We start from the raw sequence: 71,456 nt of genomic DNA, 5'->3' as shown, positions 1-71,456 counted from the left end.
CAGAACGACGAGACGATTCCGGTTACGCAACCCGTTCGTCCGCCACACCCCCCTATCCTATCGAACTCGCAACTTTCTCCCTCCGGCTCCTTTGCCCGAAAACGTGAAACTCCGGGGATACTTTCCCGGATGTTTCCCCCTTCACCGGTATCACCTCATACCGCGTTAGGGCACCTCTAGCACCGATACTTGACATGTCATGCATCGCTATGCACCTGCTTGCTTAAATATTTATTGTTTCTTCCCCCTCTTCTCTCGCTAGACACCGAGACCGACATTGCTGCTGCCCAGTTCGACTACGGAGTTGACGACCCCTCTCTCTTGCCAGAGCAACCAGGCAAGCCCCCCCCTTTGATCATCCTGATATCGCCCATTCCATTCTCTCATGCTTGCATTAGATTTTGCTACTGTTAGTGATTGCTCCTATTCTGATGCATAGCCTGCTTTTGTATTTGTTGTTGTACCTTACCTGCTTATCCTAAACTGCTTAGTATAGGTTGGTTAGTGATCCATCAGTGACCCCCCACCTTGTCCTTGTTGCCCCTGCTTCATCATTGAAGACCCGATCAATGGGATTGAAGACCAGGCCCCGGCACCGCACATCACTTTCCCCTTAGTTGCTCGACACTATTGGGATACTATCGAGTGCCGAGGGTGAGACCTCTACAACACTTCTGATGTTAACCCTGTAGTGTAGCTATTCGGTCGTGGTCATCGAGGGTGATTTCCTCTTTAACCACTTCCGATACGACTCTGTCGTGCAACCCCTCAAGTGTGAACCTCGGGGGTGATTCCTCTTACGTTCACCTTGATGATTACATCGAGTGGAATTCATCGGGGGTGATTCCTTGGGTTTTCCCCTTGATGTTTGGACACACGGATACTTGGACTTTATAACTGTTACTTGGAAGGGCGGGTCGACCCTGAGGGGTACCCGCGAGTGATGTGGAGATGGGTTGACCTGGAAGGTGCCCGAGAGATAATTACGAGGCGAGGCCGGGCATTCCTAGCCCTTGCCGCAAGTCCTCGAGACGGGGCAACGGGGTCACATCTTTCGTGAGTCTCTGCTTGTTACCGCACGTTCCTAATCCACTACGATTTGGATATTTGATCCGAGGGGCCTCTGGCCTGATAGCACTAACCATCACGTGGGCATAGTATGGGCGTTCTGCATCGTGTACATCAGCCGAAGCTTAATAGACGTCAGCGACGGAGCAGCGCGCGCCGGGTTGGACTGGTAAGCTCCTGCCTTTTTAGGGAGGTAGCTAGGTCTGCTCACCGGCTGCGTACGCAACGTGCAGGAGTTTCCGGGGAGATGGCCCATGACCCCTGGGGGGCATAGGTTTAGTCCGGCGTGCTTGACCTCTCTATTAAGCCTAGGTCGGGTTGCGGCGTATTGTTTGGCCGAGGCCGGGCATGACCCAAGAAAGTGTGTCCGGCCGGAGTTATGCGAGCGTGGTGGGTAAGTTGGTGCACCCCTGCAGGGAAGAAAACATCTATCGATAGCCTGTCCTACGGTAACGGACACTTGGAGTTGTATCCCGATCGATACAACTAGAACTGGATACTTGTGATGAGAATTGGATTGTGATGAGAAATGGATAGTATGGCTCTGGGATTTCTTTCTCGCAGGGAGTCGAGAAAGGATCTCCGGCCGAGGTTGATAACACTACTACTACTTTACTTTATGCTACTCTACTCCCTCCTGTTTGCTGCAAGATGGTGGTTCTAGAAGATGCTAGTCTTCGATAGGACTAGACCTTCTCTCTATTCTGGCATTTCTGCAGCCCAGTCCACATATACAGCCTTCCTTTGATAATGTTGCATATGTAGTGTAGATCCTTGCTTGCGAGTACTTTGGATGAGTACTCACGGTTGCTTTGCTCCCCCTTTTCCCCCTTCTTTCTTCTTTCTGGTTGTTGCAACCAGATGGTGGAGTCCAGGAGCCAGATGCCACCTTTGACTACTGCTGCTACCCCGAGGGTGCCTACTACCACGTGACGGACGCCGACGACCAAGAGTAGTTAGGAGGCTCCCAGGCAGGAGGCCTTGCCTTTTCGATCGTAGATGCTTTTGTGCTAGCCTTCTTAAGGCAAACTTGTCTAACTCATGTCTGTACTCAGATATTGTTGCTTCCGCTGACTTTTGTGTATTCGAGCTTATGTATTCGAGCCCTCGAGGCCCCTGGCTTGTAATATAAAGCTTGTATTATTATAATTTGTGTCTAGAGTTGTGTTGTGATATCTTCCCGTGAGTCCTTGATCTTGATCGTACACATTTGCGTGTATGATTAGTGTACGATTGAATCGAGGGCGTCACAGTACGATACTTGCCCGAGATTCGATCGTCGGTATCCCGATACCTTGTTCAATCTCGTTACCGGCAAGTCTCTTTACTCGTTCCGTAACACATCATCCCGTGATCAACCCCTTGGTCACATTGTGCACATTATGATGATGTCCTACCGAGTGGGCCCAGAGATACCTCTCCGTTTACACGGAGTGACAAATTCCAGTCGCGATTCGTGCCAACCCGACAGACACTTTCGGAGATACCCGTAGTGCACCTTTATAGCCACCCAGTTACGTTGTGACGTTTGGTACACCCAAAGCACTCCTACGGTATCCGGGAGTTGCACAATCTCATGGTCTAAGGAAATGATACTTGACATTAGAAAAGCTTTAGAATACGAACTACATGATCTTGTGCTAGGCTTAGGATTGGGTCTTGTCCATCACATCATTCTCCTAATGATGTGATCCCGTTATCAACGACATCCAATGTCCATGGTCAGGAAACCGTAACCATCTATTGATCAACGAGCTAGTCAACTAGAGGCTTACTAGGGACATGGTGTTGTCTATGTATCCACACATGTATCTGAGTTTCCTATTAATACAATTATAGCATGGATAATAAACGATTATCATGAACAAGGAAACATAATAATAATCAATTTATTATTGCCTCTAGGGCATATTTCCAACAGTCTCCCACTTGCACTAGAGTCAATAATCTAGTTCACATCGATATGTGATTAGCACTCACAGGTCACATCGCCATGTGACTAACACCCAAAGAGTTTACTAGATCAATAATCTAGTTCACATTTTCCATGTGATTAACACTCGATGAGTTCTGGGTTTGATCATGTTATGCTTGTGAGAGAGGTTATAGTCAACGGGTCTGAACCTTTCAGATCCGTGTGTGCTTTACAAATCTCTATGTCATCTCCTAGATACAGCTACCACGTTCTATTTGGAGCTATTCCAAATAATTGTTCTACTGTACGAATCCAGTTTACTACTTAGAATAATCTAGATTAGTGTCAAAGTTTGCATCGGCGTAACCCTTTACGACGAACTCTTTTACCACCTCCACAATCGAGAAAATTCCTTAGTCCACTAGTTACTAAGGATAACTTTGACCGCTGTCCTGTGATCCATTCTTGGATCACTCTTGTACCCCTTGACTGACTCATGGCAAGGCACACTTCAGGTGCGGTACACAGCATAGCATACTGTAGAGCCTATGTCTTAAGCATAGGGGACGACCTTCGTCCTCTCTCTCTATTCTGCCATGGTCGAGCTTTAAGTCTTAACTTCATACCTTACAACTCAGGGAAGAACTCCTTCTTTGACTAATCCATCTTGAACACCTTCAAGATCATGTCAAGGTATGTGCTCATTTGAAAGTACCATTAAGCGTTTTGATCTATCCTTATAGATCTTGATGCTCAATGTTCAAGTAGCTTAATCCAGGTTTTCTATTGAAAACACTTTCCAAATAACCCTATATGCTTTCCAGAAATTCTACGTCATTTCTGATCAACAATATGTCAACAACATATACTCATCAGAAATTCTATAGTGCTCCCACTCACTTCTTTGGAAATACAAGTTTCTCATAAACTTTGTATAAACCCAAAATCTTTGATCATCTCACCAAAGCGTACATTCCAACTCCGAGATGCTTACTCCAGTCCATGGAAGGATCGCTGGAGCTAGCATACCTTTTAGCATCCTTAGGATCGACAAAACCTTTCTGATTGTATCACATACAACCTTTCCTTACGAAAACTGGTAAGGAAACTTGTTTTGACATCCATCTGCCAGATTTCATAAATGCAGCTTGTGCTAACATGATTCTGACGGACTTCAAGCATCGCTACAGAGTGAGAAAGTCTCATCGTAGTCAACTCCTTGAACTTGTCGGAAAACATCTTAACGACAAGTCGAGCTTTCTTAATGATGATACTTACCATCATTGTCCGTCTTCCTTTTAAAATCCATCTGTACTCAACAGCCTTACGACCATCGAGCTGTTCCGCCAAAGTCTACACTTTGTTTTCATACATGGATCCTCTCTCGGATTTTATGGCCTCGAGCCATTTATCGGAATCCGGGCCCACCATCGCTTCTCCATGGCTCGTAGGTTCATTGTTGTCTAGCAACATGACTTCCAAGACAGGATTACTGTACCACTCTGAAGTAGTACGCGTCCTTGTCGTCCTACGAGGTACGGTAGTGACTTGATCTGAAGTTTCATGATCACTATCATAAGCTTCCACTTCAATTGGTGTAGGTGCCACAGGAACAACTCTTTGTGCCCTGCTATACACTAGTTGAAGTGACGGTTCAATAACCTCATCAAGTCTCCACCATCCTCCCACTCAATTCTTTCGAGAGAAACCTTTCCTCGAGAAAGGACCCGATTCAAGAAACAATCCATATTGCTTTCGGATCTGAATTAGGAGGTATACCCAACTATTTTGGGTGTCCTATGAAGATGTATTTTATCCGCTTTGGGTTCAAGCTTATCAATCTGAAACTTTTTCACATAAGCATCGCAGCCCCAAACTTTTAAGAAACGACAACTTAGGTTTCTCTAAACCATAATTCATACGGTGTCATCTCAACGGAATTACGTGGTGCCCTATTTAAAGTGAATGTGGTTGTCCCCAATGCCTAACCCATAAACTATCATGGTAATTCGATAAGAGACATCATGGTATGCATCATATCCAATAGGGTGCAGTTATGATGTTCGGACACACCATCACACTATGGTGTTCCAGGCTGTATCAGTTGTGAAACAATTTCCACAATGTCTTAATTCTGTGCCAAACTCGTAATTCAGATATTCATCTCTATGATCATATCATAGATATTTTATCCTCTTGTCACGATGATCTTTCAACTTCACCCTGAAATTACTTGAACCTTTCAATAATTCAGACTCGTGATTCATCAAGTAAATATACTCAACATCTACTCAAATCATCTGTGAAGTAAGAACATAACAATATCCACTACACGCCTCAACACTCATTGGACTGCACACATCAAAATGTATTACTTCCAACAAGTTGCTTTCTGGTTCCATTTTACTGAAACCGAGGCTTTTAGTCATCTTGCCCATGTGGTATGATTTGCATGTCTCAAGTGATTCAAAATCAAGTGAGTCCAATTGGTCCATTTGCATGGAGTTTCTTCATGCATATACACCAATAGACATGGTTCGCATGTCTCAAACTTTTCAAAAATGAGTGAGTCCAAAGATCCATCAACATGGAGCTTCTTCATGCATTTTGTACCGATATGACTTACGTGGCAGTGCCACAAGTAGGTGGTACTATCATTACTATCTTTTGGCATGAACATGTGTATCACTACGATCGAGATTCAATAAACCATTCATTTTAGGTGTAAGACCATTGTAGGTATTATTCAAATAAACAGAGTAACCATTATTCTTCTTAAATGAATAACCGTATTGCGATAGTCATAATCCAATCATGTCTATGCTCAACGCAAACACCAATCTCGATGGTAGAGGGAGCGTGCGATGCTTGATCATATCAACATTGGAAACACTTCCAACACATATCGTCAGCTCACCTTTAGCTAGTCTCCGTTTATTCCGTAGCTTTTATTTCGAGTTACTAATACTTAGCAACCGAACCGGTATCTAATACCCTGGTGCTAGTAGGAGTACTAGTAAAGTACACATCAACATAATGTATATCCAATATACTTCTATCGACCTTGCCAGCCTTCTTATCTACCAAGTATCTAGGGTAATTCTGCTCCAGTGGCTGTTCCCTTTATTACAGAAGCACTTAGTCTCGGGTTTGGGTTCAACCTTGGGTTTCTTCACTAGAGCAGCAGCTGAATTGCCGTTTCATGAAGTATCCCTTCGTGCCCTTGCCCTTCTTGAAACTAGTGGTTTCACCAACCATCAACAATTGATGCTCCTTCTTGATTTCTACTTTTGTGGTGTCAAACATCGCGAATATCTCAAGGATCATCATACATGTCCCTGATATATTATAGTTCATCACGAAGCTCTAGCAGCTTGGTGGTAATGACTTCAGAGAAACATCACTGTCTTATCTGGAAGATCAACTCCCACTCGATTCAAATGATTGATGTACTCAGATAATCTGAGCACAAGCTCAACAATTGAGCTTTTCTCCTTTAGTTTGCAGGCTAAGAAAATCGTCGGAGGTCTTATACCTCTTGACATGGGCACGAGCCTGAAATTCCAATTTCAGCCCTCGAAACATCTCATATGTTTCGCGACGTTTCAAAATCGTCTTCGGTGCCTCAACTCTAAACCGTTTAACTGAACTATCATGTAGTTATCAAAACGTGTATGTCAGATGTTCGCAACATCCACAGACAACGTTCGAGGTTCAGCGCACTGAGTGGTGCATTAAGGACATAAGCCTTCTAAGAAGCAATGAGGACAATCCTCAGTTTACGGACCTAGTCCGCATAATTGCTACTATCAACTTTCAACTAATTTTTCTCTAGGAACATATCTAAACAGTAGAACTAAAGCGCGAGCTACGACATAATTTGCAAAATCCTTTTTGACTATGTTCAGGATAATTAAGTTCATCTTGTGAACTCCCACTCAGATAGACATCCCTCTAGTCATCTAAGTGATTACATGATCCGAGTCAACTAGGCCGTGTCCGATCATCACGTGAGACGGACTAGTCAACATCGGTGAACATCTTCATGCTAATCGTATCTACCATACGACTCATGCTCGACCTTTCGGTCTTCTGTGTTCCGAGGCCATGTCTATACACATGCTAGGCTCGTCAAGTCAACCTAAGTGTTTGCATGTGTAAATCTGTCTTACACCCGTTGTATGTGAACGTTTGGATCAAACACCCGATCATCACGTGGTGCATTGAAACAACGAACTGTCGCAACGGTGCACAGTTAGGGGGAACACTTTCTTGAAATTTTAATGAGGGATCATCTTATTTACTACCGTCGTTCTAAGTAAACAAGATGCATAAACATGATAAACATCACATGCAATCAAATAATAGTGACATGATATGGCCAATATCATATAGCTCCTTTGATCTCCATCTTGGGGCTCCATGATCATCATCGTCACCGGCATGACACCATGATCTCCATCATCATGATCTCCATCATCGTGTCTTCTTGAAGTTGTCACGTCATCTATTACTTCTACTACTACAGCTAACGGTTAGCAATAAAGTAAAGTAATTACATGACGTTTATGTAGACACGCAGGTCATAAATAAATTAAGACAACTCCTATGGCTCCTGCCGGTTGTCATACTCATCGACATGCAAGTCGTGATTCCTATTACAAGAACATGATCAATCTCATACATCACATATATCATTCATCACATCCTTTTGGCCATATCACATCACATAGCATACCCTGCAAAAACAAGTTAGACGTCCTCTAATTGTTGTTTGCATGTTTTACGTGGCTGCTATGGGTTTCTAGCAAGAACGTTTCTTACCTACGCAAAGACCACAACGTGATATGCCAATTGCTATTTACCCTTCATAAGGACCCTTTTCATCGAATCCGATCTGACTAAAGTAGGAGAGACAGACACCCGCTAGCCACCTTATGCATCTAGTGCATGTCAGTCGATGGAACCAGTCTCACGTAAGAGTACGTGTAAGGTCGGTCCGGGCCGCTTCATCCCACGATGCCGCCGAATCAAGATAAGACTAGTAACGGCAAGCATATTGAACAAAATCAACGCCCACAACTACTTTGTGTTCTACTCGTGCATAGAAACTACGCAATAGACCTAGCTCATGATGCCACTGTTGGGGAACGTAGCAGAAATTCAAAATTTTCCTACGTGTCACCAAGATCTATCTATGGAGAAACCAGCAACGAGGGGAAGGAGAGTGCATCTACATACCCTTGTAGATCGCTAAGCGGAAGCGTTCAAGAGAACGGGGTTGATGGAGTCGTACTCGTCGTGATTTAGATCACCGATGATCCTAGTGCCGAACGGACGGCACCTCCGCGTTCAACACACGTACAGCCCGGTGACGTCTCCCACGCCTTGATCCAGCAAGGAGAGAGGGAGAGGTTGAGGAAGACTCCATCCAGCAGCAGCACAACGGCGTGGTGGTGATGGAGGAGCGTGGCAATCCTGCAGGGCTTTGCCAAGCACCTACGGGAGAGGAGGAGGTGTCACGGGAGGGAGGAAGGCGCCAGGGCTTCTTGTATGGATGCCCTCACTCCCCTCCACTATATATAGGGGCAAGGGAGAGGGGGGAGGAGCAGCCTTGCCCCTTCCTCCAAGGAAGGGGTGCGGCTAAGAGGGGGGGAGGAGTCCATCCTCCCCAAGGCACCTCGGAGGTGCCTTCCCCCTTGAGGACTCTTCCCTCCCCAAGTTTCCTTGGCGCATGGGCCTCTTGGGGCTGGTGCCCTTGGCCCATATAGGCCAAGGCGCACCCCCTACAGCCCATGTGGCCCCCCGGGGCAGGTGGACCCCCCCGGTGGACCCCCGGACCCCTTTCGGCACTCCCGGTACAATACCGATAAAGTGCGAAACTTTTCCGGCGACCAAAACAGGACTTCCCATATATAAATCTTTACCTCCGGACCATTCCGGAACTCCTCGTGACGTCCGGGATCTCATCCGGGACTCCGAACAACATTCGGTAACCACATACAAACTTCCTTTATAACCCTAGCATCATCGAACCTTAAGTGTGTAGACCCTACGGGTTCGGGAGACATGCAGACATGACCGAGATGACTCTCCGGTCAATAACCAACAGCGGGATCTGGATACCCATGTTGGCTCCCACATGTTCCACGATGATCTCATCGGATGAACCACGATGTCAAGGACTTAATCAATCCCGTATACAATTCCCTTTGTCTATCGGTACAATACTTGCCCGAGATTCGATCGTCGGTATCCCGATACCTTGTTCAATCTCGTTACCGGCAAGTCTCTTTACTCGTTCCGTAACACATCATCCCGTGATCAACCCCTTGGTTACATTGTGCACATTATGATGATGTCCTACAGAGTGGGCCCAGAGATACCTCTCCGTTTACACGGAGTGACAAATCCCAGTCTCGATTCGTGCCAACCCAACAGACACTTTCGGAGATACCCGTAGTGCACCTTTATAGCCACCCAGTTACGTTGTGACGTTTGGTACACCCAAAGCACTCCTACGGTATCCGGGAGTTGCACAATCTCATGGTCTAAGGAAATGATACTTGACATTAGAAAAGCTTTAGCATACGAACTACATGATCTTGTGCTAGGCTTAGGATTGGGTCTTATCCATCACATCATTCTCCTAATGATGTGATCCCGTTATCAACGACATCCAATGTCCATGGTCAGGAAACCGTAACCATCTATTGATCAACGAGCTAGTCAACTAGAGGCTTACTAGGGACATGGTGTTGTCTATGTATCCACACATGTATCTGAGTTTCCTATTAATATAATTATAGCATGGATAATAAACGATTATCATGAACAAGGAAATATAATAATAATCAATTTATTATTGCCTCTAGGGCATATTTCCAACAGTTTCCTAGCAACAAAGTCTCTCTTATCATAACGTTGATTCTTTGATTGTGGATTATCAAGATCAACAACAGGTTCAATTTCTACATCATTATCACTACTAGGTTGAGCATCATCATGAACATCATCATTGACATTTTCATTAGGTTCATGTTCATTACCAGATTGTGTTTCAGCATCAGAAATAGATATATCATTTGATTCTTGTCAGGTGGTTCAGCAATAGGTTCACTAGAAGTTTGCAAAGTCTTCTTCCTTTAGAAGAACTAGGTACATCAATATTATTTCTCTGAGAATCTTGCTCAATTCTCTTAGGGTGGCCTTCAGGATACAGAGGTTCCTGAGTCATTCTACCAGTTCTAGTAGCCACTTTAATAGCATAATCATTTTTATTACTATTCATTTCATTGAGCAAATCATTTTGAGCCTTAAGTACTTGTTCTACTTGAGTGGTAACCATAGAAGCATGTTTAGTAACAAGTTTAAATTCACCTCTAACCTCAGCCATGTAATTACCCAAGTGTTTAAGCATATCGGAATTGTATTTCAATTGTCTACCAAAATAAGCATTGAAGTTTTATTGTTTGACAATAAAATTATCAAACTCATCTAAGCATTGTCTAGCAGACTTATAGTGAGGGATATCACCTTCATCAAATCTATAGAGAGAATTTACCTTTACTACCTGTGTCGGGTTATCAAGATCAGGAGGTTCTTCAATGGGTAATGGATCAAGATCATATATTTCTTCAACATGAGGTAGATTAAGACCATGTATTTCTTCAATAGGAGGTAAATTCTTAACATCTTCAGCTTTAATACCTTTTTCTTTCATAGATTTCTTTGCCTCTTGCATATCTTCAGGACTGAGAAATAGAACACCTCTCTTCTTCGGAGTTGGTTTAGGAATTGGCTCTGGAGCTGGCTCAGGATGTGTCCAATTATTTTCATTTGTCAACATATTATTCAGTAGAATTTCAGCTTCATCCGGTGTTCTTTCCCTGAAAACAGAACCAACACAACTATCCAGGTAATCTCTGGAAGCATCGGTTAGTCCATTATAAAAGATATCAAGTATTTCATTTTTCTTAAGAGGATGATCAGGCAAAGCATTAAGTAACTTGAGAAGCCTCCCCCCAAGCTTGTGGGAGACTCTCTTCTTCAATTTGCACAAAGTTGTATATTTCCCTCAAAGCAGCTTGTTTCTTATGAGCAGGGAAATATTTAGAAGAGAAGTAATAAATCATATCCTGGAGACTATGCACACAACTAGGATCAAGAGAATTAAACCATATCTTAGCATCAGCCTTTAATGAGAACGGAAATATTTTAAGGATATAAAAGTAGCGAGATCTCTCATCATTAGTGAACATGGTGGCTATATCATTTAATTTAGCAAGATGTGCCACAACAGTTTCAGATTCAATGCCATGAAAAGGATCAGATTCAACCAAAGTAATTATATCAGGATCAACAGAGAATTCATAATCCTTATCGGCAACACAGATAGGTGAAGTAGCAAAAGCAGGGTCAGGTTTCATTCTATCTCTAAGAGATTCCTTGTTCCATTTAATTAATAGCCTCTTGAGTTCATAACTATCTTTGCAAGCTAAAATAGCTGCAGAAGCTTCCATATCAAAAACATAACCCTCAGGAATAACAGGCATATCTTCATCATCACATTCATCAATATAATCAGTTTCAATAATTTCTTTCTCTCTAGCCCTAGCAATTTGTTCATCAAGAAATTCACTAAGGGACAAAGTAGTATAAAGCATAGAAGTAGTTTCATCATAAGTATCATGCATAGCAGAAGTGGCATCATCAATAACATGCGACATATCAGAACGAATAGCAGAAGCAGGTTTAGGTGTCGCAAGCTTACTCATAACAGAAGGTGAATCAAGTGCAGAGCTAGATGGCAGTTCCTTACCTTCCCTCGTAGTTGAGGGATAAATTGTTGTCTTAGCGTCTTTCAAGTTCTTCATAGTGTCCAGCAGATATAAATCCCAAGTGACTCAAAGAATAGAGCTATGCTCCCCGGCAACGGCGCCAGAAAATAGTCTTGATAACCCACAAGTATAGGGGATCGCAACAGTTTTCGAGGGTAGAGTATTCAACCCAAATTTATTGATTCGACACAAGGGGAGCCAAAGAATATTCTCAAGTATTAGCAGTTGAGTTGTCAATTCAACCACACCTGGATAACTTAGTATCCGCAGCAAAGTGTTCAGTAGCAAAATAATATGATAGTGGTGGTAACGGTAAAAAAAGTAACGGAAGCAAAAGTAATATTTTTGGTGTTTTGTAGTGATTGTAACAGTAGCAACGGAAAAGTAAATAAGCGTAAACCAATATAGGAAAAGCTCGTAGGCATTGGATCGGTGATGGATAATTATGCCGGATGCGGTTCATCATGTAACAGTCATAACATAGGGTGACACAGAACTAGCTCCAATTCATCAATGTAATGTAGGCATGTATTCCGAATATAGTCATACGTGCTTATGGAAAAGAACTTGCATGACATCTTTTGTCCTACCCTCCCGTGGCAGCAGGGTACTAATGGAAACTAAGGGATATTAAGGCCTCCTTTTAATAGAGAACCAGAACAAAGCATTAGCACAAAGTGAATACATGAACTCCTCAAATTATGGTCATCACCGGGAGTGGTCCCGATTATTGTCACTTTGGGGTTGCCGGATCATAACACATAGTAGGTGACTATAGACTTGCAAGATAGGATCAAAAACACACATATATTCATGAAAACATAATAGGTTCAGATCTGAAATCATGGCACTCGGGCCCTAGTGACAAGCATTAAGCATAGCAAAGTCATAGCAACATCAATCTCAGAAAATAGTGGATACTAGGGATCAAACCCTAACAAAACTAACTCGACTACATGATAGATCTCATCCAACCCATCACCGTCCAGCAAGCCTACGATGGAATTACTCACGCACCGCGGTGAGCATCATGAAATTGGTGATGGAGGATGGTTGATGATGACGACGGCGACGAATCCCCCTCTCCGGAGCCCCGAACGGACTCCAGATCAGCCCTCCCGAGAGGTTTTAGGGCTTGGCGGCGGCTCCGTATCGTAAAACGCGATTATTTTTCTCCTTGATTTTTTCTCCCCAAAAGCAAATATATAGAGTTAGAGTTGGCGTCGGAGGATCTCCAGGGGGCCCATGAGGTAGGGGGCACGCCCTAGGGGGGCAGGCGCGCCCCCCACCCTCGTGGACAGGTGGTGGGCCCCCTGGCCTTCATCTTTGGCAAGGATTTTTTATTATTTTCGAAAAGTTGTTCCGTGGAGTTTTAGGTCATTTCGAGAACTTTTGTTTCTGCACATAAATAACACCATGGCAATTCTGCTGAAAACAGCGTCAGCCCGGCTTAGTTCCATTCAAATCATGCAAATTAGAGTCCAAAACAAGGGCAAAAGTGTTTGGAAAAGTAGATACGTCGGAGACGTATCACCAAGCACCAGACCTTGCAATAGTTCTTCGAAACTACGCACGAAGATATCTGGAAGGTGCTCTTCAAGGGCAACGAGACGCCGCTGGAGACCACCGAGGACCCCGGGCACGATCTGGCCCATCCCGCCAGTGCGGTAAGTCTTTCACGTTTCAAGGTGTATCCTCTACTTGCTTATTCAAGGAAGATACCTAAACTTCACTATTTATTTTCTCAGGTATGGACAGAGAAAACGGAGTGGATTAAGTGTCCGACTCCATTGCCCGAGGAACCAGCCATCCCGCTTCTGACGAAGATGCTGGTCCCGGCGCCTTACCAGGCGCCGGAGAAGAAGGCCAAGGGGGCCAGAAGTGGCCTCCGTCGCAAGGGAGTTTCGGGCATATCGTCCGAAGACAACAAGACTCACTCCTCTGCCGCCGAAGACGACGAGGAGGAGGAAGAAAGCAACTCTCCCCTAGAGGGGGGAAGGAAGAAGAGGGCGGCCTCCACAAGTCTGGAGGCAGGAGCATCCAAGAGGGGGAAGGGTTCCCTCGCGGATAACTCCGCGTGGGATGTTGACAGCAGCCCAGAGCCGCGCCCCCGAAACAAGCCCCTGGCCGCATCGTAAGTACTAAAAAACCCTGATGCATCCATATATTCGGCATCTCTACTTCATAGCTTTAACATGTTGAATTATGCAATTGCAGTCCGGCCCACGACAGCTCCCTGCGATCCTCATCAGGGGGTTCGCTAGATTCGAAGGTGATGGCCACCGAGTCACCGCCGATGGCTTACTCTCCCAAGGCCAAGGGCAACACCGAGGTGCTGTCCCGAAGGACATTCCCAGGACAGGGAGAGGTTCAGGGCCGTCAGGGTGGCGCCGGAGGGTGAACCTTCGGCCATCGGACACCTTGGGGAGAAAATCCCCATGGAAAGTGGCGATGGGGGCCATATCCAATTCGGCCCCCTGCCGAATACCATCCCAGAGACCCACTCGGCTCCGGAATCAAGCGAGGAGCCTCCTCCGAAGGGAGGAGGTGCGCCTATTCCACCGGTGACCTCTGTCCATCCAGAGGCACCGGATAATCTGCTGGAAGCGCTACGAGGCGCTTCCATTGTGGAGGAACACCGTATCCTTATGGGTACGGTGGTTGAGAGGGTTCAGTCCGTCAAGAGCGGACTGACCGAAGCCTGCACCAGCCTACTGACAGGCTTTGAGGTAAGCGACGCAAAAGAGAAAGTCATAGTATAGACAGTAGCCCCTGAGACACTGTCCAGTGTTCGGAAAGAAAAGTCGGATAGAGGATCAAGTAATTTTTGCAGGAAACTAACTAAATATGTCTTATGTGAATAAGCAGGCGTCGTTGTTGGCCGCAACCTCTCATGCTGCTGAGGTCTCCAGACTAAAGCAAAGTCTGGAGTGGGCCGAAGAAGAGCTCGGCCTTGTAAAAAGGCAGTTGGAGGACAAGCAAGGTATGTGGTGACTTGCTGTATATTCGGAAAGAATAAATGATGTGTATTGACCGTAGTGCCATGATATTTGTAGGAGCGGCGACCAAGGTCGAGGTCCTTAAAAAGGTGCTGGCCGAGGCCGAGGAGAAAGCTGCCAAGGAACAAGCCGCCCGTGAGAAGTACGAGGCCAGGCTTGATGAGGTCCAGCAAGAGCTCTAGGATGCCGTGAAGAAATGCGAGTCCTTGGAGCGCGATGTTTCGGCTCAAGAGACCGAACTCGTCAAGGCTCGCCAAAGCGCGGAAGAGGCCCGGGTTGAAGCCCAGGGCGCCCTCCAGGAGATCCAGGAAGCCAAGAAAATCGTTGCGGGTAAGGCTTTTAGTATGCAAATCAAGTATGTGAAGAAGAGGTATCTCTTACTAACCCGGATTTGGAGTTCCCCAGGGGCGTTTGTGGACCTGCCGTGCAGTGTTTCTGACGCTGCAGAATTCTTCCGAGCTGAAGAAGGGAGCTCAATGGAGAAGCTGTTCTGGTCGCAATACCTTGCGCCAGAACATCCGGTGCCCTTTAGCGATCAGCTAAAACATCTGGTCGAACTGCATAGGGGGGCCGAACTGGCCATCAAGGACTTAATAATCCGGTTGTGGCCTGCCGAAGCCATACCCAGCAGCTACTTCGGTCTCGTGAAGCGGCTAGTCGATGCATGCCCTCGGCTTGACGCCATCAAGCGGTCGGTCTGCATCAAAGGTGCGCGGATGGCCTTCGCCTGTGTCAAGATGTAGTGGGTGAAGATGAATGCCGTCACGGTCGCGACCGAGGGACCGCCCGCGGGCAAGGAGCACCGCACGCCCAAGCGACATTTTAGCGATGTCCTGGAGGGATCCCGCATTATAGCGGAGCAATGTACGAAGAATGTAATCTTTGAATGAATACATTCATATTGTCTCGCTCTGTATTGTGAAACAAGTTCGGCTATGTAATATAATGCTTGTTTAATATTTTACCTCCTGTGCGGCCCTGTTTATGAAATTTTTGAGAGTTGGCCAGTCGTCGGCTTCAGTCCCCATGTAGGTAGTACGGGGGTGTTTGGGATAGAATCTAAACACTCTTGATCCAATTGTTTGGTCCTTGAAGGAGGTGTTTAGCGCAACGAACCAGACAATCGGACTATGTAGCTTTGTCAACCTCACTTAGCCATAGGAGTTTGACAATGAAAATTTAGATGCAGCCCCTAGTATCCGAACTAGGGTACTGTAAACACCTGATCGGGTAAGAGACGATTCATCGCATAATGCGGAAAAAATCGCTAAAGATTTGAAACCTCCGAAGAGCTGACCGGCTCTCGCCGCATCATGACAGTTAGTTTTCGGCTTTCTCTACTGATGTGCTCATCCGGATAAATCAGGACACAATCGCAGTAGTTCTTCCTTTACTACCCTAGCCGATATAGCGAAACGTAAGGTAGTAAGCACAGGAGCCGGACAACCTAACTATTGACCAAAGACATTATTCGGAGCCAATGCATATAATGCTAAATTCGGGGTGCCGAACTATATTGTAAAAAGTGTTCGAACTTTATTGTCGTATTATGGGTCGAAATGAAACCCCTGGCAGATTAAAGCGTACCAAAGTGTACGGGTGCAACTTGAGAAGATTATCAAAAAAGAAAAAAGGGGTAGTAAGCTAGTGCTGCAAAAGTTGGGCCGCAAACTGTTTCTATTATAGTTTGATTAATACGTCAAAGCGTATTTGTACAAGTGGTGCAATAAGCAACCGAGCTATTTAAAATGCCACAACCAAGGGAGAGCTGCGTGCGGGTCTTGAAAACAGGTAGAGTGATCGTTAAAGAGACCACCTAGAAATTCCCTTGTACGCCAGTGCTTCTTGCCATCTTGGTGTATCCATCCTGTCGAGAGGACCGATGATCAGATCGTCAGAAGAAGCTTGCGGAAAAGAAACCTGAAAAGGATAAAAAAGAAAAAGTGAAAGTATGTGTGTCCAGGAGCAGTCGAGCCGTATTATGGATCACAAGCTAGTTATGCCTTCGTCTATGCCCATGGTATTTTGAGTGCGTAGTTATGTACGCGTGATACGAATGCCTTCGTCTATGTCCATGGTATTTTGAGTGCGTAGTTACGGAATTGGAAGAGATACATACAAATAATCGTTCTTCTTTATATTGTTATACATGATAATACAAAAAGTTCTCTCCCCTTCTTATTTTTATATATGTTTAGAGAGATGTAGATGTCTTATGCTGATGTTCAAAAAGAATCCATCGACAAGATGTTGACGCTATGTTGTTGGAAGGGATAAAAATTCATCAAGTTACATATAACAAAGAGACAATGACCCGCGCGTTTCCGCGGGAAGCATGATAACATATGCATAATATGTGCTAAAAGCTAAAAATATAACAGAAAGAAATTTAGGATTGTTGTTGGTTTATATTTGAAAACAATACTAAATCATATGAAGCAAGAAGCATTTGACAAAATGACGTATGAAAATATAAACTACTGAATTGAAGTAAGCGGGGTGCCATTTTAAACAAAAATGTGTAACACGATCTACATATATTTGCTCTATGCGTCCAATGTATATACCATTTATGCCCACACAAAATTAGTGAAACAACTCGAAGGGTTGGGCGCGTTTTGCTGTGCCTGGTGTTGTTGGGTTTCTTAAAAAGACATACAGTCTTAAAATATAAGGTATATAACTTTTTTAAAAAGTCAAACTATTTAAGTTTGATTATATTTGTAGAGAAATATATCAAAACCATAATATCAAATGGGTATGATATTTTCATCACAAAATGAATTTCCATACCTTTTTGTTTCATATTGTGGATGTCGATATTTTTTCTTTGAACTTGCTCAAAGTTAGAGAAATTTGATTTCCAAAAAGCTAATACCCTTTATATTTTGGAACTTACGGAATATTTAGTTTGGCGGGTGACCGAGATGATGGAGTGTATTTATTTTTATTTATAATGCGGTGATTTGATGGGACTTTCTTAGTGTGGTGTGTGTTATCCGCTAACCAATGTATATTTATATGAAAAAAAATCTACGTCGGTGGTTGCATGTACTATATTGGTGCTAAAATATCACATGGTTACTTTCTTGTTTTCTAGGTGGTGGCAGGGTGCACGGGATTAATATGTTTCTATAGGACTGATTGCTGCTGGTTGATTTGAAAAATCGTTGGCCCGGTCAAAATCGTAAACCAAGTCCAAAATAAAATAACTCAATTGAATGAAAGAGATTCAAAACTAGAGAACATACGGAAGTAAAAGAATTGAGTGGGAAAGCTACTTGAAAAAGTACCCGATTAATTACGAGACCTTAAAAATTAAGAAACATAGTGTATAATACAAACAAATTGAATGAGAGAGCTTTAAGAAATTGTTGACCTGGTCACAATCAGGTGACCAAATTTCAATTGGATACCTCAATTGAATGTGGGCTCTTTAAAATTAGGGAGTCTAGTGTCACAGAGGATGGATAGATTAGTGCACAAAATTAACTTATGACCACATTCATGACTTGATGATGTGACATGGTAACATGAAGAGAAAAAAATAAGTACTTATGACTACATGCATAATTTGATGATGTGTCATGGTTTCATGAGGAGGAAAAATAGATAGCGGATTGCAACTATTTACGATTAGAAGATACTTATATCCTCGCGACCCGGCCCGGCCCAAGCCCAAGCCCGGACCCGTTTGAGGAAGACCGCCTCGTCACCGACCGACGCGTTATTAGCGAGGAGGCGAGCGGAAAATCCTCGCCTCTTTCTTTCCCCACCCCTCCCTATCCGCCTCACCGCCCCCGGCGCGATCGCCCACGCAGCAGCCATGGCGGAGATCGTCGACCCGGCCGCCGCCGCCGCCGGCGGCGAGCCGGAGGAGCAGGAGGAGGCGCGGTCGCTCTCCACGGCCGCGGCGGCGGCCGCGGCCGCGGACGACGACGAGGACGACGAGGAGGAGGGGGACGTGTGCCGGATCTGCCGCAACCGCGGCGACGACGAGCACCCGCTGCGCTACCCCTGCGCCTGCAGCGGCAGCATCAAGTTCGTGCACCAGGACTGCCTCCTCCAGTGGCTCGACCACAGCAACTCCCGCCAGTGCGAGGTATCCTTGACCTCCCCTCCCCCTCCTCCCATCCCTAGGTAGCTATAGCTCCCTTACCCAGGGATTCGATTGGGCGGTGGCGGAATCGATCATTCATCCGGGAAATCTGCCCCTATCTGTAGGTTGGGAATGAAATTGGTCAATAGGCGCCATACCTGGATAGGGGAATTGATGTAGGGGTGATTTGGTGCATCGTAGGAATGATTTTAGCGCTCTATACGTTGCTATAATTGGTGAAGCTGCGGTTCAGAGCCATGTCCATGGAATGTTTTTTGTGAATTGTCCTTCTAGCAATAGGATCTCGTTTCGTTGGTTACTTAGGTCTTTTTCGAGAACCATGTCCATGGAATGTTTTTTGGGAAGTGCCCGTCAGGTAGTAGGATCTCGTTCGTGGCAGAGCTACTTTGGTTCTGTACCCGGTGTCAAGAGATTGGCAATCAATATGGCCATGCTATTCTGCTGACATGGTGATGATATCCTTTTAGTTGCTGCTTGCGTCATAATCCTGCGGGGCAAGTTAGTTTTAGCGCGAATATGCTGTGTTGAGGCTTCACTCACCACTCCAAGGCATGCATGATAATGGCTTTCAATTCCAACTTGCACGAAAAGGCTGATAGCGTTATACCACCATCCTGTTTGCTCTCCCCAACTCCAGTTTTAACAAACTGCGTTTCTGTGATTTTCAGGTCTGTAAGCACGCGTTCTCTTTCTCGCCTGTCTATGCTCAGAATGCTCCAACCAGACTTCCTTTCCAAGAACTTGTGTTTGGGGTTGGGATGAAAGCATGCCACGTGTTTCAGTTTGTGCTCCGGCTTGCCTTTGTTCTCTCAGTCTGGCTCATGATTATCCCCTTCATTACCTACTGGATATGGCGGTTAACATTTGTGAGAAGTCTTGGTGAAGCACAAAGGCTGTTCTTGAGTCACATCAGCGCTCAGTTGATTCTCAGTGATTGCCTACATGGATTTCTTCTCTCAGCTATCATTGTCCTTATATTTCTTGGAGCTACCTCTTTAAGGGACTATATAAGGCACTTGAGGGAACTTGGAGGACATGAAGCTGACAGGGACGATGCAGGCCGTGAAAGGCATGGTGCCCGAGCTGTCAGAAGGCTAGCTGGTCCTAATAACAGGGTTCCTGGTGCAGATGGAAATATTGATGACCTGGCTGAAGCCCAAGGGCTTGGTGCTGGGGAACTTCTGAGGAGAAATGCAGAAAATGTTGCTGCTCGATTGGAAAGACTAGAGGCCCAAGTTGAGCAGATGTTAGATGGTCTGGATGATGCGGATGGTGCGGAGGATGTTCCTTTTGATGAACTTGTTGGTATGCAAGGGCCAGTATTTCACTTGGTTGAGAATGCAATTACGGTAAGGACCTTTTCTTGTTATTCTTCTTTTAGTTACACAAAATGGGTTCCCTTGTATGTTTACATGTATCTGAACCGATATTCCAACTAATATTTTCATCCTATGCAAAGTATTAGGCTGTATTTTCTCAAAAATCTTTGGTTGGACAGCATCTGTATGGATTATCCCTACTATGTCCCCTCCAGATAGTTAGCCAGTTATATGCCTTATCTTGGTGTCCTCATTAACATGATGCTCAGCACTGTTATCTGTGACATCTATCTTGCCTTTTTCCAGACTGTTAGATGCATTAAAAGCACTATTCAATCTTGGTGTCCTCATTGGCTTCTCATCGCACTCCCAGAAATGTCATATTAATACCTGGCATGAAAGAAATATGTTTATTCTAAAATTCAGACGCATTTAGGATCCTTAAAGTGTAATTTTGATCTTTCTGTCATGTATCACCTGGTGTATTGTTAGCTTTATTGCTGTCATGCTGGCAGTGTCTGTTTCTCCCTTATTTTCTAATTTTTATATGCATATATTTCTCTTCAGGTTTTGGCCAGCAATGCTATATTCCTCATTGTTGTGATCTTCGTACCATTCTCATTGGGAAGGATTGTCCTGTATTATCTATCATGGTTTTTCTCTTCAGCCTCCAGTCCTATGCTGGCTAGGGTGATGCCATTTACGGAATCTGCTATTTCTTTGGCTAATGAAACATTGAATAGTGCTTTTAATGCCATGAAGAATTTCTCTTCCGACAGTCACAATGAAGGTGTTATTGGGCATGTGATTGAGGTGGTTACTCAGTCCTTGAAGATAAATGCCACTGGTCTTGCTGTAATGCAGGGCACTGGGAAGAGCAGTCTGGTGAAAGGAACAGCTATTGGCTCATCTTATCTTTCAGATCTGACAACTCTTGCTGTTGGATACATGTTTATCTTTTGCCTTGTCTTTTTGTACATTGGATCACTGGCTTTACTTCGATACGCCCGTGGAGAACGTTTTACTATTGGAAGACTTTATGGCATCGCTGCAATACTAGAGGCCATTCCATCTCTATGCAGGCAGTTCTTTTCTGGAATGAAGCATCTCATGACCATGGTCAAAGTTGCGTTCCTTTTGGTGATAGAACTCGGAGTATTTCCCCTTGTGTGTGGTTGGTGGCTTGATGTCTGCACTCTTAAGATGTTGGGTACAACAATTTCTCAAAGAGTTGAATTCTTTACGATGTCACCCTTGGCGAGCTCCTCGATCCATTGGCTTGTTGGGATTGTATATATGCTCCAAATAAGCATATTTGTCAGCCTTCTTCGAGGGGTATTGCTCAACTTGTCAATCCCTTTGATATTTCTGCTAGTTTACGAACTGCACACAAGGACTTGTATATCTTGTTTCTCATGTTTGTTTTGCCTTCCTGTGTAGGTACTGCGGAATGGAGTTCTTTACTTCTTACGGGATCCTGCTGATCCAAATTACAATCCTTTTAGGGACCTGATCGATGATCCTGTGCATAAACATGCTCGACGAGTCCTTTTATCTGTCGCTGTGTATGGAAGCTTGATTGTGATGCTGGTCTTCTTGCCTGTCAAACTGGCCATGCGAGTAGCTCCTAAAACTTTTCCTCTGGACATTACGTGAGTCCGATCATCCCGATATCTTTTTAATCGAGCCATTTATCTTTTCTGTCTCATTTGGTTATCTTACACTTACATCTTTTTGTTGATGTATTATTGCAGCATTTTTGACCCTTTTACCGAGATTCCAGTTGATGTGCTTCTGTTCCAAATATGCATCCCATTTGCGATTGAGCATTTCAAGCCTCGGGCAACTATTAAAGCTCTGTTGCATCATTGGTTTGCTGTGATTGGCTGGGCACTAGGCTTAACAGATTTCTTACTACCAAAACCTGAAGAAAATGCTGCTGGGCAAGAGAACTGGAATGGCAGGGCAGAAAGAAGAGATAGAGTACATGGTGGGATGGAAATGGTAGCCCCACAGCTTGAGCAGCGTATGATTCAGCATGCTGCCATAGATAATGATGGTAGGGGTAATGCAAATGAAGCCAATGACATTGCTGAAGAATCTGATGTAGATGATCAAGGAGATTCAGAGTGAGTATAATATCTAGATAGCTGTAAAAGAATAATTACTTTCTGCGCATCATTTTTGAACCTGCACAAAAGAAGATTATATTTTCTGTATATCAAAAGAATAACAGTTTAGAGTATGGTAAAAGAATAGCTACTTGCTGTTCTTACATATTTTTTGAACCTGCACAAAAGAAGATTATGTCCTATATCAAAAGTAAAACAGTTTGGAGTGTGGTTGAATTATTTTTCTTCTAACAAATTCTTAAGACTATAAACTCTGCCTTTAAATTTTAAGTGTTCTGTTGAAGCCCCTCCCTCCTCCTTTAGAGAAATCTAGCATCTATGTTAAGTAATCAGTATAAGTACGGAAATTGCTTTTGGATCATGGGGCCTCCATGGAGCCCGTCAGATTTTGAAGTTTAATGTACATAGAGATGCGTACAACATTCCTGTAAATTTCATGATGAAATATGTTTTGTTGTGAGCTACACAGACAAAAAAACATGTATTTCTAGCACATGAACTATTTGCTATGAAAGCCCATGTTTTTTTTTCAGAATTGTTTGAAACTTAAAAATCTCACTTTTGATTTCTTTAAAAATCGGGCTCCATCGTACTCTTGGAGCAAGAAATCCTCTCTTGTATTAGCATACATAATACTATTACTAAATTTTATCACTAGTTAAGTCCTCTTAATAATTCTTTACCTTTTGAAGGTACAGTTTTGCACTCCGTATCATACTCTTGCTTATACTGGCATGGATGACGCTACTCATATTCAATGCTGGAATGATTGTTATTCCTATCTCACTTGGTCGTCTTGTTTTTGAGGCTGTTCCCCGCCTGCCAATCACACATGGCATCAAGTGCAATGGTAATTTGCTGATGCTTACCTTCCCTCGTTTGCTATACAAGTTTCATATTTATGAGGTTAATGTAGTGATGCTTCACTGAACTTGTGGTTTTCTTGTCTCTTGATCAGATCTGTTCTCTTTTAGCATCGGTTGCTATATTATCTGGAGTGCAGCAGCTGGAACCAGATATGCAGTTGACTACATTAGATCACGACGTCTGGGCTTCCTGGTACAACAGATCTGCAAGTGGTGCTCTATTGTCCTGAAGAGTTCTGCTCTCCTGTCAATATGGGTAATTCATCTGGACTGAGCTTGTTGCAAGTATCTCATTTTGCATTTGCCAGTGTGGTCTATGATTGACAAGGCCTGTACTCTAGTGTCTAACCATGAATAATGTTTCTTTCCAGATCTTCGTTATCCCCGTGCTGATTGGACTCCTTTTTGAGCTGCTGGTGATTGTACCCATGAGGGTGCCTATTGACGAGAGCCCAGTTTTTCTGCTGTATCAGGATTGGGCACTTGGATTAATATTCTTGAAAATTTGGACTAGACTGGTAAGATTGCAAATCTCTGATTCTGTCTGTTCCACTTAAGCCCTCAATGACTTTGCAGTTGCTTTTAAACCATTAAACCGGATAAACTTCTTTGTAACCATGGGTAGGCACCTATAGGAATGTTCGAACTGTTTTGTTGATTGTTTTTCTTGGGTACTCTTTGCAGGTGATGCTGGATCAAATGGCACCTTTGGTTGATGAAAGCTGGAGGATGAAGTTTGAGAGAGTAAGAGAGGATGGCTTCTCCCGTTTGAAAGGTCTATGGGTCCTGCACGAAATCATTACCCCCATCATCACGAAGCTCCTTACTGCTCTATGTGTCCCATACGTCCTTGCAAGGGGTGTGTTCCCGGTGCTGGGCTACCCACTGATCGTGAACTCGGCAGTCTACCGTTTTGCCTGGCTCGGGTGCCTGATATTCAGCACGCTCTTCTTCTGCGGCAAGAGATTCCACGTCTGGTTCACCAACCTCCACAACTCCATCAGGGATGACCGCTATCTCATTGGCCGGAGGCTGCACAACTTTGGCGAGGACTCCCGTCGGTCGAACGAACCTGATGAGACTCCAGGTTCATTAGAGGACGACCTTGCGCTGATCCCTCTAGATCATCAGGACAATGACGACGTCGGGCTGAGGTTCAGGGGCAACAACCGTCATGAAGACGCGGGGGTGGTTGTCGGTTAAGCAGGAGCTTGTGACCGGCATTGTAGAGTGAATGAGTTGCCCTGTAGTGTTAGGGTAGTAGGCAAGCATTGTTGTACAACACACATAGTAGCGAGGGGAATAAGCTAGATAGAAGGATTTCGTGCCGAAAGCTGATGGTCAACTGCCTCTTTTTTTGTTCCTGTGGTAGTCGTTGCTGAATGTATATATTGGCGGAGCACCTAAGAAGACATAACCTGATGTTGTTCTGATGTAATGTGTAAGGATAAATCTGATTCGACACTGGTGTAATGGCTGATGTTTCACGTTGGACCTACTCGTTCTAGTTTTCATCTCATGGAATGATCAGCTTGCGGAATGCTCAGTTCCTAGGGCCGATGCGTTACCTTCATAGCCATCAACCACGATTTCATAGCATGGTGTATTATTATCAGTTCAGTGACAATGAAATTGGAGACTGGCGCTCCTAAGTTTGGAAAAGAATTAGAGAAACTATGCATGTATTTTTCTATGTGCAGCTTAATGACTTGTCTAGGTGTTTATGGAAAGCTAAGAATGACAGGCCCTTGTATAGGAAGAAACCAGGGAAGCTCGTGGTTTCAGTTCGAACTAAAACAACTTATTATGGATCGGAGGTACAAGGACCAAATGGCTGAAGATCAAGCCGTGCTCAGCTAACGAGGGACAACAGGTGCATCTGCCAACACTTTGACAAGCGCTCCTTCCTTCCTGGGAGCACCATCAGAACTGATCTCCAACCAACAGGTTTCAAGGCCTTCACTAACGCTGCCTGGAACACGCAAAAACTCGCCAGCATTCCGTATGATGAATTGGTGTATACATATGCAAATGAGAAAGAAGATCACATAACAAATGTTATGATCAATGCATGCTGCGAAGCTGTTGATTCTTTTTTTTTTCAAAACGGAGGCAAAAAAATTTGCCTCATCGATTAATTAAGAAGAAGAGAATTGCCCGGTTAATTTACGGAAAACCAGGCAAAAAACGATACAGACTCTCAAATGCGGACTACTCGCAAAGTAGGAAACACCAAAACTACTCAAGCGGCCCTCTAAACAAACAACAACCGCAACCCTCGACACTTGAAGAACACAATAAAACTCCTAACAAGCACACCAACGAAAACTGACCACCCTCCATCATGAAACCACAGACACCTTTCGGATGGCGCAACACTTCATGTTTTTCTTCTTTGGTTTCTCCTTACTTGGCGTCTTCTTTGCAGGGTCACTTGTCTCGCCAGATGTCGGCTGTTGAGCCACCCATTTGTCAAGAAAATCGTAAAACTCATTGAATTTCTTGGTGTCGTTGTCGTCAACCAAGGGGCTCATAGGAGCAGGCACCAACCAACCGGCAGCATCAACATCATCGACCCGAGGAACCACCGCAGGAACCATCGACAAAATCGACTTCGCCGTCTTTAGTTGCTCACATGATAGAGATGAAGTGTGTTCCTTACACAAAGTCGTCGATGAGTCCACCTCCAATCGCTCCAAGGAGAAAGGCGAAGCAAGGTTCGGACATATATCCCGAAGCTCGGGCATATCTTGATGCAGAAGCCAGAGCTCTGTTTTAAGCTCTCAAGCTTGCTTCTGCTGCTCAGCTCAACCAGGCAGCACCACACTCCTATTCACAAGCAGATACTTGCCTGCCTGAGTCATAGCTGTTGGAGACGTTCACTCCTATCCAGGCCGCTGGGAAATTATATCTGATTTTGCAAATATCTCCAGCCTGTGCCAAGCTCACGCTCTGAGTGTTAATCATATCAAGAGAGACAGTTGGCACACTATTGGGCACTAATAGAGAGCTCGAGATAAGGATATAACGAAGATCAGATGGCCGAGTTGGTCTAAGGCGCCAGATTAAGGCTCTGGTCCGAAAGGGCGTGGGTTCAAATCCCACTCTGGTCAATACCTTTTTTTCCTTCTTTTTTTCCTTCTTTTTTTCCTTTTATTATGATTTCAGATGTAGTTTTTTTTTGACGCGAAATTAAGGAGCTTTATTGCATAATTGAGATCCGGTTACATTCAGCTAAGAAGCTGCTAACTAAAAAGGATGGGCAAGAGTCCAACCAGACATCTGAAATTGAAAGTGTGGTCGCATGTTTTGCGCAAAGGTCAGCCGTATAATATTTTTGACGCGAAATTAAGGAGCTTTATTGCATAATTGAGATCCGGTTACATTCAGCTAAGAAGCTGCTAACTAAAAAGGATGGGCAAGAGTCCAACCAGACATCTGAAACTGAAAGTGTGGTCGCATGTTTTGCGCAAAGGTCAGCCGTATAATATTTTGCGCAAAGTGTGGTCAATACCTTTTTTTCCTTCTTTTTTTTCCTTTTATTATGATTTCAGATGTAGTTTTTTTTTGACGCGAAATTAAGGAGCTTTATTGCATAATTGAGATCCGGTTACATTCAGCTAAGAAGCTGCTAACTAAAAAGGATGGGCAAGAGTCCAACCAGACATCTGAAACTGAAAGTGTGGTCGCATGTTTTGCACAAAGGTCAGCCGTATAATATTTTGCCATTGAAGATGTGAGTTGCTTGCAAATTTTTTTCGTCAATAGAAAACAGGTCATGCCGAAGGCGGGAATGACCTTCCCTTTTTTTTTCCTTTTCTTTTGCCACTGCTGATTTAGGAACTCAACAAAATAAAGTGATGTCATGCTCTCTCTGTATTGCTGTATGGAATCGATGAGAATCGGTTGATCGGCAAACCAATCCAGTTTCTACCAGTTTCAGTTACATACAGCCCCGTGGAAACCAGAGAGATGGGTCAAAACCTTGCTTGGAAGTTCAGGAATATGGACACTTCTCGTTTTAATTTTGATCATATACAGTCCTAGACTCCTAGTCCTGGTGGGGGAGGAGCTTGATCCGGGGGTATGGGGGTATCAAGAATTGGACTTGAAGAATGGAGGGAAGAGGCCGACCCTATTGCTCCTGCTAATTAAGGGCAACGCGGATCACCAAATGTCCGCGGACATGTTTTGTGGAAAGCGGTGAGGCGTCAACCATCCAACCAAATGTCCAGCTCATTTCAAACGACCGCTCGCGGGCACAGATGAAAATTGAAGCGAAACAGACATAATTTAAACAAAGTTTGATGTATTACAACCAAAGGATGAAATTAAACAAGTTGGACATAAATAGTATAAACTAATCCTAGCTAACTAAAACTAGGCGAGGTACCAAACGGTGACCTCGTAGAGATGGCATCGCATCGCGGTCCCCATCGTCGTCGTCCAATCAGCAACATGTGGGCGCCGATATGAGCTTGGTGAGCGAGGTCTCTCTTCCGTCTCATACAGGATCGGCACATGCCAGATATCCCACACAATGGAGTGTGTTTTGGGATTCCAATCCGGATACTCATCGAGGGAAGGATCCTCCTGCGCCGCTGGTGACACATAGGGGCTATTTGGTTGCTACCCATGTTCGCCCTGCCAAATCGCGGGCCGACCAAAAAGTTGGTGACCAAATCGCCCGCCTTGGTTTCACCAAGAATTTGGCGTGGAATCAGAGGAGGGAGTGCGGGCGAGCTGGGCATCCAAAAAATCGGAAGTGACCAAACAGACAGGGTAGCGGTCCAAACGTGACCCCATAATAACAGGGATCCTCCTCCTTCGCTTGCTCCTCCTCAAAAGCCCACACTTGTACACCGATTGGGAGGGATTGCTTCATTTAGAGTCTAAACAAATTTTAAAATTAGTTTTGTCCAACTATGGGTGTGCAAATCTTAAGGCCTTAGGCCACTAACAATGCGTAGTACCATGTGCTAGAACTTACTACATTTGCATTGCATAATATCATGCACTAGTATCATATTTCACTTAATTTTATTTTTTGCGAATGACATGTCACTCAATTTGTAATTTGTCTTTCATTTGTGGGTATGATGTCAGAAAAATTCTCTAACATCCTCAATTCCAACGCCACATCATCTTTTCCCCCTCAAGTTTCACTTCATGATACTGTTATGATACTTGCGTTCGCCTCATTAGTCCCGGTTATGATGCTCTTGCACCCGAAAAGGTCGTATGCGTGATGGAATATCACTCGCAATATTTTTATTTCGAATACCATTGCTAATGTTTATAACAAATGAACACATAGAGATTACCATGCCTGAGAAAATGCGATAAATTACTAGAGATTGGAACAAGCATTCAAGACGGCCGAAAGTTTGCCCGGATGCTGTCCACGGTGTGCTTATCCGTGAGGAGCGTCTTAGCCAGGAGATCATCGGGGAGAGCCCCGGCGAAGAGCGCGTCGGCAAGGAGCACCAGCCCGGGGTTCTGGCTGCTGAGGCTGGCGTAGAGCGCAGCAGGGGCGGTGCCGTTGTTGTAGAGGAAGTGCATGAGCCCCTGCGGCACGGCGAACACGTCGCCCTTGCTGAGCACCTTGGCGAAGAGCTTGTTGTCCGGGTAGGAGGAGACGAACCCGAAGTAGACGGAGCCTTCCAGCACCAGGGCCGTCTCGGCCGCCCTGGGGTGGTAGTGCGGCGGGAAGATGGCCCCCGGTGCAAGGTCGACGCGGGCGTACCGCTGGCCCTGCGTGTTAAGGCCTGGGATCTGCACGGTCAGCGCTGAGTACCCGTAGCGCTCGCTCGTCGTGTCGCGCAGCTTGTCGGCACCGGCGAAGAAGAAGTCGTCGGACACCACGGCCGCCGGGTCCTTGCATGATAACCCATTCACGCGCACTGCATAGTACATATACATATAAAGAGCTTATATGGCCACATCATGGAGCAGTCCCTCGGCCCCCATTCACATGGCGTCCTCGCTTTTCATGATTTAGCGAGTATTGATCATCAGTTACAACAATAATACACACTCCCACTCTAAATTAGTTGAAGCTCTAAATTTACTTAAGCCTAATTTCTCTAAATTTGAGCAAACTTGTCTAACTTTGTGTTAAAGTCTGCAGCATCAAATATATAAAGCACAAAAACATAGTTTATGATCAATCTAATGAGACTACTTTTGTGTTATAGATGTTGGTGTATTTTTCCATAAACTTTATCAAACTTAAACAAGTTAACTTAGGACAAAACTAATAATTCAGTTAATTTCAAACAGAGGGAGTAAGCAGTGTAGCATAAAAACTATTCCATTGTTTTCTTAAAAAAACACACACACAATGGGGAACTTTTGATGTAATTTCTCTTTGCAAAAATAAGTTGAGTTTTATTCGTCAAATTAACAGTCAAAGTTGAACATCGAAATGTGTGGCGCCGTGTAAATTAGAACAGAGGGAGCAGAACCCAGAAGGATGCGCACGTACGGCCAGTGTTACTTACCTTTGGACGTGGAGTCGGCGACGCAGAAGTCCTGGAGAGGGTTGGGGTCGAAGGCCTCGCCGCCATGGCCGGAACCAAGGGCGACGAGCGCGGCCACCAGGAGCAACGCCGCAGCAGCCATGGCGGGTCTTCTAGAGTTCTCGATCAGCACATATGCAACGAGAAACGACTGCAAGTTAGATAGGAGTATATAGTACTAGTGAACTTCCATGAATGAGGAGCCGTGGTGCGAACGTACATGGTGGAATTCCGGTGAAAACGAACGCAGGTTTGCTAAAGGTCAACGAAGGCCCCTGTAGTCCTGTTTACAAGCTTCGAAATTGCTTTGTCTAATCATGCAGGGAGAAAAGTAACCAGCTTTCACGGACGGGGTAGGCCTTGTGTGGGGACTCCGTCTGGAAATTAACGAAAGTTTTCAAAAACTATTCGTTATATTTCGGAAGAGTGTGCGAGCGGCGAGCGCGTCATTATCTATCATATCATTGCGAATTTTTGGCGTGCCTAACTTGAATTTATAGGAGGGGATTCACACAGGAGCGTGGAGAAGGATTAAATTGAAGCCATTAGTTAGCTTCCACGGTTGCAAGCTGGGTTTAATCAAAGTTGGCAGGCACGTTTTGCTCAGCAGAGGCTAAGAGGACGTCTCACCAGCTTTGATGGGCCCCCAGCATGGTTGAAATGTGTGCATTGTGAGCGTCAAGGTTTGAATTAACATATTGCGCTAATGTAGTAGGTGGTTTTTTTTTGCGGGTGAATGTAGTAGGTGAATTGGAGGGTTAGTGGAAGCAAAACCACGCAACAAAAGACTTGGGGGTTGGTGCAAAATCATAATTTAGGCCTCGTGTATACAACTGTTAACTTCAAGATGGTGTGGAAGCTTCTGACCATGATGGGAAAGCAAAGCTCTTGCATGAAGCTTTTAAGGAAAGGCTTGGCCAATCTGAAAACTTTGACATACATGCTCACCTACTTCACCTACTTCCCACTCATCAGGATCCCTCCTTTCTTGAGGTTCCATTTACCAAAGAGGAAACTGATTCTGTGACCAAGGATGTACCAACAAACAAGGCACTTGAGCCTGATAGGTTTAATGTTCATTTCATCAGAAAATGTTGGCATATTATACAACACGACTTCTATGACCTATGTGAGCAATTTCAAAAGGGAGACCTTTGTTTGCAGAGTATCAACAACTCCTTCATCAATCTTATCCCTAAAAAGGCAGGGGCAAACACTGTCAATGATTACAGACCTATTTCCCTTTTAAGCTGCACGATCAAGCTTATTACCAAGCTCCTTGCTAACAGACTTAAACAGTTATATTGGAACTAGTTCATATCAATCAATATGGGTTTTTAAAAACCAAGACCATACAAGACTACATAGAATGGGCTTATGAGTACCTGTTCCAATGTCACAAAAGTAAACAACCAACTGTGGTTCTTAAACTAGACTTTGAAAAGGCTTTTGATAAGATAGAACATGGCATGATCTTAGCAAAATGACTTTAGAAGGAAATGGTGTTCTTGGATTAAGCAGATTCTGGAGACAACCACCTCATCTGTTCTTTTGAATGTGTAAGACAATAGGTTTAGGGAACTGGCTCAACCCTCTAGGGGTGGCCTATCTCATATATATATAACAAGGGGGTACAACGTTACATCGTACGTATTCATATACGTACACATATACAGGAGCTATACAGTCTAACACCCTCCCTCAATCTTAGCCACTTCCTAAAGAATCTAGAAGGGTAAGATTGCGCCGACAATGCTCAAACTGTGGAAGAGGTAACGGCTTGGTGAAGATGTCTGCAAGTTGATCTTTGGAGGAGATGAACTTGATCTGTAGTTGCTTCTGAGATACCCGTTCCCGTACAAAATGATAGTCCACTTCGATGTGTTTCGTTCGGGCATGAAATACTGGATTAGCAGATAGGTATGTAGCACCGATGTTATCACACCAAAGAATAGGAGACTGTGATTGAGATATACCCAACTCCTGAAGTAAAGACTGCACCCAGATAATCTCTGCAGTTGCATTAGCCACAACCTTATACTCAGCTTCAGTACTGCTACGTGAAACAGTAGCTTGTTTCCGAGCACTCCAGGCGATCAAAGTAGAGCCAAAGAACACAGCATAGCCCCCCGTGGATCGCCTGTCATCCGGACTGCCAGCCCAATCCGCATCAGAATATGCTGAAATGATCCCAGAGGGATTCGGCCGAATGTGTAATCCATAGGACAATGTGAAACGAATGTAACGCAAGATGCGCTTAACTGCAGACCAATGAGCATCAGGTGGTGCATGGAGATACTGACATACTCTGTTGACAGCAAATGAAATATCTGGACGGGTGATCGTCAAGTACTGCAACCCACCAACAATACTTCTGTACTGTGTCGCATCAGCAGAGGGAAGGAGCTCACCATCTATAGCAGTAATCCTGTCAGTAGCAGACATAAGTGTAGTAGTTGGTTTGCACTTAAGCATTCCAGCTCGCTGCAGCAAGTCCAAACAGCGTACTGATGATACCATGTAAGACAATAGGTTTAGGGAACTGGCTCAACCCTCTAGGGGTGGCCTATCTCATATATATATATATAACAAGGGGGTACAACGTTACATCGTACGTATTCATATACGTACACATATACAGGAGCTATACAGTCTAACAGAATGGCATCCCTGGGTCACAGTTTAAATGCAGAAGGGGTCTCAGATAGGGAGACCCATTATCACCTTTACTGACTTCTTGCAATCTATTCTGGCAGCTGACTTCTTGCAATCTATTCTGGCAGCTGACTTCTTGCAATCTATTCTGGTAGCTGACTTCTTGCAATCTATTCTGAATGATGCAAAGAACAGAGGGGTCATTACACCTCCATTCAACTCCACCTCTTGTCTTGACTTTCCCATACTGCAATATGCAGATGACACCTTGATTTTTATGCCTGCTTGCCCAGCAAAAATTCAACAGCTGCAGAGACTAGTCCACCTAATTATCACAAATCCAACTTGCTCCCAATCAATGTCTTTCAGGAAGTAGTGCAACATCTGTCTACTCTGTTGGGATGAGCTATTGGAACCTTCCCTTTCATCTACTTAGGCACACCACTGGGCTTCACTAAACCAAAAATGGAATTCTTCATGTACATTATTGAGAGAATACAAAAAAGGTTGTCCATTTGCTCTCATCCTTGCCCACCTTTCGCATGAGCTGTCTCCTTCTTTATAAAGGCATCATTGAGCAAATTGATAAGTACAGAAGGCATCTTTTTTGGAGAGGCAAAGATTTGGAAGAAAAGAACCCACCTCTTGCTGCTTGGGACATGATATGCAGGCCAAAGGATAAAGGAGGACTTGGAATTTTTAATTTACACACTTAGAACACCTAATCTGCAGGCCACAGCTTATACCACTTTGACCATTGCCCCAGAGGTCATACCAACCATCAAGTGGCTATCAAAAACTTCTTGCCAACTTAAGCACAAGATATTCTTTTGGCTATTAATTAATTTCAGGGTTAACAACAGGGCCCTTTTGCAGAGAAAACATTTCTTTTTGCATGATTACTCTTGTGTCATGTGCGACCTACAAGCAGTTGAGATGAGGGATCACCTTTTATTTCATTGTCAATTTGCACAATTGTGTTGGAACTACATTTGCACCAATTGGCTACCGACAAATAAAGGCATTCAGGAAGAAATTTGCAACCTCAAGCAACTGTTGAGCATGCCATATGCATGGAGATTATCATCCTAACCTGTTGGGCAATCTAGACAACTAGGACTGATTACATTTTCCAACATATACCGCCAAGCATATACAGATGCAGAAAGAAGCTAAAAGAAGAACTCAAATGGATCACCTATAGAGTCAAGAGGAAGGAATACAGTGGATTTGAAACATGGATCAAATCCTTTAGATAACTTGTAATGCTGCTGTGGTATTTGTTGTCTCCTGTATTTTCTTTGTTATCCTAGTTTTGTTTGTTTGTTTGTTGTTTAGTTCCTTTTCTAATCTTTTATGTACATTATTCTTTGTACTCTGTTTTAAAAAATCAATAAAAATACGCAGCAGAGTCCTGCTGTTTCCCTCAATATATATATACAATTTTATCAAAGAAACACAGAAAATATGGAGAATCGGGCCTTCAAGAAACAATTGGATGGAAGAATAATAAAATATCACTCAACACATAGGTGTTTCGAGCAGCCATGAAGTTCGTTGTCCTCTTATAGGGAGATGATGAAGCCAGTGGAGGAGAACCGAAGAGGAGACGAAGAATCTAGGAGCTAGCTTCCAGTCATTTAATTTGCTCTTTTTGCATGAGACTTGACAGAAAATGAGTCAAGGAATGCAAGAGCACGGATTTTACTGATATGAACTTTGCTTTTGAATTTGTAACCTCTGCATTCGAAGGATAGTGCACAAACCACTAGGTTATCCCACCCGTTGTGAAATACATGCTTTTTTATTTCTTTTATTTGTTTCTTCAGTTAGTGGTTTTTTCTCCAAAGGTTTTGTTTGATGTTTTCCTTTTTTCTTTCTTTCTCCTTTTTCTTAAATGCGCGGATTCTTTTCAAATTCATGATTTTTTTTTCAAAACTACGAACCTTTTCCCCAATCCGTAAACTTACTGAAATTCGTAAACATTTTTTTTCAAAATCAATGATTTTTTGTCATTTTTTTAAAAAAATTGATTAACTTTTTTAATTCCATATTTTTAGAAAAACTTATTAGCTTTTTTTTAAAAAAATGTTGAACTATTTTTACAAATTTGTTAAACATTTTTCAAGTTTGTGTTTTTTCTGAAATTTATGAACTTTTTTTCCCAAAATCAATGAACTTTGTTCAAAATCGGTGAACTTTTCTTCAAATGTGTGAACTTTTTTTTGAAGTTTGTGAACCAATTTTTAAAAATCCATGAACATTTTTGTATTCATGATCTTTTTCAAATTGTATCAATTTTTTAGTTTTAGTTTTTCGTTTTTATTCAAAAGTCAACGGTTGAACGGGTGAACCATCATGAATAAAAAACAAAAAAGGAAATGGAAAAAAGGAAAACAACAACGTTTTTAATGGTTTTCATTTTAAGAATGAACAAAAATGATAGTAGTACATCTGGTGTGATGGACGACTTGGTCAGTGGTCCATTCATTAAACTGGACCATCATTGTTCGAATCATGGTGTGCATATTACCTTTTTGGGGGGCTTTAAAGGGAGAAACAAAAGTAATAATGGGCCGGCCACTAGGCGTTGCAGTTGCGTTGGTTAGGTTCAGCGAAGCTAACAACACTGAATAGGCGAAATCATTAGTTGAGGAATACTTGTTGCAAAGATCACTCCAACTCCTCAGGCTGCGACAAGTGGCGCACATACAGCGCGTCACTTGTCGCAACATGGGAGTTTTTCCTTTTTTCGTGGATCCATTTATTCAAAACGTTTTATCTCTCAAACCGTGCGTCCAAATCTCGAACCATTTTCGTCATTGGATTCCTCGTGTTGAGATTTTTAAAACTAGATACCCTATTGATAGGTTTTGACGAACTTTTTTTCATGAAAAAAATCAGACAAAAAAACAAACGGGAGCACGGATTTTTCCCTTTCCGAAAGAGGCACGCCCGTGCCTCTCACGAAATCGCAACCGTGCCTCTCGCGGAAGCAAAACCGCGACTGTCGCGAAGAAAAGAAAAGAGAAAACACGTTTCTTTCATTTCCGAGGAGGCACGAACATGACTCTCGCGAAAGGAAAATAAATAGAAAACATGTTTTTTTTCGTTTCCGAGAGGCACGACCGTGACTCTCGTGGAAGCAAAACCGTGACTCTCGCTAAAGGAAAAAAACAGAAAATGTGTTTTTTCCCGTTTGCAAGAGGCACGGCCGTGACTCTCGTTAAAGCACAATCGTGCCTCTCGTAGAAGTAAAACCGTGACTCTCGCGAAAGGAAAAAAGAACGTGTTCTTTTCCGTTTCCGAGAGGCACGGCCGTGACTCTCGTGAAAGCACACCCGTGTCTTTCGCGGAAGCAAAACTGTGATTCTCGCGAAAGAAAAAAAATATAATTTTTTTCGTTTCCAAGAGGCACGGCCGTGAATCTCACGAAAGAATAACCGTGCCTCTCGCGGAAGCAAAACTGTGACTCTTGCGAAAGGAAAAAAAATAGAAAACACCTTTTTTCGCGTAAATTTTTTTATCGAAAAGGTAAGGAAGACCGATAGAAAACCAAAACATCGAAAAAACCCGAAAAAAACTGTTTAAAAAGTCGAAAACGCGGGCGAAAAAATAAAAAAAATCCGGAGGGAGCGTCCAGAGCACGACACGTGGTGAATGACTGAGAATGCATCAAGTGGCACTGATCTCCCGAAGGAGCGCTCGTTAACTAGTTGCTCTCATGAATAGGAGCTCCCCGTCAAAGCGAGATGGTAAATTGTTTTTTAGAAGAAGGGAGATGGCAATTAAGGGAGAGCGTGAGGTGGGCCTAGGTTCCAGCACGTGGGCCTCTTTTATTTTAATTCTAATTGTCAAAATGAAGCCCAAGGCCTTTGATTAGCATTAGTACTCAATGTGGTCTGTGATGCTTAATGGGAGCTCCTATACGCCGCTTATTGCGGCAAATGGAGGGCGCGCCGCACAGGGGGTCCCCGACTGGGCCGGCCCACTACAATCGAGTTAAGCTGAACGCAAAACTACGCAAAAATGGCAGCGCTGGAAGCACTCGAACAAGCGACCTCGCGACTCAAATCTCTTGCAGCTAGCCACTTGAGCTGAAACCGCCAGATGTCCCAATGGTTAGCACGAAACGATAAGAACACACAACAGAGGAACGTATTTAAAAGGCAAACCTTTTTTAAAGTTAAAGCACATTTTTGAAAACGTGATTTTTTTTTCAGAATTCCAGAACATTTTTAAAAATTTTAAATGCGAACATTTTTGTATTGTAGCACCTGGGACTGTAGCTGCCTTTTTTTAGTTCCAAACAATTTTTAAAATTTTCGAAAAATTTCTGAATTTATGAAAAAAACGAAACAGGAACATTTATTTGAACTTCTGAACAAATTTTGAATATCAAGAACATTTTCTGAATTTTTGAACAAAATATGAAAACGGGATCATTTTTCATAAAAGCACGAACATTTTTATAAATTGTGAACCAAAATTGAAAATAAGAACATTTTCCCAACTTCTGAACAAATTTTTTATAGAAGAACATTTTTTAAATTCTCGAACAATTTTAGAATTTCTGAACAAAATTTTTAAACGGGAACATTTTTTGTAAAAGCATGAACATTTTTTAATTTCTGAACCAAAATTGAAAACAAGAACATTTTTCAAACTTCTGCACAATTTTTGAAAAAGCACAATCATTTTTTGAAAAAGCGAACATTTTTTGATTTTCTAAACAAAATATGAAAGGGGAAACATTTTTTGAAATTTTAAACAATTTATGATAAATGCAAAAAGGAAACAGAAACTTTTTGAAAAGCACAAAATTTTTAAACAAGAAACAATTTGAAATTTACGAACATTTTTCGAAAAGCACAAACTTTTTTAAAAAAGGAAAAAAGGAAAAAAAAGGAAAAAGGAGAGGAAGAAAAAAAAGAAACATGAAAAAAGAAAAAAAGAAAAGAACGAAAAGAAACAGAAAAAGAAGAAATAAAAAGGAAAATAGAAAACCAGCTTAAGGAACCTTCTAGAAGGTTCCCAAAACTGATAAAAATCGGCTGGGAAACTTTTAGAAAGTTCCCAAAACCGAAACTGTCTATAGTGGGAGATGGGCCGGCCCAGATTATCGCTCCCCTATGCGTTCGCTCGACATTTTGACGCAGCGAGCGTCCAATAGGAATTTCCATGCTTAATGGTAGCACACACAATCTGATGTGGTACTGGTGTATTTTTTTGTTTCGGAACCCACAATACAAACACAAATGCTGAACATACACAGATATAAGATTCCACCCCTACGAATACATGCACATACGAGAGAGTGTTTTGTTTGGATTTCGGATAGAGCACGGTACTGTTCTGCGACCCTCCGCAAAGCTCTTTTTACCAGGAGGTAGCGGCAAACTACCAGCCTCTGGCGATCTCACAGCTAGGGTTTCCTTGTCTCTCACTAGCGTCGTCATCGGTCTGTCTCATCTCGTATGGTCCTTGGATCATGGAGGCGTGGGTGGATCCGGCCCTTACCAGCGGGAAGGCTCCGTTTTTTATGTTTCTGGAGTTTTGTTAGGGTTTGTGCCATGTTCAGGAAGACGAGGCAGAGGCGGCTTCTTTAAGATGGAATAAGATCCTCCCCGCATAGCCCCTATCTTGACGATGTTTATAGCGTCTTCGGAGGGCATATGGAGGTGTCTCTCCGATGGATCTCATGGGTCCCGGTCGGCGTTTGTCTCCAGTGGACCCGCTTGGTTCCGGTCTTCGTTCGTCTACATCTATATGACTGCGGGTTGGATCCTTTCGATCTAGACTTCTCTTCATCGACGGCGGTTGCTGTTCTGGTGCGCTGGCCCGATAGGGCCTTATCACGACGACATCCTGACTATCTACTACAACCACGTTTTCCCGGCTTTGATGAGGGAGGGTGATGATGGCGCGCGCCTTCGGCTCGCTCCAGTGCTTGTAGTCATCGCTAGGTGGTCCACGGACATGATTGTAATTTTATTATCTCTATTGTTCTTTTGTACTATCATGATTGGAGATGAATAAATTAGAATTTTTTTGAAAAAAAAGAGTCAATTACACCATTGATGCTAAAACCTAGTGCTAAAACTTGCGACATACATTGAACTGGTGCAGCAACTTGGCTTTAAGGTGCATACACGGTGCAAAATCGTGTTTGTATACGGATATGATGCTGACTAGGCACGCCACATGATGTGGGACCCGCTGTCAGCCACTGAACAACAGAGTTAGGGTGTGTGGCATGTTATTTCGTGAAAAACCCCTCAGATTCCCCCCCCCTCTTTCATCATAAGTATCCCACAAAAAATGTGCAAAAATTGTGGGCGGGGCATTCAAACGCGTGACCTGCAAGGCGGAGGGCATGTGCCTAACCAACGCAACGACAAGGTTGTTTGGTGAGAGTGGATACGTACACGGGGCTGTTCGGCAGTCCACCAGCTCCTTGGATTTTAAAAATTTGGGGAGTACCGATTCACTCACTCCGCAGTTTTGGACTAAAACTCCGCCAGCTCCGAGAGCGGCAGCGTGGAGCAGAGGGACTCCGAACAGTCCCTTTATATCATTTAGAGTTAAGCGGGTTGGAGACCCCACACCCTTTTTGCTGTGTTATATTTATTTTTTCCAAATTATATGTAAACTATAATCGTGTGATATAAATTGAAAATATATAATTTTTTCTTAAAGCATATTAATGTAGTATGTAAAAGTGCTCATCCTTTAAGAATATTTTTTATGTTTCTATATATTTTAATAATGCGTACAAAAGTTTAAAAATGTTCAAAGTTCTAACAAAATATTAGTGTAGTATAAAAAAGTGTTCATGCTGTAAGAATTTTTTATAGTTTTTAATAAATGCATATATAAGTTTAAAGGTGTTCATTCTTTTAAAAAAATCATGTAGTCTATAAAATTGTTCATGCTTTAAGAAACATATATTCATGTATTGTAAAATAGTTGGATGGGATTTGAACCAGTGACATGTAGTCATCATGTGCGCGTGGCCACCACCCCACCCAACAGCGTTATTTCTTTTCAAAACCTTATAAAATACATGTAAATTATAATCTTATGTCATAAAAAGTATATATACACAATACAAATTTATTCACATATTATTTCAAAATTTATACATATACCTAAATTATTATTTTCAAAATTGTGCACATAATAATTTTCAAATTTAATAAAAATGTCAATTAGTTATATAAGTTTTGATATATTTAAATAAATAGTAATATATATTTAAAATGTTCATGCTTTTAACAAAATAATTATGTAGTATATAGAAGTGCAAAAGGGGCCGTACGGTCTCCAGCCTATTTATACGATCTAAAGGATATTGTAAATTACGTAACCATTTGTTGGTGCGTTGGTGAGGCACATGACCCTCCTCGCTGCAGGTCACGGTATCGAATGTTATTGGCCGCTGACAGATGGACCGACAGGCGTCAGGGGCTTATTCGAAAGAAAAAAAATTCGAGGGTTTTCCACAAAATAATAGGCCACACGCCTTATCTCTTTCGTTGAGTGGCTGACAGTGAGTCCCATGGCACGTGGCATACCTAGTCAGCACCATGTTTGTACACAAACATAATTTGCATCGTATATGCACGCTAAAACCAAGTTTCAGCACCAGTTTAATGTATGCCGTAAGTTTTGGCGCTAAAGTGATTTCTCGTGCAAGTTTTAGCACCTGTGGTGTAATTGACTCAAAAAAAAAAACCTTTGAGAAAGATGCATGTGCCTTCTAGCTGACAGGAACGTCCCCTGAGAACGCTTATCGTTGCTAGTAGACTTGTACCAAATCCAGTAGTACCGTTCACCAACCATGGTATAAGATGGGGTGAAAATGAACAAAATTGGTCCTTATCCGAAACTTCAACATAAAATGACCCTAATCTGAAATTATTTCATGAAATGACCCACTTTTTGCATGACGCCCGTGGCTAGGGTGCCATGCTAGAGAGCATGACGCCCGGGGCTAGAGCGCCATGATAGCGACATGTAGCATGACGCCCCGGCTTAGGGCGCCGGGGCGTCATGCAAAAGGGGCCATTTCGTGAAATATTTTCAAATTGGAGCCATTTTGTATTGAAGTTTGAGATAAGGGCCATTTTTGTCCATTTTCACTAGGATGGGCAGGTGGGCTGTCGGACAAGCGGATCACAGATTGCACAAAACTTGTGGGCCCGCCCGTGCGCGTGTCCGCTTGCCTGGTGCGTTGACTGGACTTGACCGACTGTGAACCTACCGCGTGGGCGTTGGAGGGAAACTGTCTCACATGGCAGCGGCATCGTACCATCGCAGCTCCACCATCTATCCGTTGTTCTTTTTTTTTTGAGGGATGAGGGATCTATCCGTTGTTCTGCATACTATACTACTACTAGCATCGATCCGTTGCTGACTTGACTTGAGTCTTCTGGACCGAGGGCGTCCGTCCAGCGGATAGGAAACGGCCATCTCGACGGACGCAGCTCCTCTGACGTACGGCGCACTCGCTGATGTGTGGACCTGGACCCACGCGTCAGTGGTCCAACGTCAGGTGGTCGTACGTCAAGGGATCCAGCTCCCATCTCGACTCCCGTGTGTTTTCCTTTTCCCCTTGCATTGCTACTAGTATTTCTATGTGTGTTCGCGCACGATACCCATTGCTTGGGATGGAAATTCCATCTACGACTATACATTTTTTTGTGAGACAATGTACGACTGTACATATGGCAGCTTTGCTTGCGAGGCGAGAAATACGGATCCAACGCGCAGGCGACGCGGTTTACCGGGGGCAACAAGCAGCGTCCGTCGTGGTGGTCACGTGCAAGCGACGCCAAGCCCGGGCGTGAAAAAGCTGCATCCCATCCGCTTGTGAGAGACCCTCAAAAAAAAAAAAATCCGCTTGTGAGAGACAGCAAAGCGCGTCCGTACGTGATTATTGTTTTTTTCATCCCTCAAAAAAAAACGTGATTATTGTTTTCGGAAGGCGACGCCCAAGGGCAGAAAACGCGTCGTCGGGCGGGCAATAAAGAGCCCCCGCGCCCTCGTCCATCTTGGATCACACCGGCAGCAAAGGTCGCTTTCGCCTCCCTCTCTCCCTATCTCAGCCCGCGCCCCCTTTTGCCGCCGCCGCCGACGATTCAACCGCCCATGTCGATCCAGGGCCTGCTCCTCGAGGTCAGAGGTAGGAATACTCCTTCCTTTCCCTCCCCCGTTCCCACTCCCTCGCTCGCTTGATCGATTGATTGGTTCCCCGCCGCGGGTGGACTGGAGGCCCCTTTTGCTCAACTCAATTTCGTGTCCACCAGTGACGGGGTGCCGGAAGCTGCGGGACACCGAGTTCTTCTCGCGCCAGGACCCCTACGTCATCGTCGACTACGCCACCACCAAGCTGCGCACCCGCACCTGCACCGGTACGCCATTTTTCCGTGCTTGCTTCACCTTCTCGTGCACCATGGCTGTATCCTGTATGACGTTATGCGTGACCGCATACTCCTCCTGCTCTTCAAATCAAAAAAAAAGAGTCAAAACTGGTGGCATTTGAACTGGTGGTCTAGCTAGCGCAATGCGCAACTAATCTGTCTGGCCACAACAATTTAATCTCTTCATTGGGCCCAATCTGTTCCAGTTATCGTCGTGCCTTTGCCCACGCACGGTGGCTGCAGCATTGCCTCTTCCTTGTTCTACAGGAGACTCAGTGTACACTAGCAATGACCTGTTCATCGAGGAGGGCGTACCGAACCCACTTTCTTCTTCGCTAGTTGCGCCATCCCGCGTTAGTTGCACCAACAACGGTGGGCGAGCGACCATGCCAGCATTGCCTCTTCTTTCTTCTCGAGGAGCAGGAGCAGCGACGTCTTCTCATCTTCGAGTTATACTATATACTTTGCTATAAGCAATCCTCACTGCTCAATTTGGTCCTTCCAGCAGTTTGCGCGTCGACAACCTCTGCCCAAGCCTAGGTGCCCAAGACTGGTGCTATTCAAACTGAATTCACTCCAAATTTGAACTAGACTCACCCGAGTCATCATCTAGTGTATTGTATAGTCTGTCGCCAATTTAGTCTGTTCAATCGATTAATCAGCATGCTCGACTCAATTCGTTTCAGTAGTTGCACCTACCAGCACCACGCGGTGGTTGGGTAACCACGCCCAACCAACGACTAGTTCTCAAGCGCACTTACAGTTTGCTACAGCATGGCCCACTGTTTGATTACTATACGGGCTGCTCTTCTGAAACATGTGCTTGTCATTATTAGGACTGGTGTCAACTGACTGCTCTCATACTCAGCCCACTCTTAGTAAAAACACTAGTAGTAATCTAACAGTAATACTGTTCATTCATGGAAGCCGACATTATTGCAGTTGAGCTGACACCATAGGATTATGATGTTTCTATATCTTCGTCGGTTGCATGCGTGATCATTGTCTATCTCCTTGGAGTCCATGTATTCGATAGGGGTACTCTGCCTCCTATTATTTTTTGCGAAGATCACGCGTCTCGTGATGAGGAGGACATTTTTGTTTCTTGCACACCTCCTGGTGGATTCGTGCCACCCTAGATTACAGTAAAAAAATAATCACGCCACCCTAGATTACAGTAAAAAAATAATCACGCCACCGTAGATTGGCATAAGATACTCTGGTCGATGGGAATATATTCTTCTATCTTTGTTTGATGCGCTGCGCCCCTGATGAATATGATTCTACACACTAGCGGCCCACATTACTCATCCTAGTTTTTGCAGAAATGCAATGTCGTGGTTGTTTTTGTTTCTTTCACGTCTGCTAGCTGGTGGAAAAAATGGCACCCTAGCTTGGCATAAGATACTCATGTCGATTTGAGAATATATTCTTTTAACTTTGTTTGATGCGCGTCCTATGAATAAAGTTGTACGCGATAGTGCTACTCATTACTTGTACTGAAGGAATCCTATTTCCTTTGTAGTAGTACAATTTGGCATCCACCTCTATATGTTTCGAGTGATGCTCTCAGGATGCTCGGCTGGTTCTAGAAGTTGGGCAATTCAATTATTTGGAACGCTATTTGCCAATGTCAATGTGTTACCATTTCTTATATCCTTATTGAAATTTGCTACCGGGCCTTCCTTATGCAGACAAGGACTTAAATACAGCAAACTGGTATGGTGTGCAATTCCCTTTTATTTTGTTCTCTATGAAACTGAAACCATTCCTTATAAAAGTACCCAAGCCTAGATTAGAGCCCTGTAGGAAAGTTCTTTTTCCGGTCTATCTTGCAGTTACTATGCCGAATAGAAAATGCACTCTCATCCATCCTAGAGTTGACCTGAACAAGTCCTCCTCTTTTTCCAAGAGGTTCTTCGATCTGCATTTCATAACATATTATTAATCTAGGAGACTATCACCCCTTGACTTTCAATTAATGTGGAGTGCCAGGGCATTTTTTTTTCCGGTGTGAACTAGGACATTTCCAAAGTTGGTACATATTTGACCTCCATAAGCTTACTGTTTTTTTCTTAATACAATCAGATGGGGGAAGGAACCCGTCCTTCGACGAGAAGTTTCATATACCACTCATCGAGGGGCTCCGCGAGCTGAGTATCAACGTGTGGAACAGCAACACAATCAACACCGATGACTTCATTGGCAGCTGCAGGTTTGTACATTACGATGCAGCTCACTTTAGTCATTATACTGTTACCGAGTAAAGCGACTGATGGCTGAGCGTTTCTGCATGCAGGGTTCCGCTGAACAAGGTGCTCACAAGTGGCTACGATGATTCCTCATGGCCCCTCCAGACACGCCATATGAAGTAGGTGTTTTGTTACATATGCGTACTGTAATACCTTTCTCCTACTGTCACTTGCAGATTTCCTGACACTGAGGTCAACCTGTGCAGGTCTGCTGGGGAAGTTAAACTTATCATGCACTTTGATGTCTCAGCAATGGTGAGTGAGAGGCTGATCACTGGTCATTGTTTAATTGTTTCTGTTAATGTGTCATTGCCTCATTGTTTTTCTCTTGTGTATATCAGAAGAACAAGATGGCAGGTAAAACTTCTGGCCAGTACGCTCCTTCGCCATACGGTGCCTCCTCAGCTTCGTACCCAGCGCCTTCAGCATATGCTGCAGCACCCCCACCGCACCAAGCTTATCCAGCTCCTAGCCACGCACCATATCCTGCTCCTTCTGCGTACTCAACTCCGCCTCCTCAGCAGCCATACCCAACTCCGCCTACTCAGTTGCCATACCCACAGCAGGGATGTCCTCCTGCAAGTCACCCACCACAGCCATATGGACAACCGTACCCACCGCAGCCGTACGGGCAACCGTACCCACCACAGCCATATGGGCAGCAACCTTACCCGCCACAGCCATATGGGCAACCCTACCCACCACCTTCAGCAGCACAATCCCCTTATCCACCTGGTAAGATCTTAATGAGCTTAGATAAATCCATCCATTTTCATGCCTCTAATCCGGTGAACTAATGTGATGATCTCACTGAATCTTATGCAGCGCCTTACCCTGGAGCTTATCCACCGCGGCCATATTGATACACCCAGCTTCAGTGACCTGACGTGGCGGCACCGAAACGAAGAAATGATGATCAGTTGTGGCCGCTGAGCTGTTTCAAATGGATCACAAGCCTACTGAAGGTGTGTTAGATAACTGGAACAGCATGTAAATCATCTCCTTTGCGCTAGTGTTGCGAACAGCCTAGCAAATCATCAGAAATGTTTACTCTCTCTGGTATGCACTATATAAGTAGCTTGCAGAATGCGTGATCAAGTCAGTTCTATATTGTGGTTAGAAACCTTCTGTTTTGAAGCCATTATCGACCTTTCTACCCGCAAGTCTGTAACTATAGTTCTAGCTGCTTGAATGCCAGCGAGTGCGTGGCAGCTGCAAAACCTGCAGCTTCTTGCAGCCAACCTGAAACCTGAAGTGTTTTGTGATGCTCAATAAATTTGCCTTGTTTGATATACGCCATGGTGTGTGGTGAATAGGATGTGATTTCGAATGAGATTTGTGGCTCAAGAAATTTGCCTCAGTAAACTGGAAGTGTTTTGTGATGCTCTTTGTTTTGAATGAGATTTGTGCGGATTTATGATGCCCTTGACGTCTCCTTAACAGAGGAATGAGATTTGTGCGGATTTGCCAATCAAAGATCATTGATGCTTATTTCTGAATTCAGCCACTCTGGCGATGTGTTAAATTCAAATTTCAGTTACCTCTTTGTGGTGTTTGGAGGCTTACTTGTACTGGATATAGCTGGCCTGTGATGGGTTCTTTGAATTTATTAGGTAGTTAGTGCAAAACAGTAGTTAGATTAGCAGTGTTTCTGCAGTGCTTTCATCATTCTGGAGATGAATCTGATTTTCTTCTCTTTTTGTCGTGTGAGAAGATCAGTAGTTAATCATTACTATTCTCATTGATTAGCTATCGGAACCCTTTTATAGGATAAGACCAGAACACATAGAATGATCAATTTGTGCATATGCACAAAACACACAGCAGCTGCCGCCTCCTCTCCCAAGAAAAAAGCTTAGGATATTGTGGGTTTGCCAAGATGGCGAGACACCTTGCTTCTGTTTCGAAATAGTTATTGACATAGATGTAAGCCTAATTATAGTGTCCCTGTTTGAACTCCAGCGAGTGCAATGGCATTCGCAGCACCTGAAAACCTGGTAGTGTTTTGTGAGGTTCTTTGAATTTATTAGGTAGTTAGTGCAAAACAGTAGTTAGATTAGCAGTGTTTCTGCAGTGCTTTCATCATTCTGGAGATGAATCTGATTTTCTTCTCTTTTTGTCGTGTGAGAAGATCAGTAGTTAATCATTACTATTCTCATTGATTAGCTATCGGAACCTTTTTATAGGATAAGACCAGAACACATAGAATGATCAATTTGTGCATATGCACAAAACACACAGCAGCTGCCGCCTCCTCTCCCAAGAAAAAAGCTTAGGATATTGTGGGTTTGCCAAGATGGCGAGACACCTTGCTTCTGTTTCGAAATAGTTATTGACATAGATGTAAGCCTAATTATAGTGTCCCTGTTTGAACTCCAGCGAGTGCAATGGCATTCGCAGCACCTGAAAACCTGGTAGTGTTTTGTGAGGTTCTTTGAATTTATTAGGTAGTTAGTGCAAAACAGTAGTTAGATTAGCAGTGTTTCTGCAGTGCTTTCATCATTCTGGAGATGAATCTGATTTTCTTCTCTTTTTGTCGTGTGAGAAGATCAGTAGTTAATCATTACTATTCTCATTGATTAGCTATCGGAACCTTTTTATAGGATAAGACCAGAACACATAGAATGATCAATTTGTGCATATGCACAAAACACACAGCAGCTGCCGCCTCCTCTCCCAAGAAAAAAGCTTAGGATATTGTGGGTTTGCCAAGATGGCGAGACACCTTGCTTCTGTTTCGAAATAGTTATTGACATAGATGTAAGCCTAATTATAGTGTCCCTGTTTGAACTCCAGCGAGTGCAATGGCATTCGCAGCACCTGAAAACCTGGTAGTGTTTTGTGAGTGTTCAATAAATTTGCATTGTTTGATGTACTCATGATGAGTGGTGAATTTAGGTTTGTGGGATTTGTCAATCCCGATCGAGATTTTTAATGCTGATTCCTGAGTTCTGCTCTGGTGATGTTGGTAGAATTCACGTGTTGAATTTCAAATTTTAGTTGATATTGTTTTGGGGTTTGGAGGCTGTGCTTGGGCGCTATTCTGGTGCTGTGCTCATGACTCCTATGCCACACAAGCCCTATTTGTTTTGTCTTAAAACCTAAGTAAGTCACTCAGAGCACTCAAATTCTCTAATTATTTACAACAGAAACATTCTTTCCTTTTCTCGTATGACATATATGTTTATCTCTTCTCCACTTCAAACATATCGATCATGTAGCTCGCGGCATGGTCACAGAAGTATCAAGTGTATAATGCCAGCCTATAAGGCTGTGTGCATCACTCAGAGGCCGAGGGGTACATCCTCTTTTCGATTTTTTTTTAAATGCCAGCCTATAAGATAACACAGTACAGAACTGAGTGCACAAGAAAATTGGACATGTGTACATACGGATGTAGAATAGATGCTGTAATATTTAGACAGCTGATCAGTTTGGATGGCATCAGGGTGGGGACTGCTCCTCGGATGCCCGTTCGTCCCGCTGCACGGTTCACCGCTTGGTGCATCGTCTCGACGCACCGTCTGTCCGTCGGATGTCCCCGGCACTAATAAGCGGGATGATGCGCTCAACCCCTTGCTTGGGTCAGGGATGAAAATAAGCACCTGGCCCAGTTCTGAGTTTGAATAAGTTAGATTCCAGCACAAGAGAGTTTCTAGAGGGAAGAAAGTAGGTATCGGATGGACTTCATGACAAGAAAGAACAGATCGACACTCTCTTATGTCCTTAGGAAAATCATACTAAGAGCTTAGAAAACTTGAGCAAGGCTGTAAATGGTACATTAACAGTGTCATCTTTTTTTGGTGCACGAAGAAGAAATAATCATACCAAAAGCTTAGCGCTTGGGTTGGGGCGGGCTCGTGGGTCGGGGAGGGCTGATGCGGGAGCCATGTGGCCTCGACCTTGGTGGGCTGTTGCGGGAGGAAGATGGCAACGGCTTTGATGGGCTAGAGCTGGTGGGAGGCGGTACTGCTGCCCTTGGTGGTGGTACTGCCTTTGATAATGCTCTGGCCCACATTGGTGTGCTCCTCGATGCCGCTTTGTAGTGCGTTGGTGCGGTCATTGGTGGCCACCATTGTTGAGGCCTGTCCCTTGTTGCATATTGTTTGCCATCTTGGCCTCTGGCAGACCTGTCACGATTGAAGGAAAAATGATGAACGCCCTGTTGAGGTCTCTTTTGGTTCATTGAATAGGCATATCATCAAAATTGGAAAATCATATGAAGTGAGGTGACAAGTATGTCAAATTCTTTAAAGATTCATCTGATTCATAGCATATGATTTTTTTTCATTGGGTTTGGGTCTAGGCTAATGCTTTTTTTTTTCCTTTGAAATAGAAAGGATTGGTTTCTATGCTGGACAGGAATGAGATTCTATTCCTACAAAGAAATCCTTTTATAAAATTCCTATCCTTTAAAACCCCTACAAAATTCTTGTAAACGGAAGAAAAAGCCGTACCTGCTTTCCTTGCCTTCTTGATTCTCGTGAGTCGCGGTGTTCTCATCCTCCTCACCATCAAAAATCACATCCACAAATTTGATTCTCATCCTAGGAGAGTTGGGGTGATTCCTGACGACAGCCTCCAATGTCGACTCGGCAACTTTTACGTTGAAGTTGTCAGCAGCCCCAGCGCCAAGTCTTACACATACATCCGTAAGGCTTCTCAAGTGACTCAAGCCTACAGTTTCAATGGTATCCGATCTCCATTCTTTTGAGTTGAATCCTAGGTTGAGGTTTTGGAGTCTGCGCATTGCTCCCTGTGCAAATGACAGGCATGGTGCAGCGCACAAGAACTTGAAGTACGTGAGTCTATAGAATCCCCCGTCAGTCATGATCATCTTTTCTGTGGGAGTTGTCTGATTATACAGGGTGAGAGCAGCGAGGGCTGGCATTCTTTCCAGGATTTCGATACCACTCGTCGACAGACTCCTAATTGCAATCTTTAGGATGCAGAGTTTCCTTAGCTCTCCAAACCACTTAGGTATGCAGAAGAAGATGCAGCAGTGCCGCGACAGCTCGATCCTCTGTAGAAGCAGGTCTGGAGGAGGAGACGCCATGTTAAAGCCATCAGGGGGAATAATTATGCTTGCAGGTGCAGCCTGAGCATCATCCTCATGAGAGGAGACTGAAGCAGCCACCAAAGTTATGGTGTGCAAGTAGCTAAGCTTCTCAACAATCGAGCCTAAGATTTGCACATTCTTTTTCAGAGTTTCTGCTCGCTGTACCATAGAACAGGTGAGCTCGAGATCCTGGAGGTTAGAATTCTCTGTTATGGAACGGATGATACCAAAATACGACATGCGATGAGATGACATGTGGGCTACTCCTTGAGACAGAATAGACTCGCTCAGGAAGGTGAGCTGGCTGAACAGTATAACAGGTGAGGTGAAGATCCTGCAGATTGGTCAGCCGTACAAGATCTAACAAATTCAGTGGTGAGCAAGCTAAGGCCAAGATACCCTAGAGAGCGAACAGATCTCACGCGGGCAACTTCTTGGGGCAGAATAGACTCGCTCGGAAGGCGAAGGTGCAGTAACCTCTCCAGATTATCCATATCTGATGGAACAGCAAACAATCTTGCATCTACTTCCAGTGTCTCCAAGTATCGGAGCATTCCAATCCTGTCTGGAAGTTTGACGGTGATATTACATTCAATCTTGAGATACTTCAGAAGAGAAAGCTTTGTGATTCCAATGAGGTCAAAAATCTCATTGTCTTCATCAGCCCAAATATGAAGATTCAGAATACAGAAATCCATAATCCATAATGGAAGGAGGCGCACACTTGAAGAAACCCCAATATGCAAGTGACCGAACTTTCGATGTTATGATGGTTTCTGGAATGTATGCGCTTTTTACCCCTCCAAACTGGATGGATAATCGACGAACTTTATCAGTGTTTGCTAGAATTGATTCAGAATAGTCCACAGTGGTGACAAAATTCTCCTCCAAGGATTTGGACCTAATAAAATCCAGTACCAAATGGTGAACCGTACATGACAACACCTCGCCAATATGATTGGTGTCCACTGCTTGGACCATTGCTCTGCTGACAAGCTCATCAAAATAACCCTCAGCAATTTTCATTGTGACTGTCCCTTCCACATCACCGAAAAAACCTTCGGCTACCCAGTGCCTCACCAACTCAGCCTTCTTCATCACGTAGCCCTGTGGATACATACTCAGATATAGCAAGCATGTCCTCAAACCAGGTGGAAGACTATTGTAGATAAGGTTTAAAACATCGTTCATCCCTTCGGAAGTAGAGGAAAAAGAATTCTGTATGTGCCTCCAATCCTCCATGACGATGCTTAATTCGCTTGCTAACAGACCAGCTATACTTACAATTGCTAATGGTAAACCTTCACATTTCCTGATAATCTCGTATGAGACTTCTTTGGTAGCTGGAGAACAACCATCTCCAGGGGCAGAGCTAAACACCCTACGGAAGAATAACTTTCGAGATTCATATTCATCAAGAAGTTCCATCTTATATATACGGACCGAGTGATAACCAGAGCATGCCAGTGCTACGTCATGCACTTGTGTAGTTGTTATTATTCTGCTGCCGTGACCACCACGAGGAAAAGCGCGGCTAACAATATGCCATACCGATGCAGTCCATAAATCATCAAGTACGATGAAGTACCTGCATAATTTTGTATGTTAGGTCAGAACAAAAAAAAAACAAATTATATATATCTTGCTCAAGTGGAAGCATATATATTAATTTGCCTGCGTTCACCTGAGCAAGTGCTACAATTTTCTTTTGCGGGTAAACACCCATTAATAATATTCATAATTTCTCAAAATGCTTGGCAGTGCCTGACACGCCATAACCGGAACCTCGTAAAATATGTCTATGCTTTTATTTATGAGAAGAGAACACATAATTTGCTTATTTAGACAGTATAGTTGAGATTAATCACCCTTTGCCTTGGAGATGCTTGCTGATAGCACCAATAAGGTCCAGCACATCAGGAAAGCCAGGGGGCCATGGTGCCTTCAGTTGTGCGAGCATGCTGGTAAGGATCCCCCTCATATCTGGATTCTGAGACGCACTTACGAAAGCCCGGCACTGAAATTTCCCTCCATGCTTGTGATACAAGGTTCTGGCAGCTGTTGTCTTTCCAACACCTGAAAGAAGATGAAAGAAACTTGGCATATGTTCTAGCTAGTATTAATGGGCCGGGCAGAAAAAGACTTGAGACATTCGAGTTGAAGATAGTTTATTGTACCTGCACATCCAATTATAGGTATCACCTTGAGTGTCTTGTCGTCGACATCGTCGTCTAAAGCTAGCAGCTCGACAAGCTTGTTTGGGGCCTCCACGACCACGGCACCAGGTGTGGTACAGACACCCAAGGAACCCGACACCCGGGCCAAAGCTTTGGAGAAGCGGCGGTCGAAGGCTTCCTGCGTGTCAGACCGGGTGGTCTTGGGAGACCACTGGAAACCTCTGCGTCTTTCCCTTGCATCAATGGCACGAGCAAGTAAGCCTGAATAAACAGCCTTGGCACGATCAGGTAACTCTGAAAAATCAGGACGATCTCGAGCACTTTGGACGAAGTTGAGGTAATCCTGCGTGTCATAACAAAGCTCCCGAACTATCTTCATCCACCATCTGGCCATGAAGCTAGCGCCGTCGTCTTTCGACATACTCTTCAGGGGGATGCATACTTCCCTGAGAGCATCTCGAAGAAGACGAAGCTCCTCTGCACCGAGAAGACTCTGTCCGGAAGAATCAAGATCCCGGAGGAGGAGGACCGACGGACCCAGCATAACAGTAACATGAGCTTGCATCGCTGCTTGAAGATCAGGGTCGGCCGCTATCCTCGCCATCAGGAGCACGGCATCTAGAGCCTCCATCTGCGCCAGCGCCATCTCCATCTGAAGCAAGAACCACGAATGATTATCGACTCCTCAAAGACAACCAGATGATTAGTTTTTGTTTGTACTCCCTCCGTTCTAGATACATTCATTTTCGAGACAAGTAATTCCGAACGGAGGGAGTAGTTGTCTATGGATGCACGACAAAGGAAGCTCGGGAGGGAAACAGTACCAGGGAAATCTCGATTTTGACGAGGCTATCAGATGGCAGAGAAAGTAGTGCGTGGACAAAGTGAAACAACACAACTCAACAGGCCCCTATCCCCTCTACATACACGGGAAAGGAGAGGAAGGATTTGGGTGCTTAGAAGACCGGACCTGTGAGCTGTGAGTGAACCGGCCAAGCAACTGGTTCACCGGTTCGCCTCTGCTCCATGGAACCACCGCTCGTCCAAAAAAACCGTCTCTCATGTCAATTTTTTTTCTGAACAACAGTATAGGACAGGATTTTTTTTTGATAGAAAGAATTGTAATGACCATGAGTCGACCATCAAGTCACCGCAGCTGAGAGGAGAACTCTGAAGCTCCCTCCTCCACCAAGGTAGAGAAGTTCTGCCCCCTTCCCTCTCCTTCCCTCTTCCATTTCAGGCAACACTAACCCCTATTTGCCGTGCATATGCAGATCTAGGGAGGACAGGAGGAGTGATCTGTGGACGCAAGGAAAGAGAGATCGATGGAGTTTGCTGTGGCGGCATTTAGCGCGGTAGCTGGGGTCGCCGTGTTGAAGCTAAACGGCGTGAAGGGGAGGCCGAACACCGATGCTAGGAGCATCAGTGCGGATCTCAACTCGATCAAAGCTACCATGCTAGATCATGCCGACCATGTACGGCCTATGAGTTTCTTGCGGGCAGAATATTTTGCACAACTGAGGGCCTTGGCATGTGACATCGAAGACTGTATAGACTGCTTCAACGCCAAGATGACGACCGATGCTGATTTTGCAGACAAAATTGCCCGACTCAAGGAGAGCTCAAAGGGAACGACTCACCGGATACATACGTTTGGCTTTATTCCTGTACAAGGGGCTGCAGCACAAGAGCCTGCTGCTGCTGTCCCGGCAGAGATTGAGAATCTTCAGTGTTTGATGAGGGGTAAACATGATGGTGATTACCTCAACTGCTTGCTATATTTCTGCTTGTTCCCACCCAATTATCATGTCAGGACTAAGCCCCTCATGAGGAGATGGACGGCGGAAGGGCTAGTAGGAAGAGAACAATCCGCAATCAGCAATTTGGACAAGTTCATGGAGTCCAGTATCATCAGGTCCACCCAGAAAAGCAGCAATGGGAAGGTGAAGAGATGCCAGCCTACTGGCGACACGATTCGTCAGTACATCTCCCAACGGTCCATGTCCGAGAATTTCATACTGTTATGTCACGGTGCGTCTGCCGAAATGCCGGAGGGACACCCTCGCAGGCTATCTGTGCATCCTTGTGCAAATGTTCCACTGAATTTGCCTGAGAGTTTATCTGATGTCCGGACGTTGGCGGTATTCTCTACTGCTGCGGGGGATCTCGATGAAGATGTTCTACGTTTTTCCAATTATAAAGTGCTGCGAGTGCTGGATTTAAAAGAATGTGCTCACCTGAGTGATGGCCATATTCAGGCTATCTACAACCAGGAGCTGATGAAATACCTGAGCATCAAATCAGGCATCATTGATCGGGTTCCAAGGGAAATCGGGAAGCTGAATCAGCTAGAGACACTCGACCTGAGTGGAAGCTCAAATTGTGACGATGCTGATGGAATAGTGACGGTGTACAAAGAAGTCCTCCTGCTTCCCAAACTGAAGCACCTCCTTGGCAAGTTCCAGCTTTCTAGAAGGGATTTCTTTGTTTGGAGATCAGATGTAGAGAGGTTTCTGAGAGCTAATAAGAGTGTGCTGGAGACGCTGTCAGGATTTGTCATCGGTGGGAGAAATGGATTTCAACAGCTGCTGAGTCTTATGCGGCAGTTGCGGAAGGTGAAGATATGGTGCAAATCCGACGCAAGCCAAGAAAACCTGGGAGTTCTTTCAAAGGCCATTAGGAAATCATCGGTGATGGCGCCGGAGCGCCTCATCTTAAGCGGTCCCTGTCGATCGACTTCGGAGCATGCCCGAGAGAGTTCGTGGATGAAATAGACGCAGTCGCGGGCAAGCTCGATTCGCTCAAGCTGCACGGTCAATTGAGCCAACTCCCTCCGTTTGTTGCAGAGCTAAGTGCACTTGAGGAGCTGTGCCTTTGGTCGACTGGCCTGCGTTGGGAGGTTATTCGAGAAGGGCTGAGCTTCGTGGGGGGACTGAAATATCTCAAGCTTATTGAAGACAACCTCGGGCTCATCGACATATGGTATGATCACCTCATAAGCATTGGGCGGTTATCCATCGTGTTCAATGATCCAATGCTAATAGACATAATGATCCAAGATGGCGCGCTGCCTTGTCTTGTGTCGCTTCATATCATCTGTCCACAGCTGCTCCTTCTTCCTGGAAGAGCACTTGGTATCAAAATCGCACACATGACTCAGCTGAATGAAGTCGCACTCCATCCTGACGTCGACGTTGGAATAAAAGCCGAATGGCAACGCGCTGTCGATGGCCATACTAATAGGCCCGTACCTGTCCTTTTGTCCATTGAAGGACCCTGATCAATAATGCATACCTCATCAAACAAGGTCAGTCCTCTACTCTTCCCCTCTTTTGTTTCCACTCGAAGTATCTTCCCTCAAAAAAAAAGAAGTATCTTCCATTATTTGAGCTAATTAATTAGAGCATATATACTCTTTCACTATGCTTGTGCAGTCGGTGCAAATCAACAATGGAGCCACCTCCGGTGTGCATTGCTGCCAACTTAAGTTGAATGCTGCTGCTCTCCTTGTGTTATGGTTTTCTTCTTATTGTTACTATTATAATTTATCACAAGGTTTACCACATGTTTTTTACCTTCTTCAAATTATTATTTGCGTGCGTACAATCGGTTGCATAATTTTTTAGAGGGATGAATCCTTACTCTTGCTGTACATCTTATTGTATTCCTCCGAGTGAAGAACTTTTCTATTAACTGGTGTATCATGTTTACTTTTTATCATTATTTAGTCTTGTGTTTTGTATGTTCAACAAGCTTATCTCAACTTGGGGATTGATTTTAGTTGTGTCACTTCATACACATTGTCAAGATCAACATGCTATTTTGCAAGGCAGGGTCTGGTAGGAATAAAGGATTTTTCACAAAAAAACATAAGAAATGAATCACACGGAAACAATTTGTGGTGTCCTTTGAATTGTATTATTGGCTTTGAAAATTTCTTTGGGAATCCTTTCTTTGCTTCATATTTTGGAGAATCTAAACATTTGCTCAAACCTCATGCTTTCATTTTCTTTGAGATGTCCAATCAACACATGTTGTTGTCTTCTCTCTCTCTCTCTCTCTCTCTCTCTCTCTCTCTCTCTGATGACAAGTCATATTGAATTCTACAAGAATCAAAAACACATAATTTGTAACAAAAATTGTTTGATTGCACAACAAGAAAAATGCAGGAACTTTTCATTAGCATTAGGTGCAGCGCATAGTTTGTCATAGAAACAAAGAAAATTTCTATGAGCATTGACTCAGTCAAAAATTTCCTTTGAAATTGCATGCAAAATAGGTCATATTTTTTCTAAGACGCACCGCTAGTGATTAGAATGTCGCCTCCGACTGAAAAAATAATTTGCATTAAGTGGTACCACCACCCTCCTAACCATCAAGCCACAAGTTGGTGCTCATTAGTATGGTTTCTAATCATACAAAACAAACAATCTATATAGAAAAAAAAATCAAGGAATTGATTCCTTCAAAATTCCTGTAGAATTCCTTCAAACCAAATCGTCACCCGGATTTCATGTAGGGATCTACAAGACATGGCATTCAATTCCTTATATAAATATTATTCTTGTGTTTCTGCTATCGTGTGCAAACATTTTCTAAACAATACCAATGTAAAAAAAATCTAAGCTGGTGTGCTTTTTATTATTGCGTCATGTTGTATGCTTTTCAAATACTTATGTGTTCAAAGTTCAAACCCTGTTGTGTGAAAATAAATGTGGATGGCATTTTCTGACGTGTGGAACATAGTGGGCAATGGTGACAAGATCTTAAGGGTGATCTTATTTTTGTGGTCACCAGTTATCAAGCATGACAACGAAGCGATTCAGACTGAAAGTGTGACATTAATCCAGAATACATATTGTGGAGTACATGGGTATTATTCGTGCCTTTTGAAGGTCCTTTTCGGGGAAGCAAACCATCTTATAAATTTGGATTTTATTGAACATAATGTTTTTCGATCTACATAGTGTCTTATTGATAGTTTTCCACCACAGGGCATCATTAATTTCTTAACCGAGGGTCAAACTCTCTTCTAGTTGTATTGACTTGTTGTGACATGAGACCAATAAGAAAGTTTTCTTTGTCAGAGGAAAGGGAGTATGTGTGAGTAGGGCTGCAAACGAGTCGAGTTCGAGCGTGTTGGACTAGACTCGGCCTAGCTTATACTAAAATTTGAGCAAGCTCGGTATAAAGTGGCTCGTGCTCAGCTTGTAACGATCTCGAGCTAGTTTCGAGCTAAATAATTTTTTTAGTAATATAATGCAAAAAAGGCCACAACACAACATAAGAAACCACTGTAAAAATTGACTTATTGAATACTAGTGCCTCCACTCTAAAAATTTGGCCAAGAATAATAGGATATTTGACACAAACGGCTGACCACGTACCATATTGATGCTAAATTATCTCCGTGCTTAATTAAGCTTCCATGTTTGCTAGTAGCTAAAATGGAGAAAAATGTACATAACACATATGATAATAAATTATCTTATTTTATTTAAATATATATCAAGATTATTTCATATAATTATACGATATCGAGCTAGAATTGAGCGAGCCAATGTGAGCTTAAGATCATCTCGTTTGTTGATCGAGCTACAAAAAGTGCTCATACTCAGCCCATTTCTTTCTTTTTGAGTCGATCTTGAGTCGAGCTAAAATTCTAGTCGATCTCAAGTAGCTCACGAGTCTCGAGCTAAAATCTAGTCGATCTCGAGTAGCTCATGAGTCTCGAGCTAAAATTCTAGTCGATCTCGAGTAGCTCAGGAGTCTCGAGCTTTTCTTGCAGCCCTATGTGTGAGTCATAATGTAACACTTCCAGTGTCATACTACAGTAACCCTCTGTGATTAAACTAATCATTTTCCCAAACAGTTCTTAATCACCTTTGTTCAATACCCATTTGGAAATTCCAGTCAAATCAAATTCAAGTGAAGTTTGAAGTTGCCCAAAAGTTGCTGGAAAAATGTTCATCATTTGTCAAAAATTCCATAACAATTATTTGTTAAGGAACACAACATCACTCTTGTGCAAAGATGAGCATTAGTAATTAAAACAACACCAATTCAGCATTTTTAAATGCCATCCTATTTATGAAAAATACCAAATGAATTCTTCTGGCCTCCAAAATATTTGTGGCACTGTCTAATATCACCAAGGAATAAAAGGGGCACTTCCCATAGTTTTCCAAAGAAAATGGCATGTCCAATATTTTCTTACCCATCTCTGATTATAAAAAAAACCCAGAAAAGCAAAGCTGTTTAAATAAAAGAGAAAACCCCTTGTATCCCCCACTGGGCCTTAGCTACATGGGAAGCCCAAACCAGCAGCCCACCTCCCCCGGTCGCCTCCCTCCTCTCTGTTCCCCTGACCGAGCCACTACAGGGGCTCATCCTCGCCGGATCACTTCACCGGCGACGCCCCGAGGGGATAAGGATCCCCCGCCGCCTCGGTCCTCTCCCCCCGCTCTCCACCGTCGCCCGCACCGCCTCTCCCTCTCCCACCGGACCCCTCCTTGCACTCCCCCTCGTTCCCCACCTCAACCGAACGCCGCCGTCGCCATGGCGGTGCCGTAGCCGCGGCCACTGCCCACCCCGCGCCTCGCCAGCACGTCCACAAGACACGCCGTCGACCTCTACCTCGACTACACCTCGCCATCGAACTCGAGGAGCACCGCAGGCCGCGGATCGAGTCGCCCCCTTCCACCTCGGTCGCCGGCAATCTTCCTCCTCTCCGACGCTCCTGCTGCTCCTAACCTTCCAAGGGCCACCGTGCGTGCCGCTAGGTGAGCTCCTCCGACCCTGCTCCCCTCCTATTAGCCTCGTCACGCGCCGTAGCTAGCTGCTGCTGCGCCTGAGTTCTGTTCGCCACCGACGAGCCCGTGGCCGTGGCCATGGCCTTGTCACGCTCGCCCGAGGCCTCCGCCGTGCTCCTGGTGCTTCCAGGAACACAACACGTGCACACACGCATCCTACGGTGCCCCTTAGCACCTACCTCGACGGGTACCCGAACGCGTCGCCGCCTCCGCTCGCCGCCGTCGTGCTTCCGATGACCAAATGGTCACGGGCTCGCGACCGTTGGCCTCGCCACATTGCATACGCCTTGCCCAGCCTCTCAGCTCGTTCACGAATGCACCGCATCACCTTCGCCGTAGCTCGCCCGAACGCATCGCCGCCAGCGACGCCGCAACTCCCAGCTCCGGCCGCACCAGCCGCTCCAGCCACCACCCTTCGACGCGCGGTCGAGTGGCCGTTCGAACGCGACCAGCCGTGGTCGATTTGGAGCCCCGTAGCGTGATCCCCGTCCGCGCCCGAACTGCCAGCCGCCGCACTCGTCACCGGCGACGTTCCGGCCATCCCTGAGTCCAACTGGTAACGCCATCGCGCGCGCGACGTCAAGCCGCATCGAACGCGCCTAGCCACGGGTCCGGAGACCCACCGTAGCGCGAATCCGAGGCTTGCCGGCGTTCAGCCGCCGCGAAAAGCCTCGTCAGAGCTGTTCCGGCGCCGGCGCCAACGTGGCGCCCACGTGGCTGCGTCTGGGTCACTGGCAACTGGGTCCCGCGGGCCCTGTTGACCAATTGACCGGGTCAACTGTGCTGACTGTGCACGGTTGACCCTGACAAGTGGGTCCCTCCTTTGTTAATTAGTCTAATAAACGTTTTATAAATAAAAGTAATTAGATTAACCTAAACACTCACTCACACCCGGGGCCCACACCCCTAATTAACCCTGCTAGATTAGTTTAATCCACTATTAAGCTAACAGAGGCTGACATGTGGGTCCCAGTGGCCCCACTGCACAGGTTTGACCTGGTCAGCCGCTCTGTTGACTGCTGACGTCATCAACATGTCATGCTGACGTCATATCCCATTTCTGTTAATATTAATAATTCCAGAATATTGTTTAAAACTTTGAAAAATCATATAAAATAATTCGTAACTCGGATGAAAAAGTTTTATACATGAAAGTTGCTCAGAAAAATCCAACGAATCCGAATATGCGGTGCGTTCATGTGTCACATGCTCCTAGCATGCTGAACATGGAACATTCCCCCTCCGGTCATTGTCTGACACAGGTCCGGAACCGGGAATACCTTCCCGGTTGAATTCCCCCTTCACCTATATCGTGTAGCCATACGTTAGGTCACACCCGGCACATCATATTGCCATGTTATGCTTTGTGATGCTGTGTTTGCTTTATATTTGTTATTCTCCCCCCTCTTCTCTCCGGTAGACCCTGAGACCGATGCCGCCCCTGTGATCGACTACGTCGACGATGACACTTCTTCCTTTTCAGCAGAGCTTCCAGGCAAGCAAACCCTCCTTGAGCATTCCGATATCGCCCATTTCTTTCCCTCTCATTCTTGCATTAGAACTGCTACTGCTTTAAGTATGATCCTACTCTGATGCATAGCCTGTTCTTGTTACCTGCTTTCATACCTTACCTTCTTATCCTAAACTGCTTAGTATAGGTTGGTTAGAGATCCAGCAGAGACCCACCTTGTCCCAGTTGCCTCACTTTATGTCCGATGACTCGATCAACATGATCGATGTCCAGGCCCCGACACCGCACATCACCCCCCTAGTTGTATGACTCTGCAGAGTTACCATCGAGTGTCGAGGGTGGAACCTCTTACACCACTCCTGATGGGACCTCTGTAGTGTAGCTATACGGTCGAGGTCATCGAGGGTGATTTCCTCCTTAACCACTTCTGATACGGCTCTATCATGCAACCCCTCAAGTGTGAACCTCGAGGGTGGATCCTCTTACGTTCACCTTGATGATTACATCGAGTGGAATTCACCGGGGGTGATTCCTCGGGTGTTTCCCCTTGATGTTTAGACACACAGTTACTATGGTTACTATGACTTTACACTGAACCATGCTACTAAAGACGGGTCGGCCTTGAGGGGTACCCGCGCGAGCTTAATAGCGAGTGACGTGGAGTCGGGTTAACCTGGAAGGTGCCCGCGAGATAACTACGAGGCGTGGCTAGGCATTCTTAGCCCTTGCCGCAAGTACTCGAGACGGGGCGACGGGGTCACATCGATTGTGAGTCTCTGCTCGTTACCGCGTGCTCCTAATCCACTACGATTTGGAATTTGATCCGAGGGGCCTCTGGCCTGATAGCACTAACCATCACGTGGGCATTGTATGGGCGTTCTGCATCGTATGCATCAGCCGAAGCTTAATAGACATCAGCGACTGAGCGGCGCGCGCCGGGTTGGACTGGTAAGCTCTGATACGTCTCCAACGTATCTATAATTTTTGATTGCTCCATGCTATATTATCTACTGTTTTGGACATTATTGGGCTTTATTATCCACTTTTATATTATTTTTGGGACTAACCTACTAACCGGAGGCCCAACCCAGAATTGCTGTTTTTTTTGCCTATTTTAGGGTTTCGAAGAAAAGGAATATCAAACGGAGTCCAAACGGAATGAAACCTTCGGGAACGTGATTTTCTCAACAAACAAGACCCAGGAGACTTGGACCCTACGTCAAGAAACAAAGGAGGAGGCCACGAGGTAGGGGGGCGCGCCTACCCCCCCAGGCGCGCCCTCCACCCTCGTGGCCCCCCTGTTGCTCCACCGACGTCCTCCTTCCTCCTATATATACCTACGTACCCCCAAACGATCAGATACGGAGCCAAAACCCCAATTCCACTGCCGCAACTTTCTGTATCCACGAGATCCCATCTTGGGGCCTGTTCCGGAGCTCCACCGGAGGGGGCATCGATCACGGAGGGCTTCTACATCATCACCATAGCCCCTCCGATGAAGTGTGAGTAGTTTACTTCAGACCTACGGGTCCATATTTATTAGCTAGATGGCTTCTTCTCTCTTTTTGGATCTCAATACAATGTTCTCCCCCTCTCTTGTGGAGATCTATTCGATGTAATCTTATTTTTGCGGTGTGTTTGTTGAGACCGATGAATTGTGGGTTTATGATCAAGTCTATCTATGAACAATATTTGAATCTTCTCTGAATTCTTTTATGTATGATTGGTTATCTTTGCAAGTCTCTTCGAATTATCAATTTGGTTTGGCCTACTAGATTGATCTATCTTGCAATGGGAGAAGTGCTTAGCTTTGGGTTCAATCTTGCGGTGTTCTTTCCCAGTGACAGTAGGGGCAGCAAGACACGTATTGTATTGTTCCCATCGAGGATAACAAGATGGGGTTTTCATCATATTGCATGAGTTTATCCCTCTACATCATGTCATCTTGCTTAAGGCGTTACTCTGTTTTCATGAACTTAATACTCTAGATGCATGTTGGATAGTGGTCGATGAGTGGAGTAATAGTAGTAGATGCAGGCAGGAGTCGGTTTACTTGTCTTGGACGTGATGCCTATATACATTATCATACCTAGATATTCTCATAACTATGCTCAATTCTGTCAATTGCTCAACAGTAATTTGTTCACCCACCGTAGAATACTTATGCTCTTGAGAGAAGCCACTAGTGAAACCTATGGCCCCGGGGTCTATCTTCATCATATTAATCTTTCAATACTTAATTATTTCCTTTGCTTTTTTCCTTTGCTTTTATTTTACTTTGCATCTTTATCATAAAAATACCAAAAATATTATCTTATCATATCTATCAGATCTCACTCTCGTAAGTGGCCGTGTAGGGATTGACAACCCCTTATCGCGTTGGTTGCGAGGATTTATTTGTTTTGTGCAGGTACGAGGGACTCGCGCGTAGCCTCCTACTGGATCGATACCTTGGTTCTCAAAAACTAAGGGAAATACTTACGCTACTTTGCTGCATCATCCCTTCCTCTTCGGGGAAAACCAACGCAGTGCTCAAGAGGTAGAAAGCTCCTGCCTTTTTAAGGAGGTAGCTAGGTCTGCTCACCAGCCGCCCACGCAACGTGCAGGAGTTCCCGGGGCGATGGCCCAAGACCCCTGGGGGCATAGGTTTAGTCCGGCGTGCTTGAACTCTCTATTAAGCCTAGGCCGGGTTGCGGCGTATTGTTTGGCCAAGGCCGGGCATGACCTAGGAAAGTGTGTCCGGCTGGAGTTAATCGAGCGTGGTGGGTAAGTTGGTGCACCCCTGCAGGGAAGAAAACATCTATCGATAGCCTGTCCTACGGTAACGGACACTTGGAGTTGTATCCCGATCGATACAACTAGAACTGGATACTTGAGAGGAGACATGGATATGAGAAATGGATAGTATGGCTCTGGGATTTCTTTCTCGCAGGGGGGTCGAGAAAGGATCTCTAGCCGAGGTTGATAACACTACTACTACTTTACATTATGTTGATCTGTACTCTTCTACATGCTACAAGATGCTTGAAGATGCTGGAAGATGCTAATCTTCGATAGGCTAGGCTTTCCCCTTCTTTCTGGCATTCTGCAGTTTAGTCCACAGATACAACCCATTTCCTTTGATACAGATGCATACTTAGTTTAGATCTGATGTAAGTCTTGCGAGTACTTTGGATGAGTACTCACGGCTGCTTTGCTACCTCTTTTCCCCCATACCCGATTGTTGCGACCAGATGACGGATCCCAGGAGCCAGACGACACCACTGATGACTACTGCTACCCCGAGGGTGCCTACTACTACGTGACGACCGCTGACGACTTGGAGTAGTTAGGAGGATCCCAGGCAGGGAGCCTTGCCTTTTCGATCGATGTTGTTTTTATGCTAGCCTTCTTAAGGAAAACTTGTTTAACTCATGTCTATACTCAGACATTGTTGCTTCCGCTGACTCTTGTGTATTCGAGCCGTCGATGCCCCTGTCTTGTAATATAAAGCTTGTATTATTTTCAATTTGTGTCTAGAGTTGTGTTGTGATATCTTCCCGTGAGTCCTTGATCTTGATCGTACACATTTGCGTGTATGATTAGTCTATGATTGAATCGAGGGCGTCACAAGTTGGTATCAGAGCCGACTGCCTGTAGGAATCCCCCTTACACACTCTTTGGCCGAAGTTGAGTCTAGTCACTACAAAAACTTTTACTAACATGGCTGTGTGTCTTACAGGCCCATGTCGCCATTTGGGTGGTATTAGGATCTTTTATTCCTCGTCTATACTCTGGGACTCTGATCTCTCTTCCTTTCGGGTTAAACGATTTTGCTAACTCTAACATTAGGATCTCGTAACTACCTCCTCTCGGAGAGCGCCTTATTACAGATGATCGCCTGCCGCACCAGAAGATTCCGAAGTTACTCTATGATATTCTCTCGAGGCTTTTTGCCTGTTTCCTTTGCAATTCCCTACCACCGAAATATCCTGATGGATAACTACACACACTTGCCAATCTTACATTCTATCCCATTGATCTTGTTATTACCAGATGCCCTGAACTGCTCTCCTTTGTTCCGAGAATCCTTTGAGCTTACTACCTTGCAGTTCCTTGTCACCTGAATACCCCTACGGATAACTTTGTGCACCTATCGAGTATCCGCTCATCCTCAGTTGATTCATGCACTTCACAAAAGTCTTCGTAATACCATTCGTTCTTGTGAAAATCCTCAGTAGCCTATTGTTCTTGAATTTCTTACTTACTTGCATTATGGTTAATACCATAAGTCTAGTAATCTTATTGTCATCCTTTGTCATTATCATTTTGAGTCCATTGATACAATATGTCGCGAATGCTCGCAATCCTAAATCAGATCCTAGAATTCATCCTCCCGACTCAGACGTCATTTTAACATGTGCTGGATCTCGACCAATCAAATCGCCATTGATTGTACCCCCAAGGCTATTCTACCTATCCATCCCTAATCAGAGCATTGCTTCTGATCCCTTGTCTTGGAATTCATAATTCCTTTGCAATTGAGCTTTGAGTTAGTCAGTTGTTTCTATAATTTGATCTTCTTGCATTCTTTCTTCCTCTGGTTGAATACCGATGCCCACGTCAGATCCCTTGTGGACCACCAGACCCCCTTTTTCGGATTTTATTCGACAACGTCCTTCATATTCAATAAGCTTGTGAGCCTTTCCTCGGATACATAATACTTTTGGTAAATGGTATCATCTACTTTCTCAAGCATGCTCTACTAGTGAGCTTGTGTTATTTATTCTTGAAATTTATGATATATGATCCTAAGATGTCCCGAGGGGTTGAACCTATGCCTTCCCTAACCTGTGTGAACTCGAAAGTTATGCGGGTTATACTCTACTGGCTTTTCGTCAGATAAAATTTCAAAACTACAGCTTCATCAAGAGCGAGAAGTAAAATGAAAGGTTATGCATTGTAGAAGTGGGAGTCGACCCTAAACCTTTTTGTTCATGCCCACGGACACGGTGTGGAACTTATCATGAAAGCTCCTTGCAAGGATATTTAATCATTTGAATAATTCTTCCGGTATCGTAAATTGGATCCCTTGCAGTTATGGTCCTGACCATATTTCCTCCTTGATCCCATTTACTGGGTAAGTTAAAATTACTTATCCTCTGCAAATCATTTCCCCTGTCCAACCTCTACTCCGATTTACCTTCTGGCATTACACCTAGTACTTGATAGTATGAAGTTTTATACCCCATCACATCATTCCTAGCCTGATCGGCTATATTTTTATCATGTCAACTTTTTAACTGGGCTACCTGGTGCTTATGCCCGGAGCAACTTACGACGATGAGCTAAGCTTACGTTGATCTTCCTCATCTTATCATTTTGCTTTGAACAACAAGCTTAATTTCGAGTTTGTGTCGTACCCATGGTTCCTATAACCTTTCGCTTCATCATTCCTTTGAATGGATGTCATCGCCGATCGATTACATCTTCATGAAATCTCTCGACAAATGTGTTGTGATCATCATCAACATTCTGAGCTTTTCCAGGATATCAATCGAGTTCATGATGAGAAATACCATCCTTGTCTCTCGATGGTTTGTGTCAGCACCAACAACATTCTTGTCTTCCCCCAACACAAACTTGTTCATATAATTTTGGAAATACATCCTTTTTGGCATGTCGATGGATTGTGGCTGAGCCCGTCGGCCGCACCCTCATCTTTTCCTTGCTAAAATTGTATGACTTATTTTCTAAGCTGTTTCCGATGGATCCTTGGTGTATCCAAAGTCTGACCTTTGCTTGAAACCATGTCAATGCTATCTCGAAGCATGTCTGTGGTAATCCGATCTACAATAAGAATGTTTGAAGCACGATATTAAATTTTATTTATCAATTATCCAAACACCGTTATATGGGTAATGTCATGAAATTTCTTTCCCCTTACCTAAATGGTTTCATACTTCTATCCTGTCATGGATATCATGCTCTGCTTGTCCTTGGGAAGGATATACCCCTGAAATATGTGTTTAAACACACTTTCCTTTCCATTGTTCTGTTTAATCTGACAATTACATTTTCCTTTCCATTGGTTTGTTTAAACCTTATTATGATATATATTATATAAGCAGTAATATTTCCCTGCTTATGTAAACACCTCAATGTACAACTCTGTCAGTAAAGACCCTGTTACTATTGTTGTTGACATTCCGGTAGCCACCGATGGATGAGAACTTTGCCTATTGGTTTGGCTCGTTCAACGAGCAGGAAAATGGTTCTCTTCATCCCTCGCCCTTGGTACCAATGTTGTTGCCAACATAACTGATATACTATCCTCTGACATGCCTTGCTATCATAACCGTGCAAGATGCCAGCACCCTTCCTACTTTTAACCCACATGGTGGGCCCATAACCCATAGTTCCATAGGATCGGAACCTGACTCTCTTGTATATCCTATATTCCGAAGTATCAATTGCTCTTGGCTTTGTGTGTTGTCACGAGCCACCGTCCGAGAGATGATCTATTCCCGATGCTCTGAACCCCCTTCTCACACTCTGTTCAGGTATTGATCATTTGTCCATTCGCTTGAAACTTCCTATTGTACCTTCATATTTTGCTCTCGATGTTTTCTTAAGTTTCAACTCGAGGGACACTTTTGCCACATTCCCTGAATTGTTTACCTGATAATTAACCCTATAAGGGTCAGTTCTTTCGAAGTTACTCTTTACTTCAGCACTTAAATCTCGGGGCAAGATTTCTTGTAGTGGAGGAGATTTTGTAACACCCCCAGTGTCATCCTACAGTAACCCTCTGTGATTAAACTAATCATTTTCCCAAACAGTTCTTAATCACCTTTGTTCAATACCCATTTGGAAATTCCAGTCAAATCAAATTCAAGTGAAGTTAGAAGTTGCCCAAAAGTTGCTGGAAAAATGTTCATCATTTGTCAAAAATTCCATAACAATTATTTGTTAAGGAACACAACATCACTCTTGTGCAAGTATGAGCATTAATAATTAAAACATCACCAATTCAGCATTTTTAAATGCCAACCTATTTATGAAAAATACCAAATGAATTCTTTTGGTCTCCAAAATATTTGTGGCACTATCTAATATCACCAGGGAATAAAAGGGACACTTCCCATAGTTTTCCAAAGAAAATGGCATGTCCAATATTTTCTTACCCATCTCTGATTATAAAAAAACAGAAAAGCAAAGCTGTTTAAATAAAAGAGAAAACCCCCTGTATCCCCCCACTGGGCCTTAGCTACCTGGGAGGCCCAAACCAGCAGCCCACCTCCCTCGGTCGCCTCCCTCCTCTCTGTTCCCCTGACCGAGCCACTACAGGGGCTCGTCCCCGCTGTATCACTTCACCGGCGACGCCCCGAGGGGATAAGGATCCCCCGCCGCCTTGGTCCTCTCCCCCCACTCTCCACTGTCGCCCGCTCCGCCTCTCCCTCTCCCACCGGACCCCTCCTTGCATTGCCCCTCATTCCCCACCTCAACCGAACGCCGCCATCGCCATGGCAGTGCCGTAGCTGTGGCCACCTCCCACCCCACGCCTCGCCAGCACGTCCACAAGACGCGCCGTCGACCTCTACCTCGACTACGCCTCGCCATCGAGCTCGCGGAGCACTGCAGGCTACTGATCGAGCCACCACCTTCCACCTCGGTCGCCGGCAATTTTCCTCCTCTCCGACGCTCCTGCTGCTCCTAACCTTCCAAGGGCCACCATGCGTGCCGCTATTTGAGCTCCTCCGTCCCCTGCTCCCCTCCTATTAGCCTCGTAACGTGCCGTAGCTAGCTGCTGCCGCGCCCGAGCTCTGTTCGTCGCCGACGAGCCCGTGGCCGTGGCCATGGCCTTGTCACGCTCGCCTGAGGCCTCCGCCGTGCTCCTGGTGCTTCCAGGAACGCAACACGCATCCTGCCATGCCCCTTAGCACCTACCTCGACGGGCGCCCGAACGCATCGCCGCCTTCGCTCGCCGCTGTCGTGCTTCCGGTGACCAAATGGTCACGGGCTCATGACCGTTGGCCTCGCCACATCGCATACACCTTGCCCAGCCTCTCAGCTCGTTCACGAACGCACCACATCACCTTCGCCATAGCTCGCCCGAACGCGTCGCTGCCGGCGACGCCGCAACTCCCACCCCGGCCGCACTAGCCGCTCCAGCCACCACCCTTCGACGCGCGGTTGAGTGGCCATTTGAACGCGACTAGCTGCGGTCAATTTGGAGCCCTGTAGCGCGATCCCCGTCCGCGCCTGAATTGCCGTCCGCCGCGCTCGTCACCGGCGACGTTCCGGCCATCCCCGAGTCCAACTGGTAACGCCATCGCGCACGCGACGTCAAGCCGCATCGAACGTGCCTAGCCTCGGGTCCGGAGACCCACCATAGCGCGAATTCGAGGCTCGCCGGCGTTCGGCCGCCGCGAAAAGCCTCGCCGGAGCTGTTTCGGCGCCGGCGCCAATGTGGCGCCCATGTGGCTGCATCTGGGTCACTGGCAACTGGGTCCCGTGGGCCTTGTTGACCAATTGACCGGGTCAACTGTGCTGACTGTGCACGGTTGACCCTGACAAGTGGGTCCCCCCTTTGTTAATCTTTCCCTAATAATAAAGCACGGATTGACTCCGTGGGTTCACCGTCACAATATGCTTCTTCTCGTGAATTTACGCTTTCAATTTGAAATTAAAACATATACGCGAGGTGGTACTAATTCAGGAAACCATCTGTAGTTTCGTCCGTTCCTGTTTCTACCGTCTGGTCTTTGTACGTTATTTTCGTCCTCACCAAGCCAGCCCAACCGAATGAACCAGCCCATGTGTTGTAGCCCAGCAAATTCGGCCTAGAATTCACTAGTAGAAAAAGGGTCAAATGTGAAGCACATTAGTGCTGGTTTGAATTTGAGCCGGCACTAATGTGACCATTAGTGCCGGTTCCAACGGCTAGGCGGGCAGGCATCATTAGTACCGGTTCGTGGGCAACCTTTAGTACCGGTACTAATGAGTCCAGTGCGGCTGTGGTCAGGCTGGGGCCCCCACGAAGACCTTTAGTACTGGTTCATGGCATGAACCAGTACTAGAGTTTCTTAGTAAGATGATTTTTAGTCCCACCTCGCCAAGAGAGAGGCAGTATGAGCGGTTTACAAGCCGTGAGTGCAGAGACAATGGCGAAGAGGCGCAATGCTCCCCTGCACGTTGATTAGCTTCAAGCCTTTCGGAATAGCATAGATTCCATTGAGCTATGTGCAGTGCAGTCTACACTATTCCGAAAGGCTTGAAGCAAATTAACCAGCATTGCACCTCTTTTTTTATTTTTAATAACATATTTGAACTCCGGACTTATTTTGTGTTCAGTATGCAGCATTCAAAGCGACGTCATCAATTTCTAACATGTTCTGACATCATTTGTTGTTTTTCGGTCATTTACCTAATTGTTTAGAGAGCAAAATGACCGTGAAATTGAAAATCACTACAAAATGAATTCGGAAAATGTTGAAAATTGGCATGGTATCATCATTTCACCCGCATAGCATGTGCGAAAGAGTAGAGAGGGTCACAGCAAAAACTGGACGCACTTCGTGTACAAGCTGGACAAACTCTTTCAGAGTATCAAGGTTTCGGACGAGAACTCATCTGTTACACGGGCACTTCAACGTTTTTAAACTTATTTGAACTCCGGACTTCTTTTGTGTTCAGTATGCATCATTCAAAGCAACGTCATCAATTTCCAACATGTTCTGACATCATTTTTTGTTTTCGGTCATTTACCTAATTGTTTAGAGAGCTAAATGACCGTGAAATTGAAAATCACTACAAAATGAACTCTGAAAATGTTGAAACTTGGCATGGTATCATCATTTCACCCGCATAGCATGTGTGAAAGAGTAGAGAGGGTCACAGCAAAAACTAGACGCACTTCGTGTACAAGCTGGACAAACTCTTTCAGAGTATCAAGGTTTCGGACGAGAACTCATCTGTTACACGAGCACTTCAACATTTTTAAACTTATTTGAACTCCGGACTTCTTTTGTATTCAGTATGCAGCATTCAAAGCGACGTCATCAATTTCCAACATGTTCTGACATCATTTTTTGTTTTCGGTCATTTACCTAATTGTTTAGAGAGCTAAATGACCGTGAAATTGAAAATCACTACAAAATGAACTCTGAAAATGTTGAAACTTGGCATGGTATCATCATTTCACCCGCATAGCATGTGCGAAAGAGTAGAGAGGGTCACGACAAAAACTGGACGCACTTCGTGTACAAACTGGACAAACTCTTTCGGAGTATCAGGGTTTCGGACGAGAACTCATCTGTTACATGGGCACTTCAATGTTTTTTAAACTTATTTAAACTCCGGACTTCTTTTATGTTCAGTATGCAGCATTCAAAGCAACGTCATCAATTTCCAACATGTTCTGACATCATTTGTTGTTTTTCGGTCATTTACCTAATTGTTTAGAGAGCTAAATGACCGTGAAATTGAAAATCACTACAAAATGAACTCTGAAAATGTTGAAACTTGGCATGGTATCATCATTTCACCCGCATAGCATGTGCGAAAGAGTAGAGAGGGTCACGATAAAAACTGGACGCACTTCGTGTACAAACTGGACAAACTCTTTCGGAGTATTAGGGTTTCGGACGAGAACTCATCTGTTACACGGACAGTTCAATGTTTTTAAACTTATTTGAACTCCGGACTTCTTTCATGTTCAGTATGCAGCATTCGAAGTGACATCATCAATTTCCAACATGTTCTGACATCATTTGTTGTTTTTCGGTCATTTACCTAATTGTTAAGAGAGCTAAATGATCGTGAAATTGAAAATCACTACAAAATGAACTCTGAAAATGTTGAAACTAGGCATGGTATCATCATTTCACCCGCATAGCATGTGCGAAAGAGTAGAGAGGGTCACGACAAAAACTAGACGCACTTCGTGTACAAACTGGACAAACTCTTTCGGAGTATCAGGGTTTCAGACGAGAACTCATCTGTTACACGGGCACTTCAATGTTTTTTAAACTTATTTGAACTCCGGACTTCTATTGTGTTTAGTATGCAGCATTCAAAGCGACATCATCAATTTCCAACATGTTCTGACATCATTTGTTGTTTTTTGGTCATTTGCCTAATTGTTTAGAGAGCTAAATGACTGTGAAATTGAAAATCACTACAAAATGAACTCTAAAAATGTTGAAACTTGGCATGGTATCATCATTTCACCCGCATAGCATGTGCGAAAGAGTAGAGAGGGCATGGCAAAAACTGGATGCACTTCGTGTACAAACTGGACAAACTCTTTCGGAGTATCAGGGTTTCGGACGAGAACTCATCTGTTACATGGGCACTTCAATGTTTTTAAACTTATTTGAACTCCAGACTTCTTTTGAGTTCAGTATGCAGCATTCAAAGCGACGTCATCAATTTCCAACATTTTCTGACATCATTTGTTGTTTTTCGGTCATTTACCTAATTGTTTAGAGAGCTAAATGACCGTGAAATTGAAAATCACTACAAAATGAACTCTGAAAATGTTGAAACTTGGCATGGTATCATCATTTCACCCGCTTAGCATGTGCGAAAGAGTAGAGAGGGTCACGGAAAAAACTGGACGCACTTCATGTACAAACTGGACAAACTCTTTCGGAGTATCAAGGTTTCAGACGAGAACTCATCTGTTACACGGGCACTTCAATGTTATTTAAACTTATTTGAGCTCCAGACTTCTTTTGTGTTCAGTATGCAGCATTCAAAGCGACGTCATCAATTTCCAACATGTTCTAACATCATTTGTTGTTTTTCGGTCATTTACCTAATTGTTTAGAGAGCTAAAT

The 71,456-nt window shown here is 44.4% G+C and overlaps 4 protein-coding genes, 1 non-coding gene and 1 pseudogene across 6 annotated transcripts; 4 read left to right on the top strand and 2 right to left on the bottom strand.

The window, feature by feature from the left end:
• The first annotated feature begins 18,607 nt into the window (after positions 1-18,607).
• Positions 18,608-24,757, top strand: LOC119328850 (probable E3 ubiquitin ligase SUD1). Of its 2 annotated transcripts, none has more exons than XM_037601844.1 (9): positions 18,608-18,924; positions 19,611-20,291; positions 20,829-21,596; positions 21,702-21,913; positions 22,016-22,390; positions 23,092-23,243; positions 23,352-23,515; positions 23,631-23,777; positions 23,944-24,757. In XM_037601844.1, exons 1-9 carry the CDS (start codon positions 18,649-18,651, stop codon positions 24,460-24,462), a joined length of 3,294 nt encoding a protein of 1,097 aa, XP_037457741.1. In that variant the 5' UTR covers positions 18,608-18,648; the 3' UTR covers positions 24,463-24,757. The 2 variants fall into 2 exon arrangements, with proteins under 2 accessions (XP_037457741.1, XP_037457740.1); XM_037601843.1 differs by having other exon boundaries at positions 18,609-18,924; positions 23,086-23,243.
• A 1,534-nt stretch (positions 24,758-26,291) lies between these two features.
• TRNAL-AAG lies at positions 26,292-26,372 on the top strand. The gene has a single exon. It is a non-coding gene; the product is annotated as a tRNA-Leu (tRNA).
• A 2,127-nt stretch (positions 26,373-28,499) lies between these two features.
• LOC119328092 (germin-like protein 5-1) lies at positions 28,500-30,225 on the bottom strand. Its single transcript, XM_037601129.1, has 3 exons — positions 30,001-30,225; positions 29,763-29,893; positions 28,500-29,162 (listed from the first exon to the last, which is right to left on the bottom strand). The coding sequence occupies exons 2-3, from the start codon at positions 29,881-29,883 to the stop codon at positions 28,630-28,632; spliced, it is 654 nt and encodes a 217-aa protein (XP_037457026.1). The 5' UTR covers positions 29,884-29,893; positions 30,001-30,225; the 3' UTR covers positions 28,500-28,629.
• Positions 30,226-41,461: 11,236 nt separating this feature from the next.
• On the top strand, positions 41,462-45,425 carry LOC119329587 (protein SRC2 homolog). Its single transcript, XM_037602651.1, has 7 exons — positions 41,462-41,622; positions 41,747-41,851; positions 43,949-44,075; positions 44,160-44,231; positions 44,319-44,367; positions 44,454-44,847; positions 44,938-45,425. The coding sequence occupies exons 1-7, from the start codon at positions 41,589-41,591 to the stop codon at positions 44,973-44,975; spliced, it is 819 nt and encodes a 272-aa protein (XP_037458548.1). The 5' UTR covers positions 41,462-41,588; the 3' UTR covers positions 44,976-45,425.
• A 1,971-nt stretch (positions 45,426-47,396) lies between these two features.
• On the bottom strand, positions 47,397-52,214 carry LOC119334621 (annotated as a pseudogene).
• Positions 52,215-52,401: 187 nt separating this feature from the next.
• Positions 52,402-55,034, top strand: LOC119328078 (disease resistance protein RGA4-like). The gene is made up of 3 exons (XM_037601116.1): positions 52,402-52,541; positions 52,623-54,655; positions 54,783-55,034. The coding sequence occupies exon 2, from the start codon at positions 52,674-52,676 to the stop codon at positions 54,120-54,122; it is 1,449 nt and encodes a 482-aa protein (XP_037457013.1). The 5' UTR covers positions 52,402-52,541; positions 52,623-52,673; the 3' UTR covers positions 54,123-54,655; positions 54,783-55,034.
• The last annotated feature ends 16,422 nt before the right edge of the window (positions 55,035-71,456 follow it).

Source organism: Triticum dicoccoides, chromosome 7A (genome assembly GCF_002162155.2).
Source record: "Triticum dicoccoides isolate Atlit2015 ecotype Zavitan chromosome 7A, WEW_v2.0, whole genome shotgun sequence".
In the NCBI taxonomy this organism is placed as follows: Eukaryota; Viridiplantae; Streptophyta; class Magnoliopsida; order Poales; family Poaceae; genus Triticum; species Triticum dicoccoides.
The sequence above is the reverse complement of the archived record's forward strand: the minus strand, read 5'-3'. Positions and strand labels throughout refer to the sequence as shown.

Coding starts and splice junctions, on each gene's coding strand:
- LOC119328850 (XM_037601843.1), top strand. CDS start 18,649: ATGGCGGAGATCGTCGACCCGGCCGCCGCCGCCGCCGGCGGCGAGCCG. Junction 18,925..19,610: donor GCAACTCCCGCCAGTGCGAG/GTATCCTTGACC, acceptor TGTGATTTTCAG/GTCTGTAAGCACGCGTTCTC. Junction 20,292..20,828: donor TGGTTGAGAATGCAATTACG/GTAAGGACCTTT, acceptor ATTTCTCTTCAG/GTTTTGGCCAGCAATGCTAT.
- LOC119328092 (XM_037601129.1), bottom strand. CDS start 29,883: ATGGCTGCTGCGGCGTTGCTCCTGGTGGCCGCGCTCGTCGCCCTTGGT. Junction 29,163..29,762: donor CGCCGACTCCACGTCCAAAG/GTAAGTAACACT, acceptor TGTACTATGCAG/TGCGCGTGAATGGGTTATCA.
- LOC119329587 (XM_037602651.1), top strand. CDS start 41,589: ATGTCGATCCAGGGCCTGCTCCTCGAGGTCAGAG. Junction 41,852..43,948: donor GCGCACCCGCACCTGCACCG/GTACGCCATTTT, acceptor TAATACAATCAG/ATGGGGGAAGGAACCCGTCC. Junction 44,368..44,453: donor ACTTTGATGTCTCAGCAATG/GTGAGTGAGAGG, acceptor TGTGTATATCAG/AAGAACAAGATGGCAGGTAA.
- LOC119328078 (XM_037601116.1), top strand. CDS start 52,674: ATGGAGTTTGCTGTGGCGGCATTTAGCGCGGTAGCTGGGGTCGCCGTG.